At 40.3% G+C, this 72,089-nt stretch overlaps 2 protein-coding genes across 4 annotated transcripts in view; both read left to right on the top strand.

The window, feature by feature from the left end:
- Positions 1 to 37,417: 37,417 nt before the first annotated feature.
- TFB2M (transcription factor B2, mitochondrial) lies at positions 37,418 to 54,694 on the top strand. Of its 2 annotated transcripts, XM_021689871.1 has the most exons (8): positions 37,418 to 37,869; positions 38,698 to 38,786; positions 43,360 to 43,513; positions 43,833 to 43,981; positions 47,051 to 47,140; positions 49,560 to 49,622; positions 52,422 to 52,594; positions 54,300 to 54,694. In XM_021689871.1, exons 1-8 carry the CDS (start codon positions 37,557 to 37,559, stop codon positions 54,472 to 54,474), a joined length of 1,206 nt encoding a protein of 401 aa, XP_021545546.1. In that variant the 5' UTR covers positions 37,418 to 37,556; the 3' UTR covers positions 54,475 to 54,694. The 2 variants fall into 2 exon arrangements, with proteins under 2 accessions (XP_021545546.1, XP_021545547.1); XM_021689872.2 differs by lacking the exon at positions 47,051 to 47,140 and having other exon boundaries at positions 37,424 to 37,869.
- A 16,617-nt stretch (positions 54,695 to 71,311) lies between these two features.
- SMYD3 (SET and MYND domain containing 3) overlaps positions 71,312 to 72,089 on the top strand; it is a 713,184-nt gene continuing 712,406 nt past the window's right edge. For both annotated transcript variants that reach the window (XM_044915966.1, XM_044915965.1), the window contains exon 1: positions 71,312 to 71,537. In XM_044915966.1, the coding sequence (XP_044771901.1) occupies positions 71,374 to 71,537 (164 nt within the window). In that variant the 5' untranslated portion in view covers positions 71,312 to 71,373. The remainder of the gene's footprint in view (positions 71,538 to 72,089) is intronic.

Here is a 72,089-nt window from a genome sequence, read left to right as displayed (position 1 = left end):
TCTGAGGCCATACTCTTCATCATTATGCTCTATGGACAATGCAGAGAAAGTACTGAAAGAGTACTTCACTCCAGCTGTGGTACACCTCAATGAAGAAACTCCACCTACAGCAGAGGACACATGTCTAACGACCAAGAAGTTCAAATTCCTGGAAGTACTTCTCTCTTTTCCTGGGAATTGCTGGATCCACACCAAATACCATTTCCTATATGGTCCACCTTCTTCAGTTGAGAACTCTTTTGGGCCTCAAGACATTTTGCCTCTTACCGTCTTGTGATGATGGCATAATTTAATTCTCAAAAGGTACTTTCTGACACTAACTCTTACTCTAACACTAAGTTTTTCCAAGGTGTGAATGTCCTAAAATTATTCTTACAGGATACCTACCAATTAGTCAAGGCCTGGCTCCAAAGCCATTCCAGTATGCCTCCATGAGGTCTCCATTCCAAAGACCCAGGCGTTATGTACTGCTTGTTAGCACTCTGTACCACACACGGTCCTTCCCAAATACTGCTCTGCACTGTGTATTTCTGCATATGTGTCCTATTAGATGTAAGCCACTTGAATACCCATAACCCAGCCACAGAGAATTTTTATTCTTCACAATATCTAGCCCCAGGCCTTGTACTTAGGAGGTACAATGCATAGCACTGACTCGGGCATATTTTGCCTTTTAAAAGCATGGTAGTGAGTGCTGCTCAAGTTTCCAGCCTCCTGTGTGAAAACAGCTTTCCAAATATGTACACTGTACAAAAGTTATTTGACAAGTTGACTCTGTACAGCTGAGAATTTCAAGCAAACATATCCAAGTCAGGCTTAGACAAAACTTGAAAAACCACAAAGCTTTGTGGAAGAAGCTTTAAATAAACCAACAATTTAGAGTAACAGACTAACAAAAAGAAATTGATGTTTTATCAAAAACATTCTCGATCCCAGGTATAATTTGAATTCATCTTTTGAAACATCTTAATGGATATCTGCTGAGATTAAACATTAGGTGTCACTCAAACAACTTAATCTACAGGGATGGTTAAATAGGTATTACTCAATTATTTTATTAAAATCCTTTAAGGAGGGGCGCCTGGGTGGCTCAGTTGGTTAAGCGACTGCCTTCGGCTCAGGTCATGATCCTGGAGTCCCGGGATCGAGTCCCACATCGGGCTCCCTGCTCGGCGGGGGGTCTGCTTCTCCCTCTGACCCTCCCCCCTCTCGTGCTCTCTCTATCTCATTCTCTGTCTCAAATAAATAAATAAAATCTTTAAAAAAAAAAAATCCTTTAAGGAGGGGCACCTGGGTGGCTCAGTTGGTTAAGCATCGGACCCTTGATTTCGGCTCAGGTCTTGATCTCAGGGTCTCATTTGTTGGGCTTGCACCAGGCATGAAGCCTCCTTAAGATTCTCTCTCCCTCTCCTTCTGTCCCTCCTCCCTGCTCAAAAAAAAAAAAAAAAAAAATCCTTTAAGGAGATTCTGAGTGACATTTTTCTATAATCCATACAAATTGGGCTTAAATACATACTTTCACTTAAAAAAAAAAAAGTAATCCCTTGAACTCACCACCCTGAGATCAAGAGTCTCACGCTCCACTGACTGAGCCAGTCAGCCTCACCCATACTTTCACTTTTGAAAGAAGCCAAGATTTTTAAGAATTAAGATGTAATCCCAAGTTGAAATTTGATGGCTTCGTAGTCAAACCAAAATTTAAAGGAAGACAGTTACCAAACCAGTAAGGTATTCTATTAATCCCAAATTCAAATTTGGCTACTCTTAGTCTGTTCAGGATTGAGGAAGAAAGTCACCATCCCCATATTTTGTGTTTATTATGGAGATTACATATCTCACTTCACATTTTACCATTTTACTCGCTACACATATTTCAATACACTTCTATCTCATTGCTAAATCAAGATTTTCTGTAATTAATGCTTTGTTTAGACATGTGTACCTGTAGGCAATATTCAGTATATCAGCGATCAAAAGTATGGCTCAGAGGAATGATTGTCAGAACTTTTGCAACCCAGAATAAGAAATTCATTTTTCATTGAGATCCTGTACACACAAAATACGTACATAAAACTGAAACAAAGGTTTCTTGAAACTAAACACATTCTGATGTATTCTCCATTCTATCCAATACTATTTCATATTTTTAAGAATGGTAATCGAGATCCACTAGGCTGATTTTATGCCCTGCTAATGAGCAATATGTTACAAGGTGGTTTCTAGGAATTAATAGTACCTCAACCTGAAGACAACCATCCAAGGACCAGACAAAATTGTGATTATCTCCAAATTGTTTTCTTTTCCTTTTTTTTTTTTTTAAAGATTTTATTTATTTATTTGACAGAGAGAGAGATAGCAAGAGAGGGAATACAAGCAGGGGGAGTGGAAGAGGAAGAATTAGGCCTCCCCTGGAGCAGGGAGCCCAGTGCAGGGCTCGATCCCAGGACCCCGGGATCACGACCCGAAACAAAGGCAGACACTTAACGAATGAGCCACCCAGGCGCCCCTCTCCAAATTGTTTTCTGAAAATGATACCAATCATATGAAACTCAGACATCAACTTCATTAAAATGTTGTCCCTATAATTTCAATATCATATTTTTTGCTAATTTATATCATTCTCCTCACCTTAAAATTTAACTACAATATTGAGCTTGACCCAGGGTCCCTTGGCTGACATCTTCAGCTGTGAACTATATTCTATCCCTATGTTTTCCAATGTGGTAGTCACTAATGGCTACTGAGTACTTTAAATATGCACAATGAGACTGAGGAACTGAATTTTTACTTTTATTTAGTTTTTATTAATTTAATTTTATTTTAATTAATTTAAATTTAAAAACACATATCAAGAGGTGCCTAGGTGGCTCAGTCAGTGAAGCCTCTGTCTTTGGCTTGGGTAAGGATCTCAAGGTCCTGGGATCAAGCCCTACGTTGGGCTCCCTGCTCAGCAGGGCGCCTTCTTCTCCCTCTCCCTTGCCTGCTGTTCCCTCTGCTTGTGTGCATGCTATCTCTCTCTCTCTCTGTCAAATAAAGAAATAAAATATTTTAAAAATAAAAATGAATAAATAAAAACAAAAAGAGGTATTGATTCAGTTATTGAAAAACTTATGTATATTTGGAACAAACCCGGTCTATGAATCTGCTTTCTCACCTGTAAATTTTAGAAAGTCTAAATATAGGGCGCCTGGGTGGCTCAGTTGGTTAAGCGACTGCCTTCAGCTCAGGTCATGATCCTGGAGTCCCGGGATCCAGTCCCGCATCGGGCTCCCTGCTCAGCAGGGAGTCTGCTTCTCCCTCTGACCCTCCTCCCTCTCCTGCTCTCTGTCTCTCAAATAAATAAATAAAATCTTTATAAAAAAAAAAAAAAAAAAGAAAGTCTAAATATAGATCAAGCATTTCCCATTAAAAAATGTGCCCAAATTGAGATGTAGTGTATTTGTAAAGTAAATACCATATTTCAAAGACTTCCTTATGAAGACAAAGTATGTAAAATAGCTCAATGATACTTTTAAATATTGATTATATGTTGAAATAATATTTAGATCTACTGGGTTAAGTGAACTCTACGATTAATTTCACTTTTAAAAAGCCTTTTTAGGGGCGCCTGGGTGGCTCACTCGGTTGAGCATCTGCCTTCAGCTCAGGTTATGATCTTGGGGTCCTGTGACTGAGCTCTGCATTAGGCTCCCTGCTTGGCAGGGAGTCTGCTTCTCCCTCTCCCTCTGCAGCTCCCCCTGCTTGTGCTCCCTCTCTCTCTCAAATAAATAAATCTTAAATAAATAAATAAAATCTTAAAAAAATAATAAAATAAAAAGCCATTTTAATGTGGTGACTAAGGAACAAAATTCTATATATGGTTCACATGATATTTTTACTGGACATGGTTGTTCTCCATGGCATTGTCTTGACAGTGCCGCAGTAGCTGAATACTCATGAAAGAAACTGAGGAAGACACAAAGAAATGGAAAAACGTTCCATGCTCATGGACTGGAATTACAAATACTGTGAAAACGTCTATGCTACCTAGAGCAATCTACACATTTAATGCAATCCCTATCAAAATACCATCCACTTTTTTCAAAGAAATGGAACAAATAATCCTAAAATTTGTATGGAACCAGAAAAGACCCCAAATAGCCAGAGGAATGTTGAAAAAGAAGAGCAAAGCTGGTGACATCACAACTCCAGACTTCCAGCTCTATTACAAAGCTGTCATCATCAAGACAGTATGGTACTGGCACAAAAACAGACACATAGATCAATGGAATCAATAGAGAGCCCAGAAATGGGCCCTAAACTCTGGTCAACTAATCTTCGACAAAGCAGGAAAGAATGTCCAATGGAAAAAAGACCATCTCTTCAACAAATAGTGTTGGGAAAATTGGACAGCCATATCCAGAAGAATGAAACTGGACCATTTCCTTACACCACACACAAAAATAGACTCAAAATGATTGAAAGACCTAAATGTGAGACAGGAGTCCATCAAAATCCTAAAGGAGATCACAGGCCGCAACGTCTTCGACCTCAGCTGCAGCAACTTCTTCCTAGAAACATTGCCAAAGGGAAGGGAAGCAAAGGCAAAAATGAACTGTTGGGACTTCATTAAGATAAAAAGCTTTTGCAAAGCAAAGGAAACAATCAACAAAACCAAAAGACAACCGACAGAATGGGAGAAGGTATTTGCAAATGATGTATCAGATAAAGGGCTAGTATCCAAAATCTATAAAGAACTGATCAAACTCAACACCCAAAGAACAAAGAATCCAATCAAGAAATGGGCAGAAGACATGAACAGACATTTCTGCAAAGAAGACATCCAAATGGCCAACAGACACATGAAAAAGTGCTCAACGTCACTCGGCATCACGGAAATCCAAATCCAAACCTCAATAAGATACCACCTCACACCAGTCAGAATGGCTAAAATTAACACGTCAGGAAACGACAGATGTTGGCGGGGATGCGGAGAAAGGGGAACCCTCTTACATTGTTGGTGGGAATGCAAGCTGGTGCAGCCACTCTGGAAAACAGTATGGAGGTTCCTCAAAGAGTTGAAAATGGAGCTATCCCACAACCCAGCAATTGCCCTACTGGGTATTTGTCCCAAAGATACAAATGTAGTGATTCGAAGGGGCATGTGCACCCCAATGTTTATAGCAGCAATGTCCAAAATAGCCAAACTATGGAAAGAGCCAAGATGTCCATCAACAGATGAATGGATAAAGAAGACGTGGTATATATATACAATGGAATATTATGAAGCCATCAAAAAAATGAGATCTTGCCGTTTGCAACGACGTGGATGGAACTAGAGGGTATTATGCTGAGCGAAATAAGTCAATTAGAGAAAGACAAGTATCATATGATCTCACTGATATGACAAATTTGAGACACAAGACAGAGAATCACAGGGGAAGGGAGGGAAAAATGAAACAAGACGAAACCAGAGAGGGAGACAAACCATAAGAGACTCTTAATCTCAGGAAACAAACTGAGGGTTGCTGGAGTGGAAGGGGGTAGGAGGGATGGGGTGGCTGGGTGATGGATATTGGGGAGGGTATGTGCTATGGTGAGCACTGTGAACTGTGTAAGACTGATGAATCACAGACCTGTACCCCTAAAACAAAGAATACATTAAATGTTCATTAAAAAAAATACTGGGGGAAAAAAAGCAATACCTTTGTTGTTGCTATTGGAAAAAAAAAAATAATAAGTATTGTTAAAATGTTCAAGGACTTAGGGGCGCCTGGGTGGCTCAGTCGTTAAGCATCTGCCTTCGGCTCAGGTCATGATCCCAGGGTCCTGGGATCGAGTCCCACATCAGGCTCCCTCCTCAGCGGGAAGCCTGCTTCTCCCTCTCCTGCTCCCCCTGCTTATGTTCCCTCTCTCGCTGTGTCTCTCTCTGTCAAATAAATAAAATCTTTAAAAAAAAAAAAATGTTCAAGGACTTTAATGGGAAAGAGAAAATTTCAGAAGCGAACTAGAATTGTAGGCAAAAGCAAATATAGTAATATAGTAGGCAAAAGCAAATAGTTTAATTTGCTTTAAGAAGCAAAGTGATCACAAACAAATCACTAGATTTGATTTTTTAAAAATCAAATATTCTTAGATACTATATCAGATATTCTAGATCTTAGAAATACAATAACTGAAATTATTCCAGGTATGAACTCAAGGGCATTTTGAGCCTTTAATCTTTATTAATTTCTAAAAGACTTCAGAATGAAAAAAGTCTGTGACAACCTCTGAATTCATTCAAAATGGTGTCTAATAACTTCTTAAGCAATTCCAGAAAATTTTTATTTAAATGCATTGTTAAGGAAAAATACAAAAAGAGTAACTTTCCCTCATTCTATTTTCTGTTGTTTAAATCCATTCCCTGATATGCACTAGGCCTGGCTAGGCACACTTTACTATCATGAATAAATCTTTCCCTTCCAAATCGGCTTCTTGCCTTACACTGATTTATGAATATTTTAGAATAAATAGTAGACTGAATGAGAACTCATATTCCCAAACTTCTAACTAAATTAACACGCATGTAAGATAACCAAATACTGTCTTTTCCACAAGCACACCAACTATGTATTTGTGCCACCATCAAGCGACCTAGGTGACTGAGGAGCTGATACGTCGCCAAAAGGCCCAGCTGTCTTGTTTGCTTGTCTCAAGTGTCCTCGATGTTTAGCAAATAAGTGTTATTTTTGAGTCCCACGGTTTATTTTACAGATCCTAAGACAACAGACAGAACTAACACTGAATTCAATGATAGCCATGGATAACATGGAATTATATTCAAAATATCTGCAAAAAAAGTTTGTTTTGTTTTTTTGCTGCAATTAACTTCTAACAAATGAATTAAATGCTGTGCTGTACTTTGCAGGGAGAGACAGGAAGACAAAAAGAAGCTGGCTAATAGCTATAATAAAACCATTGCTCCAAATCCTCGATCATTAGTGGAAATCATTAAATCATTAAATGTATCAGTAGGGATCCACTGCAAGATTTGTAATCTGAGGAGTGACATGATCAGGTTTACATATGAGAAAAATCACTGTGTTGATCTTAAATAACATGAGGTTTCCTCTCTTTTTCCAGGGTGAGATATGTATGGGCTGCTGATACGACAAGAAAGGGCCAGCTGAGAGGGAGCAGTTAAGGAGAACAGGAGAGACAGCACAGACTGGGACATGGGATGGCATCCAGGACACAGGTGGGGTGAATGCCCTTAAAGAGATGGGCCATGTTTCCCGTTGTAATGGAAGGATGGTGGGGGTTGGGGGGGTGGTTTACACTGGAGTTAAGTTAGAGGCATTTGTAGTCCATAATGGATCTGTCTCAGGGCAACAAGGAGTAAGATATCTGCCAAAGGGGGAAACACGGAGAGGTTTAAAACAGTCCCTTGAAGACTGTGGGGCTGCTGCCGCTGAAACTCACTCCGCTATAAAGCTAGTCTCCAGTCGGCCTGGTCATATACAATGCCTTCAAGTCATGGTGCGAGCAAGCTACAGGAGAGCAGCTAAAAAGATTCTTTTAACCTAAGTTTCTACACGAGTGCAAAAGTATCAACAGAAATGCTGGCATGTTCTAACTGTAACAGAAAGCGACAAATTTCTTCAGTCTCTCTCAACACCAATTTTCATGAGTATTCTGGTTTTTCTATTCTGTACCGCTCTGCCATTTTCTTCCTGCCTCTTTATGTGGACAAGAAAATGCAGTTTGTAAAATCCTTGCCTCTGGCTGATTTCACTTAAAGCAAACGAATTATTCAAATCCTGGCCTATACTGTAACTGTGCTCAGCACAGACCAGCACCTCATCTCATCCCGTCACTTAGAGCTCACATGGTATTCCCTACACTTCTGTGTTTGGCATAGTTTAGAGACACCAGAGTTATAAAATGCCACCTCTTTTGATGAAGTCAGTTTCAAATTTCGTCTTCTTTCTTAGCAATTTCAGACTTTTTTAACACAGATACAAGATGAAGTTCTTGGAAGACAGACAACATACTGATTTAGTCAATCAACAAACTTGAGTTCTCATATTAGCTCTTTTCCTGGGATTTAAAGTTTCCTCTAAGATTCCTCCAAACTCTAACAACCGATGATTCTAGTTATTACTTCCCAAGTCCTCTGTTATTTGTGTTTTACTGCTTCAAGTCTAAAATAAATATCGCTTTCTGGTTCATTATTATATGAGCTGTGATCGCAGTTATCTACCCAAAAATTACAGCTCCAGGCAAACTCACACATTTTCTTCCGCCACCTTCATTGCCTACGTTTCCTTATCTTGAAAAACCATGATGTAAGGTTGCTCTCTGAATGGGAATATGATGCTCCTGCCCCACATCTGGGAGAATACTAGTTTTGAACTGTTTACACAACACAGCTACCAATTCTTTGTTTTTTATACAGCACTCTTTGTACCCAAAAGCACACATTTGGCCAGCACTGAAGGTTTAGTAGCAGGACACAAAACAAAGCAAATAAATCTCCACATGGAGACTGAAACTTGACCTCAGAAGCGGAGTGCTTTAACTGAGCTAGCCTGACATTAATGTAATCATAATTGCCTACTATGAATAAGATACACTTACTAAAAAAAAAGATACACTTACTAGATACAATAGGGGAAGACAGACAGATGAGAGAGCCTCCGCTAAGAGCTTATATTCTAAGGTTAGTACCCAAAATATAAAAAGAATTCATATAACTCAATAGTAAAAAAACCCACAAATAATCTGATTTAAAAATGGACAGAAGAGGGGCACCTGGGTGGCACAGTTGGTTAAGCATCTGACTCTTGGTTTTGGCTCAGGTCATGATCTCAGGGTCGTGAGATTGAGTCCCTTGTCAGGCTCTGCACTCAGCACAGGGTCCGCTTGAGTTTCTCTCTTTCCATTTGCCCCTCCCTCCCTTTGTCTCAAATAATTAAATAAGTAAATAAAATCACACAAATATTTATTGAAGGCCAACAGGTACATGAAAAGATGTGCAACATCATTAGTCATCAGGGAAACACAAATCAAAACCACTACAAGATATCATCTCACACCTGTTAGAATGGCCCTCATCAAAAAGACAGGAGGTAACAAATGCTGGTGAGAATGTGGAGAAAGGGGAACCCTCATGCACTCTTGATGGGAATGCAAACTGGTACAGCCACCACAGAGAACAGTATGGAGAATCCTCAAAAAGTTAAAAACAGAACTACCATATGATTCAGCAATTCCTTATCTGGGAATATATCCAAAGGAAATGAAAAACACTAACTTGAAAAGATATCTGCACCCTTATGTTCATAGCAGTGTTTTTTATAATGGTTAAGATATGGAAACAACCTAAGTGTCCATCTACAGATGAATGGATAAAGAAATTACACACACACACACACACACACACAATGTCACATAATTCAACCTTAAAAACACAAGGAAATCCTGCCATTTGCAACAACATGGCTAGACCTCAAGGACATTATACTAAGTGAAATGAACCCAATACAAAAACAAATACCATAATAAATCGCACTTATATTTGGAACCTAAAAAAACAAACACAAAAATAAAACTCATAGGAGGAAAGACCAGATTTGTAGTTACCAGAGGTGGGGGTGCAGGGAGGGAAAATGGAGGAAGGTGGCAAATGGTACAAACTGGGGATATCACACACAGCATGGTGACTGTAGGTGACACTGCTGTGGGGTATGAGGGGAAGTTGTAGAGAGTAGGTCCTAATAGTTCTCATCACAAAGCAAATATTCTTTTTCCTTTTTTGCCTTCTCTTTCTATGGTATCTGTATGAGATGATGCATGCCAACTAAGCGCACTGTGATAATGACTGCACAATATATGTAAGTCAAACCATGACGCTGTACACCTTAAATTTATACAGTGATGTATGTCAATTATATTTCAATAAAACTGGGGGAAGAAAGAGTTCATACTCTAATAGGAAATGGCTACCAACCTTGTCCTAAACTTCCTTTTCCTCCCAAACCTTTGCAGAGAAGACTGTGACAACTCACAGGCAAGTTCTTTGAGAATTCAGAGGAAGGAAAATGACTTTTACTTGTATGGATGGTGTGATGGGTGAATATTTAAGAATATTCTATTACAGGGACCCCTGGGGTCCCTGTTCCCTGGAGTCCGAACTCAGTGGGGAATCTGCTTGAGATTCTCTCCCTCTGCCCTGCCCACTTGTGTGCACACGTGCACACTCTCTCTCTCTCAAATAAGTCTTTTTTAAAAAAGATTATTTATTTATTTATTTGAGAGAGAGAGAGAGAGCACAAGCAGGAGGAGCGGCAGGCAGAGGGAGAGGGAGAAGCAGGCTCCTCGCTGAGCAAGGAGCCCAGTGTGGGGCCGATTCCAGGACCCTGGGATCATGACCCTAGCTGAAGGCAGACGCTTAACCAACTGAGCCACCCAGGTACCACTACAATTATCTTTTAAACTTTAACAAAGAAACATGTCTACAAATTCAAAAGGTATTTAATTATGCTTGGTACCATTAAAATTATGAAAAATAGGGTGCCTGGGTGGCTCAGTCGTTAAGCGTCTGCCTTTGGCTCAGGTCATGATCCCAGGGTCCTGGGATCGAGTCCCGCATCGGGCTCCCTGCTCAGCAGAGAGTCTGCTTCTCCCTCTCCTCCCTGCTCCTGCTCTCTCTTCTTGCTATCTCTGTCTCTCTCTCTCAAATAAAATCTTTAAAAAAATAAATAAAATAAAATAAAATAATGAAAAATAATGCACACTGAAAAAATATTCTTGTCTATGATATTAGCAGATACCTCATAACATTTTCCAGCAAAACATTTCTCCTTTCTCCCTATAGAATCTGGTTCAGACACATGAAGGAAAACTACGTAAGGCAGGCTGCATAAAGTGTTAAAGAGAATCGGCTAATAGCTAAGTAGTGTTTCTTTAAACGTACATCAAAGAACAGTTTATAGACTAACACAACTAAGGCCAAATTTATTAATAACATTTTGTGAAAGCATGTAAGAAATGTAAAATTGTAAAATGCAGTGTCCTCTTGGGAGTACAACAGAAAAAACAGTTCTTGAAACTGAGAAAATTGGTAAAAGGTGAAGTGCTATTTTATGAGTGCTTTCCCTGGTAAATCCTAGTAAGGTCAGTTTTTAAGCACTGTTACTACTTTTTTTTGGAGCGGGGAAGGGGCAGAGGGAGAGAGGGAATCTTAAGCAGGCTCCACACCCAGCACAGAGCCCCACGCGGGGCTCAATCTCACAACCCTGAGATCATGACCTGAGCCAAAACCAAGAATCAGATGCTTAACGGACTGAGCCCCCTAGGCTTCCCCATTACTTTTTATTTAGTCCTTCCATATCTCTGCGTTTAGGGCTCCTTCCACTTTATGTGCTTTTTTTTTTTCCTGAACAGGTTTTTCAGTAATTTACAATTCTACCACAATACAAAAACAGTATTTAAAATCTGTTTCATGATCTGCCCCCAAAAATCTAAAATGCATTTATTCATGTTATTCACACTATCTCTTGTTTGATAACAAATTTCTATCAAAACAAAATCATCATGATTCTAGATTATTTCTATTATTCTTTCCCCTATCCTATTTCTTTATTATGTCTTTTCTCTCACCATTATCTTTATTATTCTATTAGCTGGTAAGTTCAGAATTTTCTAACTTCAAAAAGGTTAGAGAAAAACACATTGTAAGATATTGAACTGTTATTTACACTATGACCCAAAACCTCAATCTTGGCATGAGATGCTATTTACGGCTGACACTATGTCTACAACTAACCTCTAAAGGGAAAAAAAAAACCCTACATATTTACTATGGGCTATGAAGAAGAAAGATATTTTGATGTGAAAAGAGAATTCAACAAAACAGGAAAGAACATGCCGCATATACAGTTGATCCTTGAACACAGACTTGAACTGCACAGGTCTGCTTATATGTGGATTTTACAGAATAGTACTGTAAATCTATTTTCTCTTCATTATGATTCTCTTCATAACATTGTTTCCCCTGGCTCACTTTATTGTAAGAATACAGTACATAATACATATCATATATAAAATGTGTTAATCAATTATTTAAGTTATTGGTAAGGCTTCCCATCAACAGTACGCTATTAGCAAATGTTCTTGGGGAGTTAAAAGTTATACTCAGATTTTCGACTGTGCAGGGATTGGCTAAAGGTATTTCACACTCATGGATAATCTGTATCACTTAGCTAAATAATACTAACAGCTAACACTTATTAGGCAATTAGCATGCAATCAGACATTACATTTTATCTTTTTTAAAGATTTATTTAAGAGAGAGAGAAAGCATGAGCAGGAGGGGCAGGGGGAAAGGGAGAGAGAATTTCAAGCAGACTCTGCTGAACACAGAGCCCGATGCAAGGCTCAATCTCCTGACCCCAAGATCCTGATCTGAGCTGGAACCAAGAGTCTGACGCTTAACCCACTGAGCCACCCAGGTGCCCCAGGCATTGCATTTTATATGCTAAGCACTGTACCTTATCTATTAGCTCATTTAATCCTCAGAATTGCCCTATGAAGAACAGAAAATTTTCCCACTTTTCAGATGCAAAAATGGAAACAAAGAAGCTTAAGTAACCTGATCAAGGTCACAGAGCAAGTGACCGAGTCAGGATTCAAACCCGGATTTCAGAGCTCATACCTTACATCTCTAAGCTACAGCCTTCAAAAAGAAGTTGTACAGGGATAGTACATTGTAGAGGGGTGTGTGTTCTGGATAAATTTAAAAATTCATTACCTTATAAATGAAGCAAAGTAGTAAAGAAATTCCTTAATTATTACCACTGGTAAGTGATAATACCTTAACTTTTTTGGCTCTGATTTGTATTTAAGGATAGCCTGAATTTGCGACTAAGTATAGAATGAAAAGTAATAAATAATCTTCAACTGTGTCCCTACACCATCTGTCCACATTAAATAATCATTTGACAAACTCAATGGATAGCTTTTCCTTTTATAATTTCAATTTGCATCAAAAGATCACTCAACTATTACATTTGGTGTGTATATATATGTATATATATATACATATATATACACATATATAAGGAAATATTATTCAATCATAAAAAGGATGAAATCTTGCCATTTGCAATGACACAGATGGAGCTAGAATATAATCCTAAGCAAAATAAGTCAGTCAGAGAAAGACAAATATCATGATTTCACTCATATGTGGGACTTAAGAAAACAAATGAGCAAAAGGGAAAAAAAGAAAAGAGAGAGAAAGTCAAACCAAGAAACAGACTCTCAACTGTAGAGACCACACTGATGGTCACCAGAGGGGAGGTGGGTGGGGTATGGGTGAACTAGGTGATGGGGATTAAGGAGTACACTTGTGATGAGCACCGGGTATTGTATGGAAGTGTTGAATCACTATATTGTTCACTTGAATCTAATATAACACTGTATGTTAACTAACGGAATTTGAATAAAAGCATAAAAATCATTCAGTAATTAAGCTCATTAACAATAATTAAAGAGCTATTTTTATATGTGAACTTCAATAATTTAAATAAAGCCGAAGTTATAATATTGGGGAAAAGAAGCCCAACAAACCCTCCATAATAATGGAGACTAGAATAAATCTTGTGATCTTAGATTGGAATTAGAGGGATCACACGAACTCATGGTTTTTAAGATGAGATAGAGAAATAAATACACGGCATACATACATATATTGCCTAGTTTTGTTCACTGAAAAAATCTAGAACCAATGACCCAGTGCCATTGAAGTCTAGCTCCCAGATCTTGGTTTCTAAACAACCATCCTCCACTAAAAGCAACCATTGATCTTTTGAGGAATGGCTGATTCCAAGACTGGGGAGAAAAGAAAGTACAAGCTGAGCTTGGAATACTTAATGGTGCCAGAAAGTGAGTAAATCCAGAAAGATGGGGAAATGTCAAAAGGATGAAGGAAAGAGCCTGAAGGCAAAACGCAGCAGAATTTGAGCATCAAGATGATGGATTATAATCCATTGATAAGATAGGAATCCAAGGGCTTATAGATAATATACATAAATAGATAAATAGGTAAGAAGAGACAACTCTTTCTTCAGTAGAGTACCAGCTAATAAATGTAGAAAGGATAATGGTTATAAAAAAATTGCTCCTTTGCTACCATCCCAGTAATAGGTAATTCAGTCAAGAATCACTAATGGGTGTCAAAATGAGTGGGTACAAGTTTCATCTGACAAACTCCACCTTGAACAAGTGATTAAAGTTAAGATCACCAAAAATGCGACAAACTGATATGCGCCTCCTGATGGGATTCACATTAAAGGACATAATTCCACTTCTCTGGTGTTCTTGACAAAGATGCATAGCCTAAATCCAATCATTTAGGGACATTCTTCAAAATAACTGCCCTGTCTTCAAAGATGTCCAGATCAATAAAGAAGAAAGACTGAGGAATATTCCATTTTAAAAGAGGCTAAGAAAACACAGTAACTAAATGCAGTGTTTGATGTGTGGGATCCTGGACTGGGAAAAAAAGACAATTGTCAAATTTTAAATTTAAATATTAAAATTTAAAATTAAATTCAAAATTAAAATCTAAATATGGACTACAGAATAGATAACAGTATTACATCAACACTGCATTTCCAGACTTTGATAACTACACTGTGGTTATGTAAGAGAATGTCCTTATTCTTAGAAAATTTACCTTCCAATATATTTAGAACCAAAAGACATGTCTGCAATGTACTCTGAAATGGTTCAGAAAAAAAAGTCCGTGTGTATATGTGTGAATGTGTAACACAAACATATACACATATATTTACTTATGCACACACTGGTAGAACATAATGATAAAGTGAATGGGCAAACTTGAGACAGTGAATCGTGTGAAGGATATAGGGGAATTCTTTTACACTATTCTTGCAACTTCTCTATAAGCTTGAAACCATCTTACCCCCCAAAATCTCATCCTTCTCTAATTGCTTATTTTTTTCTGGCTACCTTTAAAAAAAGGATTCTTTTTTTTTTTTTAAAGATTTTATTTATTTATCTGACACAGAGAGAGACAGCGAGAGCAGGAACACAAGCAGGGAGAGTGGGAGAGGGAGAAGCAGGCTCCCCGCCGAGCAGGGAGCCCGATGTGGGGCTCGATCCCAGGACCCTGGGATCATGACCTGAGCCGAAGGCAGACGCTTAACGACTGAGCCACCCAGGCGCCCTAAAAAAAGGATTCTTTTATTTTTCACGTATTTTATTTTAGATCAGTTAGTGACAAAGTCTAATTCATCATCTCAAACATCAATAATGCATTTTGAACTATATCTTACATCTTTTCCTAAAGTATATAAGAATGAACTATCTTTTCCAAGAATTCTCAATTTGTTGTTAATTGGCAGCAGTATTTTGGAATAAATTATTTCTCAAGTACATGCCCTGAACATAGCTATAGCTAAATAACTCTAATTTTAAAGAACTTTTATCTTCCCACACAACTCCTTTGTAAGTATATTCCACTCAGAAAATTTTATTTCCAGAAAAAACTTCAGAAAAGTATTAACACAGTACAGCCACCCTCACTATATAAAATCTTCCCTGAATTATTTCCGTATATATATATATAAAAAAAATCTTCACAGGATCTGGCAGAAATCTGGCAAAAGAAACTGAGTTTTAAAAAAGCGTGTGGCACGTTCTGTGGGGGAGGTTATCATTAGAAAAAAAAAAAAGGTACAGACACATAGGATGTATGAGGAAAATGGATGGTCTGGGGGGCACTTTCTACCCTCTGATCCTACAGCTTGATGCTCAAGGTCAAGGAGTTTACAGCTGTGATGGAATACATCTGAACAACCACATAACTTGACAAGGACCCAGGATAGGACTTGGAGAAATTGTGATATTGAATACAATATGGAGATACCGATGAAGATCTAGCCAATGTGGCTGTTACCATATCCGTGGGCGGAACTGGTTGAGGAAGAAAAGTGTATAATTACAAGCACCAAATAGGACAGAAATAGCACCTGGAGGCTAATTACTCAGGGAAGGAAGCATCAAGGATGCAAATGGATGTTTTGAACTAAAATTTTTTTTAAGATTTTATTTATTTGACAGAGAGACATAGCGAGAGAGGGAACACAAGCAGGGGGAGTGGGAAAGGAAGAAGCAGGCTTCCCAAGGAGCAGGGAGCCCGATGTGGGGCTTGATCCCAGAACCTGAGATCCTGACCTGAGCCGAAGGCAGATGCTTAACGACTGAGCCACCCAGGCGCCCCTGAACTAAATTTTTTTTTAATGCTATGAAGAAACCTTCAAAAAGACACCAATGTTTCAAAATTAAATCCATATATATGTGCTCAATTTTTAGAAAACAGTAATTCAATTAGGAACAGTAAAAAAGGACGAAAAAATAGCTCCTTTTGGTATGGAATCAATCAAATATTTAAAGGTCTGTTATGTGCAAAGTACTATAACAGTTAATAGAATCCATTTAGGATGATAGAGAAAACGTCTGAAAATTGGGTGATGGGGCCTCTTGAATTAGTCTTTCCAAGTCAGAGAACACCTTTACCGGGGTTCTTACCTTTCTCTCTGTCCTTGAAACTAAGGTATGTAAAAAAGATGTTGGTAAATGGCAAAGTCCTGTCTTCCTGTTGGCGAAAAAAATGTTCAGGGATTAATTTTAGTTTACTCAAAAACAGATTTCATATACTTTTAAAGATTTATTTGAGAGAGGGAGGGAGTCTGCATACATGTGCCCACACACCTGGGGGGAGGGGCAGAGGAAGAGAGAAACAGAGTCCCAAGCCGACCCCCACTGAGCTCAGAGCCCCATGGGGCCCCATCCCATGCAACCAAGACCACAATAAGAGTGGAAATAAAGAGTTGGATGCTTAACCAACTGCACCACCCAGGCGCTCGTAGATTTCAATATTTTTATGCATTCATTTCTCTTCTGATGAATATACCTTAAATGTTACAAAAGCCTTACTATTTACATGTCAAGAATGAAATCCATGTTTAGGACTCAAAAGAAGATGAGCAGTTATTTTGTTTTTAAGATTTTATTTATGTACTTGAGAAAGCGCACGAGTGGGGGGACAGGCAGAGGGAGAAACAGACTCCCCACCCAGCACAGACCCCAACAGGGGCTGGATCTCATGACCCTGAGATCATGATCTGAGCCAAAACCACGAGTGGGTCACAGCTCAACTGAGTGAGCCCCCAGGCGCCCCTGACCGGTTGGGTTTTGTTTTTTTTTTTAAAGATTTTATTTATTTGTCAGAGAGAGAGAGACAGAGCACAAGCAGGGGGACCGGCAGGCAGAGGGAGAGGGAGAAACAGGCTCCCTGCCGAACAAGGAGCCTGATGCGGGACTCGATCCCAGCACCCTGGGATCATGACCTGAGCTGAAGGCAGATGCTTAACCAACTGAGCCACCCAGGTGTCCCTCGGTTGGTTTTTTTAATGCAAGGAAAGCATCACTAAAACAGGCAACTGTTAATGTTAAATCTTAATAACAAATTTAGAAATTCAGTATGGTTTATTACTATTCTCAAGAACATAATTCCCCGTCATTCCTAAGTACCAGAAGTTCGCTTCAAAACAGGAAGCAAAGGCTGAAGGCAAAAAGGAGCAAAATGAAGCGACGTTCTGATTTTGGAGTCGTTCCCTCCTCCATTTGAAAACAGGCACCTATACTTATCAGCTGGGCAATTGTCCTCAGATTAGTTCAGCTGTAGGAGCCTTGATTTTTTGTTGTAAAAATGAGGTGAGGTGACACAGGGGAAACTACTAAGGTCATCCATAAAGATAAATTAAGACCCCTGGGTGTCCACACAGTCATAAAATCTTGCGCTCCAATTAAACAGTCAAGTGCCCGATCAGAGATATTTCTTGCTATGTATTCTAAGTGGAAATCTACTTTTATTTACTCTGCTTAGGACTCTGTGATTTCCGAATCTGAGTGTTCGTGTTTTATCAATTTTGGTAAACCATCAGTATATCCTTAAAGATTATCTCTCCCCCACTGATGTTACTTTCTTCCTCTGTAACTTCTGTTGGATGTGCATTAGATTTTCTTACTATATCATCTATATCACTCAACCTCTCTTTTATAATTTCTCTTTATATTTTTGTAATCAGGGGCTTGAATTCATAACCAAAATTCACAACATCCCAGAGCGACTGGGTGGCTCAACGGGTTGAGCGACAGACTCTTGATTTTGTCTCAGGTCGTGATCCCAGGGTCCTGGGATAGAGCCCCTTACCAGGCTCCTGCTCTGCCGGGGATCTGCTTCTCCCTCTCCCTCTGCCACTCGCCCTGCTCCTGCACACACTCTCTCATTCTCAAATAAATAAATCTTTAAAAAAAATTCACAATATCCAGTTAAGTACTTTTCTTTAGCTGTGTACAATTTGCCACTTAATTTGTCCATTCAGCTTATTTCTGTGACTCTCTTAGTTCCAGAAGACACAGAGTACTGTCTTTAATTTTTTTTATACAATCTTTTTCCATGTTTTTTATCCCACATTTTTAAAGTCAGAAAATGCTCATTCTTTTAAATTCCTGGGACTCTAAATGTGTTGTTTGTTGTTTCTGTCGACTCTTACTCGTGGTAGATTATTTTGTTGAAAAATTTCGAGATTTTGTAATTTTTTGTAATTTTATCATTTTGAGCCTCTGCAGTGAGGGGCTTCATTGGTGGGAGTTTTTGTGTAGGCTGGTTTAAGATCTCTCATTGCATACTGCTTTTGCTTTGGCCAGGCCTCCCAGGTTGTGTTACCAGCCAGGGACGGTTTTTATTTAAATTCTCGGCTGAGGAAAGCATTCATATGAACCCCAAACCTCAGGGTTAATAGATCTACAGTTACAACATCTCAAGGAAGCCCCTCTCTTCAACATAGTGTCAAGGCAGAAACAGAAAAACTTATCCCTTGGCTATCGGGCAGATTACTGCCCCCACCCAATCCATCAAGGGTCCTGGCTATATGTGGAGCTCTCAGTACCAATACCCTATTTGGGTTCCCCGGCTCAGTCCTGACGGCCTCCTTTTCTGTCCCCATGTGAAAGTTAAAAATCAAGCCCATTGGGGGCACCTGGGTGGCTCAGTCGGCTAAGCATCCAACTCTTGATTTCAGCTCAGGTCTTGATCTCCGGGTCATGATTTCAAGCCCTGCGTTGGGCTCCATGCTGTGCATGGAGCCTACTTTAAAAAAAAAAAAAGAAAGAAAGAAATCCAGACCCATTGGATAGCTGCCCCCACCCTGTTCTCCTAAAAGAGCTCTTTAAAACACGCAATATTTATTGAACATTTAATGAGTGCCAGTAACTGTGCTCACACTTTACATCTTATTTCATTTCATTCTCATAGAAACTTTACTATTTTTCTCATGCGATAGATGAGGAAACAGAGACATAAGTAACTGGCTCTAGGTTATGTAGCAAGTAAACAGCAGAACTGAAATCTGAACCCCGATTTATGTGAATTTGGAGTGTGCACTGTTAATTACCATACACTGCCACTTTCTAGAACTTCCTCCTAGGGCCTAGGCTAGTGCTAAATGCAGAACAGTCAGTCGAGGATTGCCTGCTGAATGAACACATTCTCCTTCAGTGTGTAAATCTGTTTTGGGAAACCCTGAGAATAATCAAGTATTTGGCAGATTACCAAGAGTAGAGATAACGTTGAATGGCACTTTCAGTCATGCTTTATACTTCAATTGCAATATTAAAACGCCTATCTTGGGACCCCTTGGGTGACTCAGTTGGTTAAGTGGTTAACTGTCTGCCTTCGGCTCAGGTCATGATCCCAGGGTCCTGGGATCGAGTCCCGCACTGGGCTCCTTGCTCAGTGGGGAGCCTACTTCTCCCTCTCCCTCTGCCTGCCACTCTTCCTGCTTGTGCTCTCTGACAAATAAATAAATAAAATAGTTAAAAAAAAAAAAAGCCTGTCTTGTTGACTGCTTATGAAAATGAATTTTTTAGTGATAGCAAGACACATGACATTGTGTTCAGTAATTGTTAAAATTGTCACCATCATCAACAGGACAGAACCCCTCTCTGAGAGGAACCTATACACTAGTGGAGAACACACATAGAGGACCTGGTAGGCAGCAAGGCATGATTAATGAATATTTAGTAGAAAGAGTAAAGAGGAGAGAGTAAAAGCTGATTGAGGATCTGCAAAGTCAAAGGGTGATAAATGTGCCTGTTTGGTAACACCAATTCACTCCAATAATCGAGGCGGGGGGAGGCGGACGCTATTTTTATGTTAAAACAGATGTTATAGAGCAGAATAAAAAAAAAATACAAAATTCCAAAATAAATCTTTAGGTTCAAATACATGACACCATAGAATGTTTGTTGTCAGGAATCAGCATCGTAACAGAGTATGAAAATAAAAGCGGATGTTTATACAGTGCTCACTTTGCGCCGCATGTACATTACCTCATATCCTCAGGCCAATTCTGTCGGGCAGTCATTATTAGCGCCTCCAGTTTATGGAGAGGCAAACCCAGGCACTGATAGGTTAAACAACGCATCGGTGGCCAAACAGCTGTCAGAATTGGGGCTCGAACCTAGGCTCGGGGGCTCAAGAGTGTGTGCTGCCTCCCACGGCCACACAGATGGTGGAATCGGAGCAAGGCACTGGAGAGGAAGCCTTAGGACAAAGTTAGAAGGAGGAAAGGAAATTCTAAGAGCCTTTGTTATCTGGCCTTAGAAAAATCCAGTTGTAGTTTGAGATACTAGGTGATATAAGTTCTACATGACACATTTTCAAAAACTTATTTTTTTTAAATGAAATAAGCACTGTAGTTTAAAAAGTATCTAGTGGATATGGTCTTGTGTTTGCTTATTTATTGCTTCAGGATTTTCCACGAGTTATTTCATGCATGTAGATTATTCACTGAGGGGAATTCAAGGGTCTGAAGCAAGAGAATGTGTTACTTCTTGTGCCCTCCCCAGTTCCTCAGGCACACGACAGGTGTTTATAAACACTTGCTCAACCTGACTAAAATACTAATGTCTCTCTTTCACTACCTCTTACCTGAGGAAAAAAATGGTCACATCACTTAAGATGATGTTTAAAATTTATTTAACAACAAAAACCCAGAAATATTATCTGGTAGGAAACAGACATAGAGGAGAAACTCCAAACAGAGAATATTTTTGTCTCTGAAAGATGAAATAGGATAACAAGTCAGCAAATTCCAAAAAAGCAGCATGAATTAGTAAAAACAACAACAAAAGGCAACAAAATTAAACGGGCCTACTGTACTTTCTGACCTAGAAAGTTTTGAGTCTGTAATTATAAATCCTTGCTGCTCATGTTATGCAAATTAAAGAACGGTTAAATATTCAAAGAAAATACAGAAGAACTGTTAAAATTTTTCCCAAAGACAGAAATGAGACAGATGGAACCAGACCAACATCAAATTTATTTTAAACTAGCTTGTCCGTTTTTTTTCTTCAACTACAATTTTACTAGAAAGGTTCACCTTCTCACATTCTTGACTGGCTTTCTCCATGACAGAAAAAACATAAAAGATCATTCGATGCCCATTTAAAAGGCAAAATGAAAATCTTTGAAACAAATGGAATAAAACTGGTTCCAAGAAGAATCATGACTGGCCTTACTGAAATTAAGACATTATTTTATTAATAGGACTGTCCTGAAATTTTATTTTTAATTTTTTAAAGATTTTATTTATCTATTTGACAGAGAGACGCAATGAGAGGGAACACAAGCAGGGGGAGCAGGAGAGGGAGAAGCAGGCTTCCCGTGGAGCAGGGAGCCCAATCCGGGGCTCGATCCCAGGACCCTGGGATTATGACCTCAGCTGAAGGCAGACGCTTAATGGCTGAGCCACCCAGGCGCCCCATGTCCTGAAATTTTAAAGGTAAAAGACCGTAAAATAGTAAGAGTAACCTCAGAGGTCCAAGTCAAAGTGGACATGATAGTTTGAGGATTTGCATAATGGTATAAAATAGGGGATGGAGTACAGGATATCACCCAGACTACTGAATTTCGGAGTAACCTGAGCCCACAGTTCAGTTCAAAAATGACCCAGAGACGGGTCAGAGGGTTTACAAAGAGAATTAGCACAAGGAGATAAAAGTAGGAGAGGGGAGGAAGTAATGTGGTGGGAGATAAACAACAAAGCCAAAAGAACAGTGCGGCAGGATTTGCTCTTGCTGCTTAAGCCTTTATTTAATATGAATTACCAATTTGGAAAGGTTTTAACCACAAAAACATTCGCACCTTAATGATTTCCTTAGTACATGCTTTTTTCTGTACTGAAAGGACGATGTCCACTTTAGCAACCTTCAGAGAAAGCAGTAATTTGGCAGTGTCCCATCAAAAAAGAGAGGGCGGGCTATTTTCTAGGAAGGTAAAAGCCAAAATCAATCTTTTAAACTTTTTAAAGTAAGAAAGTTACTTTACTTGTTTCATGTTAGAACAAAGATTTCCAAATGTTTCCACTCTGGTGCTCATTTGAATTCTGAAGGCCAAGTTTTCATGGTTTCCTAAAGGCAAAGTTAAGGTCTCTTATGAACATAGTTTACTGAGTGCCTATGAAGTGCATACCACCAGGCTCTGTGCAGTGTATGTAGGGGCAGAAGCGGGAAGGGGAACAGGATAAAAACGTATTAAAACGAAAACCACAGGCCCAAAATGGCTTCCCTTAGGGCAAGTCGCCAAACTGGGGCTTCATAACCTAACCTACCTGCAGTTCCAACCTTCCCTAGAAATGTAGTCTTAACTGGCCGTCAAGAATTTTCTGGTCAGGGGCGCCTGGGTGGCTCAGTTGGTTAAGCGACTGCCTTCAGCTCAGGTCATGATCCCAGGGTCCTGGGATCGAGTCCCGCATCGGGCTCCCTGCTCTGCGGGGAGCCTGCTTCTCCCTCTCCCACTCCCCCTGCTTGTGTTCCCTCTCTCACTATGTCTCTCTCTGTCAAATAAATAAATAAAATCTTAAAAAAAAAAAAAAAAAAGAATTTTCTGGTCAGTGCTAAGAAGGCAATCTATCCCCCAAAGGAAGATGAGGTAATCCACTAATAAGACCCTTATGTCCCCCAAAAAGGTGGCCTCACCTGAAATAATCCTTTTTGTTTGTTTGTTTATGACTTCCTTGTCCTGCATTTTAAAGCCTTTCTCGTCTGCAGCCCTTTGGAGCTCCCCTCAACTGGCTGGGTGGGATGCTGCCTGATTCATGAGTCATTTTATAAAGTTGATTAGATTTTCAAATTTACTAGATTGAATTTTTTTAATCAAAGAATTAAGAGGTGTAATCTGCGTCCAAGACTATTCACTCTATTTGAGGAGACAAAGCACATGTACAAGAAATAGCAGTAAAAGACAAGCTATTAGTAGTTACCGAGAGTCAGGGAAAAGAAAGAAGTGATAAAGCATAGCAGAAATAACACCAGGCTGCAAAGAGTAAAATCTGCATTCTAATCCAAGTACTGTTCACAACTTGTTTGAAAAGCTCAGGCAAGACACCTCTCTGAGCCTTAATTTCCTCAGCAATAAAAACATGGGCCCTTTCAACTGTAACTATTTATGCCACTATTTTTCTGTACTTAAAAAAAATAATAGGGGCGCCTGGGTGGCTCTGTCGGTTAAGCATCTGCCTTCGGCTCAAGTCATGATCCCAGGGTCCTGGGATCGAGTCCCGCGTCAGGCTCCCTGCTCTGCGGGGAGCCTGCTTGTCCCTCTGCCTCTGCCTCTCTCTCTCTGTCTCTCATGAATAAATAAATAAAATCTTTAAAAAATAATAATAATAATTATGATGGTCCTTAAGCACTGACATGACATATTATTTTTACTTATAATCCCAAAGATGTAAAAACAGAATTATTATGTGCTTATAACTCCAACACAACTATTAAACCAAAACAAATTTTAAAATTAATAAAAGCAAATAAAACCCAATAAAATTAAAATAGCATCAATTGAATATGATGCTTGCTGCTCTGTAAAAATTCAATTTCTGATCATAACTTGAATATGGTATCAACTGTGATGACCTTGAATAACCTTATATTATTTTCTTGTAGCTCATCAAAATGAACATTCTAATAAATTCACTTTTTTCCTTTTTGCACTTCTTTGTATTTTATACATCTTCTGTGATAAACATGCATTTTTTTCCAATTGAGTTTTTAAAAATCATAGCTTTACTGAAATATAATTCACATTCCTGTACAATTTACACATTTAAAATGTGCAATTCAACAGTTTTTGGTATGTTCACAAAGTTGTGCAACTGTCACAATAAATTTTAGAATATTTCATCATCACCCAGAAAGGCTCTCTCTACTCTCTCATACCCACATACCTATTAAGAGTCACTTTACATTCTCGAGTCAGTTGGTTAAGCGACTGCCTTCGGCTCAGGTCATGATCCTGGAGTCCCTGGATCAAGTCCCGCATCGGGCTCCCTACTCGGCAGGGAGTCTGCTTCTCCCTCTGACCCTCCCCCCCTCTCATGTGCTCTCTCTCAAATAAATAAAATAATAATAAAAAAAAAAAGAGTCACTTTACATTCTCTCAGCTCCCTCTCCCCCAACCCCAGGCAGCCACTGAACCACGAATCTACTTTGTCTCCATGGATTTGCCTATTCTAAATATTTCATATAAATGGAATCATACAGTATGTGGTCTTTTGGGACTGGCTTCTTTTGTTTAGCATAATGTTTTCAAGATATATCCATATGGTAACATACTATCAATACTTGATTTCTTTTATTGCCAAAAAATATTCTATTGTATCAACATACCACATTTTATCCATTCATCAGCTGATGGACATTTGAGTTGTTTCTACTTTTTGGCTATTGTGAATAATGCTGCTATAATCATTCCTATACAAGTTTTTGTTGTTGTTGTTTTTCTTTTTTGAACACCTGCTTTCTTTTCAGTGTATACCTAGAAGTGGAACTGCTGGGTCATATGCTAATTTGATGTTTAAGTTAATGAGAAACCACATTTTTCACAGTTGTCATATCATTTTACATTCCCACCAGCAATGTATAAGGGTTCCAATTTCTTCATCTCAAGGTATGAAGTGTTATCTCATTGTGGTTTTGATTTGCATTTCCCTGATGGCTAATGAGCATCTTTTCATGTGTTCACTGGCCATTTGTATATCCTTTTGGAGAAAGGTCTATTCAGATACTTTGCCCATTTTTAAACTGGATCATTTGTCTTTTCATGGAGTTGTAAGCTGCATTATTTTTATACTCAGAAAACACTGTAGGAGCACCTGGCTGGCTCAGTCGGTACAGCATGCAACTCCTGATCTTGGGGTTGTAAGTTTGAGCCCTATGTTGGGTGTAGAAATTACTTAAAAATAAAATCTTAAAAAAAAAAAAGAAAGAAAAAAACCTTTAAAAAGCCTTGAACATATGCTAATTTTTTTTCTTTTTAATCACTAGGAATGTGACAGGTTTAATATAAAACTTGAGAGTTGTGTTAGTAAAGAAACCTTCCCCATTCCTGATAGACTCCTTTACTTACCTCTAGGGAGGTAGACTGATTTATCTATTTGGTAAATTTGGTAATAACTAAGCTTGGCTGGCTCAGCCACCTTCTTCCTTCCTCAAGTGGACCTGCCCACAGAGAACAAACTCTGCTCTGCTGTTTCAGCTGGGCAGGCACCTGGACAGGAAAAGACATGGAGGAGATTAAGAATGAATCAAAATATTAGATAGTTGGACAATAAGGACAGGTGGGATGAGACAGGCACTTCAATACAGGTACAAAGACCAGGAGCTTTAAGAGGAAACTGACTGGCTGGCTGGGGAAAGCAAGAGGAGTAGCTAGGGGCCTCCTGAACTCATTACTGCCCCTATTCCATCTCAAATCCCAACTCCCAAGCCTTGTAACCAGTCTCTCAGCAACCCATCTCTCTAACTTTATTCCCCACTGGTCTTCTACGAAACTTCTTCCCTGACTACAATGGGCAACTTATTCACATCTGAAATTAACACGGATTTTTAAAAACAAGATATGCAATACTAGTACACAGTTCAGTGAAATACACATTGAAAGAGGCTCCTCAATTTGAATGTAAATTGGCACAACTTATCAGAAAACAACTTCACAATATGTAGGAAGAATATTAAAACAGTTAAGACCTAGTAGTTTTATTTCTGAAGATCAATGGTAAAGAAATACTGTGAATACCAACAAAAAAAGAAAAAAAGAAAGGGGGGGGGATCCTCTATGCACGAAGATGAACATGGAGGCATTCTTTAAAGGTTTATTTTGTTCCAGGAACTGCTCTACATAATTCTATACACATTACTTCAGTTAATCTTTGTTAACGCCAATGAAGTATTATTTCCCCCATATACACATGTGAAAACTAAGGGGTAAGGTAGTTCAACAGTGCATGGTTTCTGTGGCAGTGAGTGAAAAATTGGAAACAATCTAAATGTTCAATAATAGAGGAGCAACTAAGTGAATTAGCTTATACTCCAAGTGTTACAAAGTCACAAAATATGTACATTATGAATCTACGATAAAATGAGGAAAGTAGAATCTAAAACAAATCATAGATAGGATCTCAACTGTGTTTACACACACGGCAGAGACTGAAAATAAATATACAAAAATGTGGGGCACCTAGGTGGCTCAGTCATTAAGTGTCTGCCTTCAGCTCAGGTCATGATCTCAGGGTCCTAGGATTGAGCCCCGCATCGGGTTCCCTGCTCAGCAGGAAGCCTGCTTCTCCCTCTCCCGCTCCCCCTGCTTGTGTTCCCTCTCTTGCTGTCTCTGTCAAATAAATAAATAAAATCTTTAAAAAAAATCACTAATGATGCTACCGCTAATCTAAATATTAATATTGTTCATCTCTCTAAAAAGAAAATAATACAAGTAAATACAGATCAGCACAAAAATTTAGCAAATTTAAAACAAACACACCATTTACTAATGCTTTCTGTATGCTACATACCATGGAAGGTAGTCACTTTGACACACATTATCTCATGTAATACACTGTGGGTTTTCTTCCTTTTGGGACATGTGTTTATCCACCATTTCAGAAGACAGCCACTGCTTTATTTGTTCTATTTAGAACCATCAAAGAGTTGCCTGATATATTTGCCAATAACCTAGAGAAATAGGGGTTCCTACAAAGCCATTTTTCAAGGGCACAAAGTATAGACTTCTACTGAGGAACTTTACAGATCTTAGAAATCAACTCATCTCAACTGTTATAGAATCTGTCCCTGTATGTTTGGGTACTAAATCCTAAGTAAAAAAGGTGGCATTTGAAATTCCAATAAAATAAAAAAAAATTCTACACAATACTTACTGCATTAATTATAAATATACTAACCAACAAGTTTTTCATATATTTTTCTTTTCCTGTCTAAAAAATTAAAACAAATCTACATAAAGAGATAAAAGTATGTATATATACTTGTGACGTGTGTTTTTCATCAAATATTTTGGTGAAAATGCTGATTTCCACTGCATTTCTCACAGTACTTAGTAAAATACGGCTCACCTATGGGCTCAAACGTTAGCCATCTAAACTAATGCTACGTTTAGATTCATTCACAAGCCACCGTATTTCAAAATTATTCACCAAAATGTGTATGAATGTTGTAATGTGTACATACACATGTATACTGTAATGTGTAAGTTCAAATGGATTATGAGTAAAATTAAGTAATGAACTCAGCTAGGATAAAAAACATAATCCATACAGCATCAAACACAATTTTAAAACTATTTTTAAATCACAAAATCTAAGCCAGGAGTTCTCTAGCTTAGTTTCTATTCTTCTTTTGAACAAGAAGTAAAAACTCATTAATTCTGTCATATCCAAAGTTATTAGGAAATTTCAAAATGAGTTTAGGCCGACATATTTACTTTTAATTAAGGCTCTCATTGTCTCACATAGCCCTTTCAATCCATCCTGCATACCAGAGGCAGATTTCTATTTTGAAAAAAAGTACCTTTGTGTTTTACAATAAAAACAGTGACTTGAAACACTTGTGGAATGAATATTTCTTCATGTCTCAAAGATCTGTGGTTACATCTTACCGTCTGGCCAGTGTAGCCAGCTAGTATCACCCCAGTCTTATGTTGTTACTGGCACTAAAACAATCTCTGCATCTCAGAGGAGCCCCCAACATCTCCAGCAGGCCGCTACCAACATCCCATTACCTAGCGCTCAGTTCCTATCCCTTTGCAAGTGTCAGTGGCTTGCTGCCACCCCTCCCACCATTACCCAATCCAAGCACATCAAGAACTCCAGACTCCTGCATTTTTGTCTGGCCTAATAGTGACATGTTGATTTACATCTAGAGCATACTGAAAGTTAATAGAAAGGCAGGAAGAGAGACAGGTGTAAAAGTGAATATGCTTTCTTTTAGTTATTCAAGAGAATGTATTTTGATGGTATTTTAGGAAATGAAAGAATGCCAAAGCAAGGCAGTTTATTCTAGGTTACAAATTCTAAAAAGATAAACCAATAGATAAAAAAATTTGTCCCAGAGAAGGATACTTTAGGGTGTTTTAAAAGATTATTGGTAGAATATGATTTTTCCAAAGATGTTTTATTTCAGTGGCGAACAGTCCCTGAAGAAAACATATACAATAAAAAGAGATGCTATTAAATACGCTCCAGTATGGCCTATGTCTGTGTACCCAAAGTATACTTGTATTCACTTTCTTCCTGACAAATCTATCTGACATCTTAAGTAGCTTGACAGACCAATGGATTCTGACTCTAAATTAAAGCTTCTACTAATTTTTGAATAACCATGTTTTCCTCAAGTTAAAATTTATCTACCTTTTCTCTTTGGAGCATGATTACTTTTGTAACAGAGAAGGAAGGAGAGGAAAGAGGGAAGGAGTAAGATTTGTACTCCTCCCCCACTTGAAGTCTATAATAAACCATGACCTGTTCTGACTTTTGAACTTTCCATAGAAGACAGAAGAATAGAAACTAAAAAGGTGAGGTAAAGCAGAGTAAGTTTGGGGGCATTCTGGATATCTTTTCACATATTCTGAAGAGCTAGAACAGAATGGAAACTCTCCAGCAAAGGCTATACAAAATACAAAGTACTATACAAGTGCATGGAAGCTTTAGTTATAAGACAGACATTCTTAGAATATTTGTTTCCTCAGCCTCAATAAATGTTCCTGAAGCAGAATTTTTGCTCATGTTTTGCACACACAGGTATATACTCTTTGAAGCGGTCAGGGAAGGCAAGCCATTTTGACAAAGGTCAAAGCGCTTTTGGGCTTCACTAGGGAATCCCTACATTTTCCCCAGGTATAAAGCTGAAAAAGGACAAAAAGCCGGTAGGCATCAAAATCCACAAAATTATAATTAAACAAGAGGCCACTTGATACAATTAAAACTACCTCCTGAATTAAATGCTGTTTTAACAGGGCGCCTGGGTAGCTCAGTCGTTAAGTGTCTGCCTTCGGCTCAGGTCATGATCCCAGGGTCCTGGGATCGAGCCCTGCATCGGGCTCCCTGCTCAGCAGGAAGCCTGCTTCTCCCTCTCCCAATCCCCCTGCTTGTGTTCCCTCTCTCGCTGTGTCTCTCTCTGTCAAATAAATAAATCTTAAAAAATAAATAAATAAATGCTGTTTTACTTTAGGCGAATATGAAACATCTTTCTCTGGCTTGTGAAAATACGAGCTTTGGTGGATAGAAGACCGAGGAGATCAATTTTTAAGCTATAGAGTTCAGATGTAAGACTAAGAATAGAAACCATTTTTTTCTCTCCTCAGTCACAAAACATGTATTATAGGATTAAAATAAGGAAGTCACATGACCTTGTCGCTAATTTTGGCTCTTTACAGTGCTTTCCCAATGCTATAGGTATAGCTCTGATTGGGATGGTAAAGAAGTCCACAGCAAAAAAAAAAAAAATTTTTTTTTAACTATTGGAGCAAAAGGAACTAAGTGATTACTTTTTAAAAGGTGTTGAAGAAAATAAAGCCTGGTGACTGAATTTGGATTAAGAAGTCACAAATGATATAAAGCCTTTTCCAGGAAATCAAATTTCATAATTTACTCTTCAGCGTAGTTTCCACGAACTTCCACTCTTGATCTGAGTTGAACTTGAGGGAGGAAATCATGATTACTTGGTATGAATCCTTTTAAGACCTGAGTTAAATAAACCATCTTCATGCTCCACAAGCAGGGGAAAAAGAAAAAACTGAAGGAAGTAATCTTTGGTGCTTCATAAGGTACAAAAGAAACAACTCCACTAGGTTTCAGTAAATAAAATACATTTTCACAAAAATAAGTTCTCATAGGGGCACCTGGGTGGCTCAGTCGTTAAGCGTCTGCCTTTGACCCAGGTCCTGCTGGAATGGAGCCCAACATGAGCCCCACATCAGGCCCCCAGTTCGGTTGGGGCGGGGGACAGACTGCTTCTCCCTCTCCCACTCCACCTGCTTGTGTTGTTCCCTCTTTCGCTGTCTGTCAAATAAAATCTTTAAAAAAAAGTTCTCATTGAAAAATCTTAAGCAATGTTTTTCACTTCATCTAAAAACTTTTTTTAAGATTTAGTTGTACAGGGACGCCTGGGTGGCTCAGTTGGTTAAGCAACTGCCTTCAGCTCAGGTCATGATCCTGGAGTCCCGGGATCGAGTCCCACATCGGGCTCCCTGCTCGGCGGGGAGTCTGCTTCTCCCTCTGACCCTCCTCCCTCTCATGCTCTCTGTCTCTCATTGTCTCTCTCGCAAATAAATAAAGTCTTAAAAAAAAAAAATTAAAAAAAAAAAGATGCTTTAAAATGTTTGCCTTTGTTCAAATTAGAAAACCAAGCCACTGAATACACTGAGTTTTCTAGATGCACTTAACATAGGAAAAAAACAGTAATTATTTAGGTAGGTAGTAGTCTTCCAGGAAAAACAGGCTAAGTATTCTCATAAGAGACTTTAACAGATAAAATTACAAAATATTGCTAATTCCTAAAACGCCTAGGTACTGTCATTTAAAATGTCAAAAGACCAACTGTCAATAATGGTGACAATATTTGTCCCTTACTGTTTCAGCATTCTTCCTACAAAAGGAAAAATAAACTTAATTTGTCAGTATTTTGACAGACACATTACTATCTTTCCTTTCCACATGGCTAATGAAGATGAAAAACAGGAAGTTCTAAGAGATGGCAGGGAGGAGCGGGGTATTGCTACAAAGTTTCCATCTCCAAACATGTTAAAGAGCAGAATCTCACAACTGTGATTGAACAATTTAAGAAATCTCAAGCTATTACAAGATTCAGAAAAGTTTTACATTTTTTTCTTAGATTGTTCAGACATGATTTTCCTTTTTCTTTTGAGGTATAATTGACTAGTGATACTTCTTTAAAAATATTACAAACTTGGGCGCCTGGGTGGCTCAGTTGGTTAAGCGACTGCCTTCGGCTCAGGTCATGATCCTGGAGTCCCGGGATAGAGTCCCACATCGGGCTCCCTGCTCAGCGGGGGGTCTGCTTCTCCCTCTGCCCTCTTCCCTCTTGTGCTCTCTGTCTCTCATTCTCTCTCTCTCAAATAAATAAATAAAAAATCTTTAAAAAAAAATAAAATAAAAAAATAATAAATAAAAAAAAATAAAAATATTACAAACTTTCTCCAAAGGGAAAAAAATATTACAAATAAATTATTTCAAATGCATGAAAAACAAAAGTATTCCCTGGCTAAAAGGAAATATAATTTCCCCCAAGGGAATGATTCCTAAATTTTAAAAAAGCCTATATTTGTGTGAACCTTCAGGGCTCTAAAGAGAATGCTCTGCAACGGTATCAAGACACATAATGAGGGCGCCTGGGTGGCTCAGTTGGTTGGGCGACTGCCTTCGGCTCAGGTCATGATCCTGGAGTCCCTGGATCGAGTCCTGCTTTGGGCTCCCTGCTCGGCGGGGAGTCTGCTTTGTCCTCTGGCCCTCCCCCCTCTCATGTGTTCTCTCTCTCTCATTCTCTCTCTCTCAAATAAATAAAAAATCTTAAAAAAAAAAAAAAGACACATAATGAGTATGTGAGTAGAATTTCTCAATAAAAATAAAATCCATGGAGAGGCCACTTCAATCATTTAAGTCTTCTTTAAAAACTGAAATTGCCAAACTCTCAATTAATCTTCTTCAAATTAAAAAAAATTTGCTAAGGGGCGCCTGGGTGGCCCAGTCGTTAAGCGTCTGCCTTCGGCTCAGGTCATGATCCCAGGGTCCTGGGATCGAGCCCCGCATTGGGCTCCCTGCTCTGCGGGAAGCCTGCTTCTCCCTCTCCCCCTCCCCTGCTTGTGTTCCCTCTCTCGCTGGTCTCTCTCTGTCAAATAAATAAATAAAATCTTTAAAAAAAAAATTTGCTAAGACTAATTTGTAGGAACAAAAGATATTATTTTTCTTATCCAACTAAAAAGGTGTCAATGGACAGTCATCTAGATTTAAATACGAATGAAAACACCATATTCTCCTACTATAATGTGCATGTATGTCTCACCAAACAAGCAACATCCAATCACTATCTCCTTCCCCAGTTCTGTCTCTGACCCTTTAATACTCCACACACTGCCAACACTGTGCCAGATCTATAATGACCAGACTTTACAGAGGAGTTTTGTTTACTGACCAGGTAATTTAAGATTTCTTTATATCATAAAGGTTGGGGAGGGGGCATTTTCCTTAGATTATATTAAATATTAATTAATCTTTCAGGTGAATTTTGCCACTGAATTTTAATATTCAATGTAGATGTAAATAGTGCAAATAAAGTAGTATTTAGGGAAGTTTAATAGGATATACAAATCTAGGCGCGCCTCAGTGGCTCAGTCAATTAAGCACGTGACTTCTGATTTCAGTTCAGGTCGTGATCTTAAGGGCCTGAGATGGAGCCCCGTGTCTGGCTCCAAGCTGGCCATGGCACCTGCTTGGGGTTCTCTCACCCTCTGCCCCTCCCCCTGCTCATGTGCTCGCTCTCTCTAAAAAATTTAAAAAATTAAAAAACAAAAGAATATACAAGTTGAGATAGGAATGATGATGGATCCTGTTGATCCCACTGAGGTCAGTTAGCTGCAGGATTAGTTTTCCAACAGAGTTATCTTTCAGTTTTAACAACTCTGAACAAGAGATGGTTCCATGTAAATCACCCTGTTGCAGAAACAACTTAAAGCACATACCTAGACAGCATGTCAGTAGTTTTCTATAAAAAGTGCAATATATTTCCCTCAGGTCATGATCCTGGGGTCCTGGGATTGAGCCCTGCCTTGGGCTCCCTACTGAGTGGGGAATCGGCTTCTCCTCCCCCTCCCCCACTCATTCTCACTCTCTCAAATAAAATCTTTTTTTAAAAAACAGTGACATTACGGGGCGCCTGGGTGGCTCAGTCGTTAAGCGTCTGCCTTCGGCTCAGGTCATGGTCCCGGGGTCCTGGGATTGAGCCCCGCATCCGGCTCCCTGCTCTGCGGGGAGCCTGCTTCTCCCTCTCCTACTCCCCCTGCTTGTGTTCCCTCATTCGCTGTGTCTCTCTCTGTCAAATAAATAAATAAAATCTTTAAAAAAAAAAATAGTGACATTACGTCCTTTTAAATTTATCTAAACCACCAAACACGTGTTATTTGTTTGCTAGTAATCAGGCTCCCAGCGTTTTAGAGCCCAAAAATATACTCTTTCTTTCTGAATTTTAATGAAAAGATTTTCTCTTTCCTTTGACAAGCAATGCCATCATAGAGAGGAGCATATTTACAAAACTCTTAACCTTTAAATACCTGAAACTGACCAGAAACTGATTCAGAAATTAAGTCTACAACAGCAGGAACTCTAACTATTCACAGTAAAGTTCAATCTTCCTGTAGGTCTTCAAGTTCTCCCTCCTTCACAGCCACAGGTAAAGGAGACAGAGATTCACACAGGCCTTGACACATTGTTGACAAGCAGACATAAATAACTGTAACAATGACACCTCAGGAAATGACTGAGCATTCTAATCATCTTACAACCCTCATGAAACGTGCACTGGGGCACCTGTTCATCCTCCTCAGTGTGAATACAGTCAACACTAAGAGGAAGAGACTTCTTGGAACCTTCTTCCTGCCATACAAACTTCTCAGTTTGAGTATCACAGCACTTTAGGAAAAGGATTTTTAAACTTACCCCCCTGGACTTAACCCAGACTCTCAGGGTAGGAAGACATCTTAAAAATCATACAGTAATCCTATAGCTATGTGCTGCCCAATAAGGTCCAAGCCATTTGCTAGCTACATGTAGCTACTGAGCACTTGAAATGTGGCTTGTCTGAATTCAAATGTACTCTAAGTATAAAAACCAGATTTTGTAGATTAAGCATGAAAGAATTCAAAATATCTCAGTATTAACTTACCAAATGGATTACACCTGAAACTGTATGGGTTAAATAAAATATATTATTAAAATTAATTTCACTTGTTTCTTTTTTATTTAGGAAACTTTACATCGCTCTTATGGCTTGCATTACAGTTGGATTGCTACAGACCTCTAGACCCTATAGCAATACTTACAGACTCACAGCGTTAGTTCTAATAGCAAACAAGAGCTAACACTTGACATTTCCCAATTACAACCGCCATTTAAAAGCCAAAAGAGGGGTTCCTGGGTGACTCGGTTGGGCTCTGAATCTTGGTTTTGGCTTAGGTCATAATCTTGGGGTTGTGGGGGCAGAGCCCCATGTGGGCGTCCTCGCTCAGAGGGGAGTCTGCTACTTCTCCTCTCTCTCTCCCTGTGCTCCCCCCCACCACGCTCTCTCTCTCTCTAAAATAAATAAATCTTTTTAAAAATAATAAAAATAAAAGCCAAAAGAAAAAGTAGTATTTTATTTTCTGGATCCACTGAGATTATAATAAAAATAACTTAAGAAGAGTGTAAAAACAGAATCACTTTGCCCTGACACCATTTTAAAGAAAGACTACTCGACTTCAAAACGGCAAAAATAGGAGGCGCCTGGGTGGCTCAGTCCTTAAGCGTCTGCCTTCGGCTCACGTCGCGATCCCAGAGTTCTGGGATCGAGCCCCACATCGGGCTCCCCGCACCGCGGGGAACCCTGATTCTCCCTCTCCTACTCCCCCTGCTTGTGTTCCCTCTCTCACTATGTCTCTCTCTGTCAAATAATAAATAAAATCTTTAAAAAAAAAAAAAAAAGGCAAAAACAGGGGCGCCTGGGTGGCTCAGTCGTTAAGCATCTGCCTTTGGCCCAGGTCATGATCCCAGGGTCCTGGGACTGAGTCCCATATTGGGCTCCCTGCTCAGTGGGAAGCCTGCTTCTCCCTCTCTCACTCCCCCTGCTTGTGTTCCCTCTCTCGCTTGTGTCTCTCTCTGTCAAATAAATAAATAAAATCTTAAAAAAAGAAAGGCAAAAATAGCACAGGATGCAGAAACTACACCTCTTAAGAAAATAAGGTGGGAAATACACAAACCAAGTTTCTCTAATAAAGTAGATCTGAATGCTGATTATAAGATATATCTTTAAAGTGAAATTAACATTCTTTCATTTCCAGTACCTAGGGCCTCAGAAAGATATGTAAGATCTTGTCTTTATTATTCAAGCACCTTCAACCACAACCAACCACTAACATTATAAAAAGGGAAATACTTATAACCTCTCTTGTTCAAAACTAAAACAACAACAAAACAAAACAACAAAAAAACACAACACAAAAGCAAAATAAGAATTTCTCTAGGGCTGGGTAGGCTACCTTTGGTCCATAAACCTTATGAAATAAGAAAACATTTTAAAATAAATACCTTGCACGTGATTTTTTTAGAAGTGTATTTTAAACGTGAGAAACTCAACACATTTCTAGAAGCAAACCATCTCTTCCTCTATCATAAGACATCTTTCTTCTTTATTTGATTTAAAAGTATTCAGGCCTCCAGGGCTTTTAAGGAAAAAAACCCACTGTATTTCTGAATCTATGAAAATATTTTTAAAAGGGTAGAAGAGGAGAAAGCTCTTTAAAGAATGGAGGGGGAAAAGCTTTCTCAGGTGCCCAGAGGATGCAAGAGTCACTTCTAGAAAACTGTCAGTGGGGAAACCGTATAAAAATTTTTTTGAGGAAATTTAGACCAAGGAGTCCCCAAGGCTTCCACAACAGTTGGTGAGATACTTTCTATGGTGTCCTAGCAAATTTATAATCTCCAAAACGCCATACATATTTGGCTGTCAATTTCTTTATCCATTTTGACATTCATCAGCTGAGTATAATCTTCAGACTTCAATTTGCTAGGTGATACATTCCTTAGAAACCTCTTCCTCGTGCATATAAATACCAAGCTCAATTACGCTCCCAGTCGAGTAAGCAGAAAGGATTGCACATATTTTAATGGGGGTGTTGACTGGCTACAGTTTAGTGCCCTGGTGTAAAGAGTACTGGTCTCTTTCTGAGTATAATCCTTAAACCCCGAAATCACTCTCAGAGACTCGAGTCTTCTAACATTTCCCAATAGGTAAGAAGACTGCCAAAATTTCCATTAGAGCATCCTATTTTTAGAGTCTTTGGAATTGGTCTTCAAAATTGCATTCCACAGTATGTATCTGAGTAAGTTTATGCGGGGATCAAAATAAGCATCCTAAGGTCGCAACCTTTCTAAGCTTACAAATGGATTTAAAGCTCTTAACCCTTAATTTTAAAAACCCTTAACTTTAAATCTGTTCAACACGCAAATTAAACACAAAAATTAAGGTCGATACCGGCCCAGAGGGAGGTACGGAAGGGAGACCCCCGGGGGTTCTCGGTGGTGGCGGAGAGGACAGGTATGAAGGCAAACAAGGACGGTCCCCGGGGTGGGGAGCCAGGGCAGCGGCGGGGGGCGAGCACCGCACGGACACGCGGCTGCAGGAACCAGAAGCGCGCGGGCGAGCGCGGAGGGCATGGGGCTGCCTCGCACCAGAAGCGCAGAGGCTGCGCGCGGCGCCGGGGGAGGAGCGAGGGGGTCCCGGGGGGTTTCCCGCCGCGACCGCCAGCCGGCCGGCGCCCCACATCCCGCTCATCCTCTCTCCTCACCTGGGAGTCGGAGGCGAACACAGGGCTACGGCTGGGCGCCGGGTGTGTTTCCAGCCCCGCTCGCTGACATGGCGGCCGAAGAGCTGTCACAGAGCCTACTCGGGTCTCCCGCCGCTCCGGTGGAGGAGACACCTCTTGCCTTCCCGCCCCGCCTCCCTCTGCGCACCCTTCCCCCCTGGCCGGCTGGCGGCGGGCCGCCCGCGACCGCGGAGCATAGAGCGCCAGCGGCTAGAGAGGAAGCGGGGGGGGGGGGGGCGGGGGGGCGGACAACCATAGAGTACCAGTCCAGACGCAACCCGGATGGTCCGTCTCTCTCCTCGTCCGTCCACTCACAGTCCCCGGGCGGCTCACCCGGACGGAAACGGAAGTGAGGGAAATGGCAAGAAGAAGAGACCGTTCGCATGCGCAGTTTGAAGTGTCTAGTACTGCCCGGCCTAGTCGGGGGGTAGGAGGATGTTCCACGTGGTGTTCTCTGTGCGGAGCTCGCTGGCGATGTGACGCTCTCCGGTGACGCTGGGACAGACCTTAGAGGCTGAAGATGTCGGTCCCGGTGGCGGGGCTCCCCGCGCGGCTAGCGCTCTCAGCCTCGGCCGGCGCTGGTCGCTTTTGCGTGTTGGGGTCGGGAGTGGCGAGGTGGAGGGGCGTCCGCGCCGGGCACCGCCGGGGCTTGTCTGACCTCCATCTGCAGCTGGTGCCTAGTCAGGGTTTCAGAGACTCGCCCTCGTGGTTGCCCAAGTACCGCTCAGAGCCCAAGAGTTACGTAACCAGTCCGAAACTGGCCACGACCTTGGTGCAGATCCTGAAGAAAGAAGGGAAAAACCCTGACCAGCTCTTCCTGGAGTGCAATCCAGGTGAGTCCGCCGGGGACTGCCTTTCTTTGGACGTTCATCGCTCGTGCCAACTTCCCTCGACCGCCCGTGGGGGGCCGTTTAAGACATGGCCCCAAGAAGCAGCTTGGATGGTCGGTCTCAATCATGACCTGCAGCAGTTTGCACGTCATACAGCATTTGATAAAACATGCTCCTAGATTTTACTTTCTCCTCAAAATACTTGCAAGCTCCCCCCCCCAAAAAACTTTATCTTTTACATACGCCTCCTAGAGACCATAGCAGGATACCTAGAACATAAGATTTATAGACTTTCTGAAAAATACCTTTTTTTGGTAAAGATTTTATTTTATTTTTAAATTAAGCTCTGTATCCAACGCGGGGCTCGAACTTAACGACCCGGAGATCAAGAGTCGCATGCTCCACCGACTGAGCCATCCAGGCGCCCCTGAAAAAATGCTTTTTTAAAGGAGCACTGCCTGTCATGAGTCAGTTCTGTTTAGGTTTGACAGTGTCTTTTCCTGGTTCAAGTATCTGGGTAGTCCATGAATAAGTGGAATGCTAAAGGCAACTTTGTTTTTCCTGAGACATAGTAAAACATTATGATCAAGAGGTCAGGCTTTGGCTTTGACAGAATGGATTCAAAGCCAAGCAGCACCACTTACCAGTTGTGATGTTGGAGTCAAATGATTTTATCTAATCCCCAGTTTTCCTACGTGTAAATGAGGACTGTAATATCTCCCTTGGGGATGTTGTGAGGATCAAAATTAGATAATACATGTGAAACATCTACTCTAGTCGATATTGAGAGAACTTGTTTTGCAAATAAACTTTTCCTTCTGTTAACACTAGGTCCTGGAATCCTGACTCAAGCATTACTTGAAAGCAAGGCCAAAGTGATTGCCCTTGAAAGTAACAGAACTTTTCTTCCACATTTGGAGGTATACTTTTAGTTTCTGAAACTAATTTATTGTTCAGAGAGCTATCTTTGAGTCTTTAGGGAAGTGAAAATGAAGCACACAATTTATTTTTATAGAATCACTTTGGGGGGCCTTGCTTGCTGTAAATATATTGTTATCTCCCATGACTAGAACATAGTAGTATCATAGGAGGTATCAATGCTTGTTGAATGACTGAAAGACTTGAGTTCTGAGACTTGTTCTCTGATTCTAGCTCTGCTGCAGACTAGTTGGGTGACTTTGAACAGTGTGTAACTGGTATCTCGAGGCTTGTTTCCTTGTCTCTAGTAGGGTATCCTGTGCCTCTGCTTTCTGTGAACTTAGAATCTAGGTTAACAGGACTATGTTAACTCTGGATTTAGGGTTTCAGAGGCAAGATAGGCTTGGTATAGTCAGATATAATTGCAGATAGTGAAAGCATTATCCAAATGGGTTTTTCAGTGAATTCTGCTTGTATGGCAGACGGGTTTACGTAACAGTGAAGTGGAAATTCGTTGTCTCACCGCCAGCCTCTTTCCTTCTCTTTCCCCTCCCTTCTGAGTCTTTAGATTCAGTTTAGGAAATTTATACTTCTCTGAGCCAAATTCCTGAAACCATGTATAATGGTATTATTTAAAAGTGCAGGACAACAACGAAAAATTACAAAAATGCCACCAAATATAGTTGTTTATTTTTTAAATAAAACTATGCATGTTAGGTGGTGGTTATCCTATAACTGACAGCTTTGAAAAGAATTCAAGGTTTGTTTTGTTTTGTTTTTTAAGATTTTATTTATTCATCTGAGAGAGAGAGAGCACAAGCAGAGGGAGCGGCAGAGGGAGAGAGAGAAGCAGAGCCAAGCAGGGACCTGGATGCACGACTCGATCCCAGGACCCTGAGATCATGGCCTGAGCCTAAGGCAGGTGCTTAACCGCCTGAGCCACCCAGGCACCCCAAGAATTGAAGGTTTTAGCCAGGTTATTTAATTGATGCTGAATCTGCTGGAATCCCAAAAAACATGAAGAGAAAAGAACACAAAATTGTTGAAAGATCATGGAGTGTGATTTAGTCACCATAGCCATCTGTAATTTCAGTTTCACCTTAGGAATTGGAAACAAGATAGCTTTTATTTTGATCTTTTAAAAAAAGGATTACTTTTTTTTTTTGAGAGGGAGCAGGAGAGAGAGAGCATCTTTACCAGGCTCCATGGCCAGCTTGTAGCCTGACCCAGGGCTCGATCTCAGGACTCTGAGATCATGACCTGAGCTGAAATCAAGAGTTGGACACTCAACTGACTAAGCCACCCAAGTGCCCCAAGGCCTACTTTTGAAGGTTAATCTGCATGTTCACAAAACAATTGAAAACATTAAAATGTCTATTTAGTTTCTTATCCAATAACACAGTAGTTGCTTTCTTGTAAGAGCAAGATACATGTTAATTTGAAATCCATGATTCCATGAAAAATGGAGTGTTAGGGGCTAGAAAGTTCATGACACACAGAACTTTCCTGTAAGAAATATAGGAATATTCATCGTAAATGTTTCTGAAACTACAGTGTAAACACAAAATCCATCTCTGATCAAATCCAATCTTTGGTTAGAACTAAGTTTGTGTTCCAGTTCTGGCTTTTAGTTTCTTTCTAACTCCCCATCCCCACTCCCCTCAGCACTAACTTGAGCTCAGCCCTCAGTAGGTATTTACTCTTATTAACCATCATGACAGAGGGGAAAGCCATTCAAATAAGGTTTTATGTGAATTCATCTATTTGCCAGAATTAAAAGAGAAGTAACCATTTAAATAGAAGTTTTGTGGGCACCTGGGTGGCTCAGTCAATTCAGTGTCCAACTCTTGGTTTCAGCTCAGGTCATGATCTCAGGGTCATGGGATCAAACCCTGAGTAGGGCTCCTTGCTCTTCGGGGAGTCGGCTTGAAGATTCTCTCTCCGTTTGCCCCCCCCCCCCCGCTTGTGTGCATATTTGCACGCACACTTTCTCTCTCTAAAATAAATAAATCTTTAAAAATAAATAAATAAATAAAAGCTTTATGGTGGCCCTAAATCACAGCTTTAAAGTGGTGCTCTCAGCAGACAATGCTTCTAGCCACCCAGAGTTTGCTCCTAAAAACTGAACAGATTTTCAAGGAGGATGCTCGACTCAGAATTTTTGTCTAACGTTAGAACTCCCACCCTCTCAAATAAAATTCCTGAGACTCCACATTAACAGTGTTTCAAGCAGGAACAGTTAGTTTGCCTATCTGGATGTGCTAGAGGTACAGTTTTTAAATTGTGTTCTGTAATAATAAATCATGATATATTCCTTTTGAAAATGAGAACTACTGTTGCAGAAAGAGCTATACATGTTCAGTTGAAGAGCCCTCAGCTTTTGTGGCAAGTGGTGTGGTATTTCAGCAGAGATAGAACACAGTCTTTTCAAGTCAGGCTGAATGTCAGCCCTAGCTGTCACTACCTTTAAGGCTCTTGGGCAATTAAGTAATTTAATCTGTTTGACTTAGGTTTTTCTCATATATAAAATAGAGACATTAATGCCCACTTGTAAAGGATCTTGTTGCAATTTATTTCTATTTTAAGGATTTTATTTCTTTTAGAGAGAGAGCAAGGGTGGTGGGGGAGGGGCAGAAGGAGAGAGAGAATCACAAGCAGACTCCCGGCTGAGCGTGGAGCCCAATGTGGGGCTCGATCTGATGACCCTGAGATCATGACCTGAGCCATAATCAAGAGTTGGATGCTTAACCAACTGTGCCACCCAGGTGCCCCTCTTGTTGGAATTTAAATGCGATGAAATGTGCTTCCTGTTTTTGAATCCTAAATGAAATCGAGTTTTTAAATGTGATTTCACTGTTATTGTAGAACTAAATTATGCTGGAGTTCTGGCTATTATATCATTATTACCATTATTGCATGGTACATGACAGATGCAAAAACAAAAACGTACTTTCAAGATACTAGTGGAACCAAATCTTAATGTATACATTCCTCTTACATTCCTATCAAACCAAAATTCAATAGCTTTTCTTAGTTACAAAGATTAAAATATAACTCTTGAGTAACTTCTGAGGTTATTTTGTTGCTATACATACAGAACACTTTGTAAGAATTTCAAGATAATCTGTTTTTAAGATAAGCATCAAATGAGTGTTCTTTTTCTCTGTCATAAAACCACACTCTGGTTTTCTTCTTTACATTTTTGGCTTATTCTCAGCATTTTGTGAGACTCTGGAGTTACTCCATCCTCAGGCCTAGTCTTCTGTGCTACTCCCTAGGGGGTCTCATCTGCACCCCTGGCTTTAATAACCTTCAACAAGCAAAATTCTCACCAATTTATATCTTTAGCCTGGACCACTCCACTGACCTCCCTATTCAGGTCTACAACTTCCTACCTGGCATCTCCATGTGGTTCACCTAATAGACATCTCAAACTTAACAGGAGCAAAAGTATATGATTTCTACTGTAGTGTTCCTTCCCTAGTCTTTCTCAAGGGTCCCCACGAAAATGATCATTAGAATTTACTAGATTTAGAAAGAAAATATAGGTTGAAATAAAAAACTTATGAAAAATTAGGGTTTTTATTTTGTAACTTTATTATTTTTTTTTAAAGATTTTATTTATTTATTTGACAGAGACATAGCGAGAGAGGGAACACAAGCAGGAGGAGTAGGAGAGGGAGAAGCAGGCTTCCCGCGGAGCAGGGAGCCCGATGTGGGGCTCAATCCCAGGACCCTGGGATCACGACCTGAGCCGAAGGCAGACGCTTAACGACTGAACCACCCAGGCGCCCCTATTTTGTAACTTTAAATTGCAAATTCTTGAAACCTTGATATATACCAACAGAATTTTCTGTGCATGAGAATCTCAAAATGCATATCAAGTCCCTTGACCTCTTCTGTTTGATTTTTTTTTTTTTTTTGTAACTTCTAATGAAGTTTATGGCGTCTGTAGCTACGCCTTGCTCTCACTGCTAAGATGTCCAGTGCTACGACAGAACCAGCACATCAGGGCGGTGAATGGACGGAGGTGTATCAGACCTCCTCTGGCAGACAAGGAGCTTTCCTTCTGTAGTTGCTTCTGTCTTTAGAAAATGTAAATGAAAAATCAAGGGGAAAATAGAAAGTGACCTACACGATGAGTGTAGCCAAGTTCATTTGGCAAAGGACTAATTAGACTCTTCTAGTAAAAACAGGGCTGTCTGCCTTTCCCTTTAATATTTTTATCGTTTTTCTCTATGAAGCATCTGGCCACGACCAGCAGATAGTTGCCGCTCTCTGCCTGGGCCCAGGTGTGGTCTCCAGGCGGCCGCCACTAAAGCAGATAGTGTGAGGACACTTTTTGAACAGCTGAAACCATTGAGTTAAAGTAGAGAAAGTGAAAGGATAAGAGAATTTGTTGAAGGTTTATTGGTTTGGGGACTTCTTCTTAGTAATACTGTACTTTTATTGCTTTTCAGGCATTAATTTCTCTTAACTGTTAAATTTTAGGGTAAATTTTTTGAAGTAGATCTTTGGGTACAAAGTCTCCCTAACACTGACAGTTTTAAACATGTTATCTCTGTCTCTCTTCAGTCCCTGCGCAAAAAGGTGAATGGAAAACTAGAAGTGGTCTACTGTGACTTCTTTAAAATGGATCCTAGAAATTTTGGAATAGTAAAACCTCCCATTATGATTTCAGAAACGCTTTTTCGGCATTTGGGAATAGAAGCGGTTCCTTGGTCAGAAGGTAATTTTTGTCATTCACTGCAGCAAATAGCTTCTGATTTGCCAGCTTTCTCTAGCAGGACACCTTGTCTGCTGAAGAGATCCGCATCCTATCTAGATGAGAGTTTGTGGGCGGCTGCTCTCAGGACTGTGGCTTTCTCCTCACATAGACAGAATCCAAGCAGCTCCACGGAGGCCAAGCGCCCTATCAAGGAAAGATGCCAAGGCTTCGTTTTAATTGACTTAATATAGTTTGTTAACTTAGTTTGACTTAATAAAATATGATCTTAGGAAAAAGTTTTAACAACTTACTCGAATATTTTTGCTTGTATTCCTAACAGATACCCCATTAAGAGTAGTTGGAATCTTCCCAGCAAAAAATGAGAAAAAGATACTTTGGAAGCTTTTATATGACCTATATTCTTCTACTTCTGTATATAGTTATGGACGAGTAGAACTAAATATGTTTATTACTGAAAGGGAATACGAGGTAGGTTATTAACAAGTACCTGATTAGTGTTTGTTTTGCAAGAGTTTTGTGATCTTTCTCTGCATGGTCTTAATCTGTATGACTTTAATTTGAGCTCATGACATTGAGAGTATTAAGATGGTTTTTAAATTTCTGTAGAGCAGTCTTTAGATTCAGTTTTTTTTTAAGGTTTTTTTTTTTTTTGTGGTTAAATATCCATGTGACATATTTACCATTTTAACTGTTTCTAAGTGTACAGTTCAGTGGCATTAAGTATATTCACATTGTGGTACAACTGTTAACCACCATCTATCTCTTCTCAGCACGTTTTTATCATTCCATACGAAATAAGCATTACTTCCCATCTTCCCCTTCCCCTGAGCCTCTGGTAAATATTGTTCTACTTTCTGTCTCAGTGAATTTGACTATTCTAGGTACTTCATCACAGGTGGAATCATAGAATATTGCACTTTGTGTCTGACTGACTTCACTTAGCATAATGCCTTTATGGTTCATCCAAGTCGTAGCATGTGTCAGAATTTCATTTTCTTTTTAAGGCTGAAAAACATACCATTGCATGCATATATATATGTATATATTTACACACAAACATATACACATAGATTCATACCCCCACAACCTTTTCTTTATCCATTCATCTGTCAACAGACATTTGAGTTGCTTCCACTTTTCGTTACTGTGAATGATGTAGCTGTGAGCTTTGGTGTGCAAATATCTTTTCCAGTCCGGCTTTTAGTACTTTTGGCTATATACCCAGAAGTGGAATTGCTGGATCATATGGCAATACTATTTTTTTTTTAAGATTTTATTTATTTGAGAAAGAGAGGGAGAGAGAGAGAGCACAAGGAGGGGGCAAAGGGGAGAGAGAATGTTTTTTAAATTTAAAAAAAAATTATTTATTTATTTGAGAGAGAGGGAGCACAGAGCAAGAGGGAGAAGCAGACCCCTGCTGAGAGGGAGCCCAACTTGGGGCTCAGTCACAGGACCCTGAAATCATGACCTGAGCCGAAGGCAGATGCTTAACCCATTAGGCCACCCAGGCACCCCAATACTATTTTTAATTTTTTTCTATTTTGCAATTTGTAAGGACCCACCCTACTGCTTTCCGTAGTGTCTGTACCATTTTATATTCCCACCAGCAATGCACAAGAGTTCCAATTTCTCCATGTTCTCTCCAATGCTTGTTTTCTGGTTTTTTATAATAGCTGTTGTAATGCTGTGAGGTAGTAGCTCATTGTGGTTTTGATTTGATTAGTGATGTTGAACATCTTTTCATGTGCTTATAGGCCGTTTGTGTATCATCTTTGGAGGAATGTCTATGAAAGTCGTTTGCCCTTTTCTTTGGGTTGTTTGTTTTTCTGTTGAGTTTAAGGAGTTATTTATATATTCTCAATATTAATCCCTGCTCAGGTATGTGATTTATGAATATTTTCTCCCCATCGGTGGGTTGCCATTTTACACTGTTGTGTCCATTGATTCCCAAAGTTTTTAATTTTGATGAAGCCCAGTTTGTCTATTTTTTCTTTTTGTTGCCTGTGCCTTTAGTGTCGTAGCTAAGAAATCACTGTCAAATCCAGTGTCATGAAGCTTTTGTCTTAAGTTTTCTTCTAAGAGATTTATCGTTTCAGCTCTTATGTTCTGGTCTTTGATCCATTTTGAATTAACTTTTTTTAATATGGTGTCGGGTAAGGGTCCAGCTTCATTCTTCTGCATGTGGGTATCTAGTTTCCCCAGCATCTTTTGTTGAAAAGACTGTCTTTTCCCCATGGAATGGCCTTGGTACCCTTGTCAAAACATCATTTAGTCATACACATGAGGGTCAGTTTCTAGGCTCTCTCTTTATTATTAGGCTATTCAGTGTCTCTTGAGATTCCATATGAATTTTAGGATGGGTTTTTCTAGTTCTGTGACAAAAGCATCGTTGGGATTTTGGTCTGGATTGTGTTGACTCTGTAGATCACTTTGAGTAGTATTGACATCTTAACATTGGTCAGTCTTCCAATCTGTGAACACTGGTTGTTTTTTCCATTTGTTTTTTATTTCTTTCATCAGTGTTTTGTAGTTTTCAGTGTACAAGTCTTTCCCCTCCTTGGTTAAATTGATTCCTAAGTATTTTACTCTTTTGGATGCTATTTTAAATGGAGTTGTTTTCTTAATTTTGCTTTTCAGATTATTCATTGTTAGTATATAGAAATGTGATTGACTTTTGTGTGTTGATTTTTATATCCTGCAACTTTGCTGAATTTATGTATTAGTTCTAATAGAAATATTTGGGGTTTTTAGACTCTACGCTCTGAAATTGAATGGTCTTCTGAAGTTCTTTATAGTGTCTTGAGAGTAATGTTTCGTTTCTGCTCAGAATGCTTCACATTATTAATCTTCTAATCCATTGTAACACGAGATGCTTACTTGTATGTAAGAGTTATGGGTTAGCATAGTGGAGCAAGAAATGAAAGGGTGGTTTACACACCAAGACTCAGTACAGACATAGTGACTATCCATGGAAAGCGTAGGGACTCAGAACCTTGAGGCTGTACATACATTATATCATGAAAGTTTGAAAGAAGAGAAACGGGAAATGCTTCATCAGGTTTTATCTTGCTACTGGGGAAACGTTCTAGTGTTTCTTTCACCATGGACCTTTTCACGTGTAGTTTCCGCCATGTAGTGCTCTCATCTACCGAGGAAACCGCTCATCCTTCAAGTGTCAGCCTGAACAATTCTTGACTCAAAATTTATTAGTCCACCTGATACATACTTCTAACACACACTTGTCCTTCTCCAAAGTAATTATACATTTTTGTTTCATTTTTTTCTTTAATGAGATTTTGCCCTGATAGGGTTTTGGCTAATCTCACATACATTATGTTTTAAGTGTACATGACGATATATTTCAATATGAAAGTTTAAAAAGATTTCTCTTCTTTGAAATGATTATGGATAAGATTTTGCGATTCTAATTTTTTTTTAATTTCTAAGTACTATTAAGATATTACTTTTAAGATTCAGAATTTTATTTCAATTGCTTATAGTTATGTAAACATATAACTTTTATTTTCCTTTTACTAGAAACTGGTGGCAAGTCCCCAAAATCCACACTTGTATCAAGCATTAAGTGTGCTCTGGCAAGTAGCTTGTAAGATTAAGCTTCTGCATGTGGTGAGTAAAATCGTTCTAAATTGCAACAGAGAACTTCATTTTTATTTTTTTATTATTTATTTTTAAAAATTTTTTTAAGTTCAGTTAATTAAGTTATAGTGTATTATTAGTTTCAGTGGTAGAGTTCAGTGATTCATCAGTTGTATAAAACACCCAGTGCTCATTATATCACGTGTCCTTCTTCATGCCCATCACCAGTTACCGTATCTCCCCAGCCCCCGAACTTCATTGTTTTTAAAGAGGCTACATTTTTGTGACCAGTAAATGGAGAAAAATGAAAATTTAATTTATTATTTTTCCCAGCTATTGAAGATAATAGAGCAAGGTAACTTTGTGCTTATGTTTTTGTTACAAATATTTATATTTTTCTCTGATTATAAAAATAATGTATACTCATTGTAAAAATGTGAGACATAAGAAAGAAAAAAGAAAAGAGGGGCACCTGGGTGGCTCATTCGGTTAAGCGGCTGCCTTTGGCTCAGGTCATGATCCCAGGGTCCTGGGATTGAGTCCCACATCAGGCTCCCTGCTCGGTGGGGAGCCTGCTTCTCCCTCTCCCTCTGCCTGCCCTCTCTGCCTACTTGTGCTCTTTCTCTCTCTGTCAAATAAATAAAGTCTTTAAAAGAAAGAGAAAAGAATTTTAAAAACTCCCATCACTACAGTTCCACCACCCAGAGGTCACTATTGACATTTGTGACCTATTTGTAGCCTTTTATTTTTCCTGTATTTCTTTTTCTTTAAATAGTAGAGATTATATTTTTTTGTATCTTATTTTTTTCACTTAATAGCTAATAGTGATGTTTTTTTCTCTCATCACTAGACATTTTTCTTGTTTTTAATGGTTAGTTAAAACCTCACTATAGAACATTCCCCTTTTTAGTTTATTTCCTTAGGCAAGATCAGAGTCGTCTAATAGAAATATAATGTGAGCCACCCATGTAGTTTTACATGTAACGCTACATTTAGTAGCAACACTTATAAAAAAGTAAAAAACAGGTAAAACTAATGTTAATATATTTTATTTAACCTCGATTCAAAAATATTATCATTTCAGTATGTAATCAGTATTTTACAATTAGTTATTACATAATTTGGATTATTTTTTTACGCACAGGGCCTTTGAAGTCCAGTGTGTATTTTATTTTATTTTTTAATTTTATTTATTTATTTGACAGAGACAGAGACAGCGAGAGCAGGAACACAAGCAGGGGGAGTGGGAGAGGGAGAAGCAGGCTTCCCGCTGAGCAGGAGCCCGACGTGGGACTCGATCCCAGGACCCTGGGATCATGACTTGAGCTGAAGGCAGTCGCTTAACCAACTGAGCCACCCAGGCGCCCCCCAGTGTGTATTTTATACTTAACAACACATCACCGTTCAGACTAGATACATTTCAGGTGTCAGTAGCCACATATGACTAGTGGCCACTGTATTCATAGCAAAGGGCCAGAGTGAAGGAAAAACTGATAAAACACTATTTCTTTCATACAGTAATTTGGCCTTTCTCTTTTTTGTTGGATGTATGTTTACTATGTGATGGACCCTTGTTCTTCTAAGGATATGTTGGTTTCGTTTTTAAATTCGCCGTGTGTATCTCCACGTAGTCCCTTCAGTGTTGTCGTCCAGGAGCACATTAAGCCCCTCAGTGTGCATACTTAGTTGTGAGAATGTTACCCATTTGATTTTAGCTTTTGTTCCAGTTCTGTGTTTTTTCTTCCAATGCATGAGGTTCTTAGACTGGCTCTCTGTTCCTTGTCTTTAGTATCTGTCATGCTTTTATTGTTTTTCTATATTCCCAGAAATCTTTTCACACTAGTGTTCACAGCACTGACCCTGCACTGTATGCTGTAACATTGGTATTGCGGTTCTCGGTGTCCCTAAATCCTTTCTTACCTCAGTGATCTCTGATTCTGTTGGCTTTTTATCTGGGCCTCCTCTCCTCATGGCTGTCAGCTAGTTTCTTCATAAAGGCCTCCCGGGGACTTTAGCTTTCTGGAGAGTCTTCTCTTTTTATGTTCTGCAGTATTTATTTTCAAAGGCCTTGTGTTGACTTTTGCCATTCATTAATGTCAGTGTTGATCTGATGGGCCCTAACCTGACTGTGACTTAATATGGAAATCTTAGCTGTTAAACCAGCTTAAGGACCTATTTGCATAATTATATTAAGGATGATACTCTATCTAAATAAGTAAGAGAATTAGCAATGTCAGGATAGACCTTTGATTCTCCTCTTTATCTAAAAAAAAAAAAAAGAAAGAAGAGGGAAGTTTATGATTTAACTATCCCATGGTTTTCTTAAGTCCAATTAGAATGGTGACTTGGATTTAATTCATTCTGTTATTTAAAGGCAGTAATAATTTGGGGCACTTTGATTAAAGAGAACTAAAAGAAATGTTTCTGGTTTTGTTTACCTTCCCTCAAGGAGCCTTGGTCCTCATTTGGCGTATATGGCCAAAGTGGGAGACAGGAAAAGCTGAAGAATAAGGTAAGAATGAATGCCCTTCTCTTTTTCTTTCAAAATGGAACATCCTATTTTCTTTAAGATTATCTGGTATTCTGTATTTATTTAAATGTTTAATTTTAGAATATTTGGAAATGTTCTTTAAACATATCTTATTGCTTTTAATAAATTCAAATTATTTTGGAAGAAAGTTGTAATTTTCAGCTGATTATACAGTGGTATAGTGTAGTAATAGGCTTAAACAGAATTTGATTTCCATCTCTATCTCTTGCAATGAAGAAACATCCCAAATTTGGAAAATACAATCATCTTAGTGTTCATCTAATTTGATAAACTAAAGACACAATTTTAAAAGTCAGAAATCTGTTGTATTACTATTTATAATGATTGAGTTCATCAACACGTTTGTCTTGTTTCTTACCCAGAGGGTGGGGCTTTTGTTTGTTTTTTCCCCTTTTTATAGAACCAAAGTGATGATGTTATAAAGTGATCTTCCATTTACTTTATATTAGGGGGACTTGTAGCAAAATTGGAATAAAGTAGCTGAATTTTTAAAAACAGTCCAAAGTTTGACTTCAGGATGAAATGCTAATGATGTGGATCAGTTCAGCCTGAAGGTCCCATTTGCCTACTTACTTTGGGTTTTTTCTCACTCTTGCCACTAAAAGAAAAAAAGAAAATGATCAATTTAGAAATGGCCTGACTTTTCAATCATCATTGTGATCTTTGAGATTTTAGCTCTATTTCACTCTTCATAAGCATATTTTTGTAGCCTCACAGAATAGAATCAGATTAATTTATTTTATTTTGAGACCATTGGGAACTTATCCAAATGTCCCCAAAGTGAACAGTCTTGTATATAAGACACTATCATTTTTTCACTGACAACAGCAAAAGCTAAAAAATGTTTCTTTGGGGCGCCTGGGTGGCTCAGATGGTTAAGCGTCTGCCTTCGGCTCAGGTCATGATCTCAGGGTCCTGGGATCGAGTCCCGCATCGGGCTCCCTGCTCTTTGGGAGCCTGCTTCTCCCTCTGCCTCTCTCTCTCTCTCTCTCTCTCTCTCTGTCTCTCATGAAGAAATAAATAAAATCTTTAAAAAAAAAAGAAATGTTTCTTTGGCCAACTTAAATATATAAACTTTAGTGATGAAAAGGAGATAACCAGATGTCATGTTTCATGAGAGAATTGTATTCAAATATTCCACCTGTATCTCTTATATCAGCATGTCTGTAATTGCTACAGAGGCACATTGAGACATTTGACAGTTTTTTAGAGCACATTATTCTGATTTCCATCCAAATTGTTTGGTATTTTCCACTTTCTGGAAGCCATATTTTTATCACTGGAACTTTTTTCCTAGGCTACAAATAGCCATCCATTTACCAGCAGGACAGTTTTTTCTTCCCTATTTATCAAGTAAGTCTGTTTCTGTAACTACAAAACTATCTACCAGGTTCCTTTTTTTTTTTTTTTTAATTTATTTTTAAGTAACCAGGGTCGCCCATCCTGGGGCTTGAACTTAAAGCCTGGAAGAATTGCATGCTCTACCAACTGAGCCAGCCAGGTACCCCCTACCAGCTTCCTTTTTAAAGTCACTTTCAAAAGTCTTATTAACAACAATGTATAACACTTTGAGTTATGAGGTTATCTCCCTCTGTAATTAATAATTACTAAATATTTTTTGAATTTTATTGCCTCCTTTTTTTTTTTTTTTTTTTTTTGACTAATTTCTTCAACTACAGGCATCCAAAACTAGAAACTAGAATTGATTGAAGGTTTCTTTTTCAGGCAATAGGTCTTCCACAAAGAGTATATATACTCAAAAATGTATATTTTTGTGTATGTACATATATATGTATGTGTGTATATATAGTTAGATAAATAAATAAGGGATCACTACCTAATATATGAGATTTCCAAAGGACTAAACATAAGGCCTCTGTGCTTCCCGAGGGATAATTTCAGAGGAAAAAAACATCTTAACCTTACATTAAGGCATGTACTTTTTTAAAAAAATCTGAATATTGTATACTAGAGCAGGTTGGCCAACTTTTTCAGTAAAGGGCCAAGCAGCAAATGTTTTATGCTTTGCAGACCACATAATAGTCTCTGTCCTAGTCTTTGTTTTTGCTTCTTTTTTAAATTTTTTAAACGGTCCTTTACAAAGGTAGAAAGCATTTTTAGATCTAGACTATACAAAAACAAGCAGGCTGTGGACCATAGTTTGTAACCCCATATTTTTTTAAATATCCAAAGGAAAATTATAAGTCAATAATGCTTTTTTATCCTTAGGATCTGGTGTTGTGTCTCAAATATAGAAGAAACTCAGTACATGTCAGTGTCCTGTTTGGGATTTGATTTTACCCTGCTTCAAAGTTAATAAGCTGTTACTCTTTCATGGATACTGCCCTAAGGTAGACTCCCGGATCAGACAAAGGACTTTATCTGCCCCCACGTCCCATAGGATAATGTGATGTTCCTTAGTTGACGGTGTACGTGCTGGGGCTTGCACTGCAGCTTAGAAACACAGAGCTGGGGGAGTCCACTTCTTTTATAGCAAACACGAAGCAAGCTCCTCTTTGTCCTGGAGAGAGCCATTATCTCATCCCTCAAGGTGGCTTGCTGCAGACAACCCTGAGGAACTGCCCAGGTAAAGAGTGGTTAGGACCTTGCATTCTTTGCCCACCCAGCAAGAACGTACAGGACCGCTCGGCATCTGTGGTGTTTGCCCCTTCCAAGAGCTAGCTTGAATGAGTAAGCAAACTCTGTCTTGCTCTAGCAGTATTTTATGACTAACACAATTTATTCTTTTTCTCTCTCCAGAAACCATTAGAACAAATAAATAAACAAGTAGGACAAAACATGTGTTTAATTCAACTGACTCCTCTTCCGAATTTATTTACAGAAAATTTAACATCTGTTAACTATGATGTATTTTTTCACATGTTAAAGCAGTGTTTTATGAAGCGTAATTTCAAGCTAATGGACCATTTACAGTAAGTAAGAAGAATAAAAGCAAGTATAAAAGTAGCAGTTTCATGTGAGAATTATGCTTTTCATGTTAGCGGTCCATTTTCTGGATCTTGTATATCTTGATTAACAGAGTGAGGTACCATGTTTTCACTCATCTCTTTCTTCACAACACTTCCTTCCCCAGTGCACATTTTGAGAAAAATAAAATTCAATTTTCCACATAGTCTCCTGAGCTTAGTTTTTTTTTCCTTTGAAAAAAACAATTAGGGATGCCTACCAGTAGTTCCTCTTTGTCAGAGTATATGTCCAGGATTGACTTACGTGGAGAACTAGCTGCTTGCCAGTGACCGGGATGGGAGCAGCATCAGTGGTGGCAAACCCACCACCTACCTTTTCTCACTGCTTATCCCTCATGGTTTTATTTCCTAGCCCAAGGAGGCACGGATTATTCTACCACCCTAGTCCTCCTGTCCTAGACCAAATTTTAAGTTTTTACCTAAAGCTTTATAAAAATTATAGCTGTTACTGCCTCCTTGGTATCTACATAACTTTTCCATGAGGATGATGGGTACAGCTCTGTAAGTTATGCATGACCCCTTGGAATCAGCAGCCCATGGTCATTCAAAGTCCTGTCAGAGAATGGGTGAAGCTCTGAATGAGCTGTTGATTGAACTATACTTGTGTAAAAATAAATGATAAGCATGGCAGTAGACCAGTAAAAGTAATCTATTTTTCATCTTTTCACCTTGTGGTAGTGACTGTTTTGAATGCATCTGACTCTTAATCTCAGCTCAGGTCTTGATCTCAGGGTTGTGAGTTCAAGCTCTGTGTGGAGCCTATCTAAGAAAAAAAAAGATGGGGTGCTTGGGTGGCTCAGTCGTTAAGCGTCTGCCTTCGGCTCGGGTCATGATCCCAGGGTCCTGGGATCGAGCCCCACATCGGGCTCCCTGCTCCGTGGGAAGCCTGCTTCTCCCTCTCCCACTCCCCCTGCTTGTGTTCCCTCTCTCGCTGTGTCTCTGTGAAATAAATAAATAAATCTTTAAAAAATAATAATAATATGGGAAATTAAGCAATAAATATGGTAAACTGTGGTGAAAAAATGTTTAAAATTCCCCTGGTGATCTCTGAATTGAAAGCATGTTTATACCTGTGACCAGGATTATGTTCAAAATCAAAAAGTATTGGAAATAGTTTCCACCAGCACATTACATTTGTTTAGTTGTTATTGTCAGAAGCTCACTGATGGTTTCTTGCTAGGCTAATATATTAGGCAGTTTTCTGCTTTATAATTTCTTCACCAGTAATTGTTACATAAAAAGGTGAAAACTGTTCCCTCTTTGAAATCTGCTGGATGCCAGTTTCTGCTGTTTGTACTTAATTGAACCATTACATGGACCTAAATGGAGTTAAGAATGTTTTTGCAAAGAGAGTTAACAGATGAAAGAGGTAGGCATAATTTTTTTGAAGGGCAATGTTAAACTAGAATTTTGTGTAAGAATTGATGAATGCATGTTAAAGCCCAGATTTGCTCTTTTTATGATAGGTAAGCCATGAAACTTCAGAAATGATAGTAAAAGCTATACATTATATGCAAACTCTAAAACCAAATAAGATTAATTATATATCCATAAGTTAAACATTTTAAATTGGGCATAGAAGCCATTTCTACTAATATTTACTGCGGTTATAAAAGGAATTAAGCAGATTCACTTTGTGTTTCTTTTGTAGGTTATTGAGTCCAGTTAATGCAACAGCTATATTGAAGCAAATAGAGAAAAATGGAGACATGAAAATAACAGATCTGTACCCTCAAGACTTTAAACAGCTTTTTGAAACTATAGAGTGTTCCAAAGAATCTTGTAGGTGGCTATTTGATGATTGCATGGAAGAGATGATCATGTAGGGAACTTGACTGGCCCACATTAGCTGGAGCCATTGATTTATTTGGAAATTATGACACAAATGGAAGAGAACTAAGTTTGAAAAGCTTCCAGCCTTTCAACGGAAGATAACTGTTCTTGTTTTGCAGATTGGGCACCTATTTCTGAAGGTGATCCTTTAGTAAACTGGATAAAACCATGGCTGCTATTTTATTCACAAAAGGTAAAATGAAAATGTCAGTTGATTGTGGATTTGATCAGATTGCATTTGTTTTGTTTTAAATTCCTATCTTCTGTAGACATACTGGTAGTTGTAGGGTATTGCCAGATGAAATTTAGTTTTAAAAATCCCTTTGGCCCAGGGTGCCTGGCTGGCTCAGTCAGTAGAGTGTGTGACTTGATCTCAGGGTTGTGAGTTTAAGCCCCACGTTGGGGGTAGAGCTTACTTAAAAAAAAAAATCCCTTTGGCCAAATATCTTATATTGTATTAACTTAAATATTCCATTTTCACTGTTGATTTTTGCTTCCTCCTGGAGGGCAAAAGAGTTTGTACATTATTAAGCTTAGAAAGTAAATTAAAATGATTTAAGTGGTTTGTTTTAGTTTTCAGATTGTTGAATTATATTATCAAGTACTGTACAATGAAATTATTTCAATTTTAATATGGTTTAAAATTTTTTCAAAATTAAAATATTTTAAGTAACAAGATTTTGTGATTTGTTGGTCTCTATCTAATGAAATATTAAATTGAACCTAAGTTATTCACTTTAAATTGTTATGTACAGTCAATGTGCGTTCAGTGAGTAATTCAGTCTGTGTTATTCAAAAGTTGCTTGAATTTTTGTTCTATCAAGAAAGTTCATCTGAAGTTAGACCTTTACATGAATCTAAATGGAATTAAGAATGTTTTCTTAGAGAGCGCCTGGGTGGCTCGGTCGGTTAAGTGTCTGCCTTCAGCTCAGGTCATGATCCCAGGGTGCTGGGATCGAGCCCCGCATCGGGCTCCTGCGTGGCCGGGAGCCTGCTTCTCCCTCTGCCTCTGCCTGCCTGCCTGCCTACTTGTGATCTCTTTCTCTCCCTCTGTCAAATAAATAAATAAAATGTTAAAAAAAAAAAAAAAGTTTTCTTAGATCATTGTAGAAGCAACTGCATTTTAACCGAGACATAACAAATCTCCTCAGTTAGATTTGTTTGCTATTATAATACTTTGTAATACCTAAGGCATATTATTAGTAAGTTTTTGCAAGGCATGTTGTTAACATTTAGCCAAACCAATTCTTCCCGACTTCCCTAATATTGCCATTGGTCTACAGTTCAATCAGGCTGGAAAGCAAATCTTTCTTCTCTTGTAATTCCTGTCCTGCCATTATATAATCTGCCAAATCTTCATGCCATTCAGTCTTCTCACTGTTCCTTCCACTCCCATGCCTCCAGCCTGAATTTCTCCTGAAGCTTCTTAACTAAACATTAAGTTACCAGAGATGGAGTGATTCCCATGGCAAGGCCTAGTACCAGGTAATTTGGGATGAAACACTTCCAGAGATATTTTGCCAAAAGGCCTTATGGCTGGCTGAGGATAATGGATGGTCATCTGGTTTGTTTGAATTCCCCAAACCTGATGAGTTTAGCAGAATGTTCAGAGGGAATCGTGGGAGCATGGCCTGGTATCTCCGAAGAAAAGTTTTTACTGCAAGAGTGAACTAGCTATCCATACAGTTAAGCTCATGACCTGAGCCAAAGGCAGACACTTAACCCACTGAGCCACCCAGGCGCCCTGAAGGAAGGGTTGTTTTTTTTTTAAGTTCCATGCCCTATAACTATATTATTTGCACCAATCTAAGTCTTCAAAGAGGAATCCTAGTTACCCGATGGGACACGTAATAGACTCTAAAAAGTAATCCAGTAAGTCTTGGTTAAATGTTCATTTGGTTTACTACTAAAACTGCTGGGTAGTTTTATATTAAAAATTTATAGGTGCTACTTAATTTCCTTCTTGGTAATAAAACAGTGTGTTAAATTTTCAATTACGGTTTATGGGAAATTGAGGCACAACTTTCTATGATCTTTTTGGTTTTTATCTGCTTATTAGAAGCAAGGATATGAAAGTAATGGAACCAGTAGGGCAGGAAAGCATTGCTTTTTGTGTATTTTAAAGTCCAATTTAGATTCCTGGTAAAAGCTGATTATAAATTTAGCAAGAATTTTCATTGGAAATACTAAATCTCCAAGACTTGCAGAAAGATGGTTTCAGGATCCTACCCATGATTTCCTTATTATTTATGGTATAAAAACCTGTACTCCATATATACCATGAACCTCTCTTAACATCTTCCACTTCTCTATAGAATACACTTTACTGTTTTTATACAAGAGGAACCACCAAAAGAATTTATTGAGTTGCAGGATAGGATGGAGGGCCTAGGGATTCTGAGCCTCTATTTCTTTTTTTTTTTTTTTTTAAGATTTTCTTTATTTATCTGACAGAGAGAGGGAACACAAGCAGGGGGAGTGGGAGAGGGAGAAGCAGGCTTCCCGCAGAGCAGGGAGCCCGATATGGGGCTCTATCCCAGGACCCTGGGACCATGAGCTGAGCCGAAGGTAGACGCCCAATGACTGAGCCACCCCGGGGCCCCAGAGCTTCTATTTCTAAAATAACATCTAAACCACAGCCATTCTCTCCCAGGCAACTTTTTTTTTTTTTTAAGATTTTATTTATTTGACAGAGAAAGACAGAGAGGGAACACAAGCAGGGGGAGCAGGAGAGGGAGAAGCAGGCTCCCCTCTGAACAGGGAGCCCGATCCCAGGACCCTGGAATCATGACCTGAGCCAGGGCAGATGCTTATCAACAGAGCCACCCAGTCACCCCTCTCCCAGGCAACTTTAAAGAACGTTAAGAGTGGGGCGCCTGGGTGGCTCAGTCGGTTAAGCGTCTGCCTTCCACTCAGGTCATGGTCCCAGGGTCCTGGGATTGAGCCCCGCATCAGGCTCCCTGCTCTGCAGGAAGCCTGCTTCTCCCTCTCCCACTCCCCCTGCTTGTGTTCCCTCTCTCATTGTCTCTCTCTCTCTCAAATAAATAAATTCTTTAAAAACTAAAAAAAATAAAGAACATTAAGAGTCAGCCATCTTTCCAGTTTCTGAGTGGTCTTTGTATAGGAAACCTGGAACCTGATGCTTATGATTTATCTTTTAAGAGTTCTGGAAAGCAACAACCCAGTTTACAATAGTTAAATGAATCTCTTTTATTAAGTAAAAAAACTTAACCCTTCTGGTACTGAATATGTGATTCTCATTATAGGATGTTATACTGTATTACTTTGGAATTGCTTATTTCATTGGTAGGGACAGATCCAAATTTTATGGGGCTCAGGTTTATACAACTTTAGGGAGCACGCCCCCTTTTAAAATTGTGGTTATATATATACCACAAAACAACATTTTAGCCGTTTGAAGTGTATAATTCAGTGGCATTAAGTACATTCACGTTGTGTAAAAATCACCATTACATATTTCCAGAACTTTTCATTATCCCAGATAGAAACTCCATACTCACTGATCACTAATTCCCCATTGCCCTCCCCCAGCTCCTGATGACTGCTCTTCTACATTTTGTCTCTATGGATCTGTCCATTCCAGGTACCTTCTATAGGTGGAGCCATATGGTATTTGTCGTTTTGAGTCTGGAGTATTTCACTTAGCACTTTTTCAGAGTTAACCCACATTGTAATGTATTAGAATTTCATTCCTTTTTAAGGCTGAATAATATTCCATTGTGTGTATACCACATTTTGTTTATTCATCTGTTGATTGATACTTGGATTATTTCTACATCTGGCTACTGTGCATAATGCTGCTGTGAACATGGGCATGCAAGTATCTCTTGTAGTCCCTGCTTTCAATTCTTTTGGGTATTGGGGGACCTCTTTTAAAAAAAGGATACAAAACAATATGACTCTAAGTACAAAAGTGAGTATTTGGAATGAGAAAAGAAATCACAGCAAGTACAATATTTTATTTTATTTATTTATTTTTTAAATTTATTTGAGACAGAGAGAACGAGAGAGAGAGAGCACATGAGAGGGGGGAGGGTCAGAGGGAGAAGCAGGTTCCTTGCTGAGCAGGGAGCCCGATGCGGGACTCGATCCAGGGACTCCAGGATTATGACCTGAGCCGAAGGCAGTCGCCCAACCAACTGAGCCACCCAGGCGCCCCCAAAGTACAATATTTTAAAAGTCGATAAATACCACAAACATCACAAAATCCAGGAAAAAAATTAAATGTGACAGACCCTTGATACCCTTCTCCCCTACTCTTTGGTTGCTTACACTTTGATCTTATAAAGAGTATATAAAGATTTTTATTTATAAGACTTTTATATAATACCAGTTTCTACAGAGAATGAAAAAACAATTCAGTCTTTCCTCTAACATGGTTGACTGAAATTTTTTATTATTATAAAGTTTTTTCTGGGTGCCTGGGTGGCTCAGTTGGTTAAGCGACTGCCTTCGGCTCAGGTCATGATCCTGGAGTCCCGGGATTGAGTCCCGCATCGGGCTCCCTCCTCAGCGGGGAGTCTGCTTCTCCCTCTGACCCTCCTCCCTCTCATGCTCTCTGTCTCTCATTCTCTCTCTCGCAAATAAATAAAATCTTAAAAAAAAAAAAAGTTTTTTCTTTCAGCTTCTCAACTACATTGGTGATTCCATGTCTCTAACTTCCTCTACAGTGTCTTTCCCTGGTGGCATCTCATATAAGGGCAAGGCTTGGGGTTCCAACGCTTTGATCTCCCTCCACACTGTCCCAGGTCCAGTTCAGCCAAGTCCTTGAAATACCTGCTCCTTCCCTGCTCCCCAACCGCTTCCTCTTCCAGGTTGGTCCTAGGTCAGTGAGCAAAGTCTGGGTCATAGTGGTTCCCAAGCAGTGGCTCCTTTAGCTTTCTCCTTTAGCAAAGATAAATCTGGATCATCACTGAAGGCTGGCGGATATAGAGGTAGTGCTGGCCTTCACTCAAGACTGCCTCCAAGGATGAGACCAGGCCTCTAGGCTAGGGCAGTACTCCCTGGCTTCCCAGTACCTGAGGTTACTGCTTCCTTCTTTTGTCCATTGAGGAAAGCAGGGTGGGCCTTCAAATGGAGCTATTCAAGTGAGGGACCCTCATTCTGAAGTTTCCTTAGCTTCTGTTCGGTGGGCCCAAGAAGGGCCAACAAGTGCCCGACTTTGTAAGAAAAATGCTATGCATGGAATGGGCTACTTCCCAGTTCTTGGCACCCTTTTCAGATTTGGGGACTAGGAACCTTAATTCCAGGCTCAGTACCCAAAACCCAAATCAGGAAATATCTATGTTCTAATTTTATATTCTGTGGCTCAACATTAAGGTATCCCGGCTTCACATAGTATCTCAGTAACTGAAATCCTACATCCTTTCTATGCCTTGAACCTTCAGGTGAGGAGCTCATGTCTTCTCTTGCTGGTGCACCTCTCATGGGACACAGCACCACACTCAAAAGATTCCAGAGGGGGGCGCCTGAGTGGCTCAGTTAAGTGTCCGTCTCTTGGTGTCAGGTCAGGTCATGATTTTAGGGTCTTGAAATCGAGCCACGTGGGCTCCCCACTGGGTGTGGAGCCTGCTTAAGATTCTCTCCCTCTTCCTCTGCCCCTTCCCCCCACCTCCTCTCAATCTCTCTCTCAAAAAAAAAAAGATCCTGAGAGAACCTAGGAGGATAAGGACTGAGACCCTACTATTCATTCATCTGTCAAGTCTTGCTAATTATGAGCAAAGCAACCTTTAAGAGTGCAGGAAGATAGGAGTTTGCATGCCCCATGTCTGTAGACACCTGCTGATGGAAATTCCTGCTGCCTAATAACTGCTTCTGAGATCAAAAGTCTTGAGTCCCTTTTGCCAAATATGGATCCAAATAGAGACCTCTTGCCACAGCCTTTGGACATTGAGCTTTTCTGGCAGTTGTAGATGACCTCTTCTAGCATAAGCAGCTATCAGAGTCCTTAACTTCTCTTGGCTCCAGTGAAAGACTTTGATCCTTGGTTCAGGCACTTCTTGCCTGTCCTGGGTCCTGTTGTACAACCAACAATGATAATGAGGAGTGAACGAAGAAAAGAGATCTATATTAATCAAATGCCATGTGTAAATTTCATTGGGAATCTGAATTAAATACATCAGCTCTAAAACAAAACATTTATGAGACTATTAGAAGTTTTTTGGTGAGATGTTGGTCTTTTCCCATCAATATTTTATTATGGAAATTTTCAAACATACAGTAAAATTCAAGAATTGAGACTGAGCACTGTTTACCACCACCTAGATTCGGTCTTCAACATTTTACTAGCTTAATTCCGTATCTGTTTATCCATCCCTTTATTCAACCATTAATCCATCTTATTTTGGGGGCATTTCAAAGTAGCTCCCAGCAACCAGAACTGCCAGAGCTCCTCAAGGTCTCCAGGATGATGGGTGGGATGGGTGAGTCTGATGGGCCGAGCCCAGGTCTTGTACTTGCACCCTAGCTGCAAAAGAAGCTGCAAACTGACAGTATTGGTTCTGTTTAATACAGACAAAATAAGGGTGGTTTAAACAATTTCCTTGGAAATGTCCAACCAGGTGAACAATTAGGGGCATATGGGTCTTCCTTTCACATTCCCGCATTTTCTGAGATACCATTTTTTTCCTTCATGGTGGGAGATGGCTCATGGGATATTCCTCTAAGATTTAGGATAGTTGGCTTTCTGAATCAGGGGAAGGAGGAACAAGACATCAGGGGAAATGGATTGTGTCCGGGTAGCTGAAACCACATCCCGGAACAGGAAAGACTCTCTAAATTGAGAGTCCAGCATAATGTTAGTTCCCTGAGAACTATTCTTGCTCTTTAGTAATTGGGACTATTCTATGGTAGAATTAGCCCCTGGTTCTCTGGAACTCCTTATGACATGTTATTTAAATAAGTAAACACTGAGTTCCTTCTGTGTATCGTACTTAATGCTAATGTATGAGGTGATGATCTTAGAGTGCTGGTAGGGGGCTATATGCAGGCATTATCCTATACTCACAGGCTTAAGAGTTTTAACTCAATAATTGTTCCTTTCACATTTCTATGGTGTTTTGAAGATTTTTCAAAATACTTTCACAGGATTTATTCACACCACTTTGAAACGTATTATCACCTTCATTATAAAGTTAATAAACAGGCTTGGAAAAATTACCTAATGTGACAGGGAAGAACTGGGACTCAAATCTGTGTCTTTGAAATTCTCACCCACCACTCTTTCTGCTACACCACAGCCATTTCTAGACTATTTCAGAAGTGTCAAAATTCTTCCTCTCTAGGTTATGGGAATCAGGCTAGTCTTACAATCCCCTATCATCCCACAAATTAGTCACTAATTGCAAGTGTAAAATGTACCTTTGATGAGGGGCAGAAGGCTAGCTGAAGACAAAGCATAAGCTGACACCCCGCAACCTCCCCCACCCCCACTCCTGGATGGGATATGTGTGACATTCTTCAGGACGCTCCCAACTATCTTCATGTTAATGCCTTGCTAGAGGGAAAAACAACCTAAACTTGACAATGGTAAGGCCTCAGATATCTTGTAGGTCCTCTTTAGCATATGAAAGTTCTTTTGAAAACCTCCCTCTTTTCCTTACCTCCCCCAACCCCATAGTATATAATCAATTGCTCCTCAATTCCAGTGCAACACTTTCTGCCCACGGGTCCTGTCCCCGTGCTCTAATAAACAACCTTTTTGCACCAAAGACATCTCAAGAATTCTTTCTTGGCCATTGGCTCCGGACCTCACCCCACCGAACCTCACATATATTCCAAAACCTCACGTGGTGCCCAATGTGGGGCTTTGAGTCTTTTCATCTGGACTCTGAGCTTCGGTGCAAACTTGGTGAGTGCTTTCTCTCTTCCTTTACTCTCATTCCAGGGGCCCTTCAAGGAGTACGGTCTTTTTTTTAAAGATTTTATTTATTTATTTGACAGAGAGAGAGATAGCGAGAGAGGGAACACAAGCAAGGGGAGTGGGAGAGGAAGAAGCAGGCTCCCTGCTCCGCAGGGAGCCCTATGCGGGGCTCGATCCCAGGACTCTGGGATCGTGACCTGAGCCGAAGGCAGACGCCTAACGACTGAGCCACCCAGGCGCCCCCAAGGAGTACGGTCTTATTGGAACACTTTCATGCCCATTGCTCAGGCTCCAATTCTCTAGCCAGTGGCTGGTCTATGGGGAGGAGAAAGGCTGCCTTTTGACTGGAAGTTAGTACCCTGGCAGGGATGGTAATAAGACCCAGAAACTTCATGCCCTCTCTTTGTCCCTGTCCTTATACAAAGTCTGTCTGGGCACGGGACAGCCACCTAAGTCACCAGGATGCCTGCCAATCTTAAGACTCCCGTGTGAGGGTGCCTGGGTGGCTCAGTTGGTTAAGCGACTGCCTTCGGCTCAGGTCATGATCCTGGAGTCCCTGAATCGAGTCCCGCATCGGGCTCTCTGCTCGGCAAGGAGCCTGCTTCTCCCTCTGACCCTCCCGCCTCTCATGTGCTCTCTCTCTCTCTCTCTCTCATTCTCTCTGTCTCAAATAAATAAATAAATCTTTAAAAAAAAAAAAAAAAGACTCCCGTGTGAGGTTTCCTCCTGATTGATCTAATGTGATTCCCTCCACATCCCTGGTCTAGCTGCTTCTGGCCACGGGACCTCCACTGGGAGCTGGCCGAAACCAGTACCCGATGGAATTAAAATCCAACTGGGAACCGTTTCCCAGGGAAGTTGGCTGTAGGGACCACATGTGTTGGAATGTCGTTTAGATCATGATGGATTTTTTTTTTTTAAAGATTTTATTTATTTATTTGAGAGACAGAGAGCAGGAGAGGGAGGAGGGTCAGAGGGAGAAGCAGACTCCCTGCCGAGCAGGGAGCCCGATGCGGGACTGGATCCCGGGACTCCAGGATCATGACCTGAGCTGAAGGCAGTCGCTTAACCAACTGAGCCACCCAGGCGCCCGATCATGATGGATTTCTATCTGTACTGTTTGCCATCAATGTCCTCGACTAACTACTTAAATTATAAAATTCGGCAATTCCCCTTGTAAAACTTTTCTAGTGTTCTCCATGGGTAAAAAATGGTAGGGCAATAACACAGCTTTCAGGGCATAGGATGGCATGGCATGGTATTTTAGTCCATTCACCAGGCACCCTTTCACAGCCTAGGATGAGATGGGGAAGGGGAGGGACGCTGGCATTCCTCCAGGGCCTTTTACCACAGGAATGCCTTAGAGGTAAGGCAGGATGGTGATCAATTGTTTGAGGGAGGCTCTGGTCGCTTTTGACACACAAAACCTCTAACACATCCTGTGCCACCTGGGAAGGGGGGGAGGGGGATTTTGGTAAGGGACTTTCTCTCCTTTTCCAGGAGCATGGCCTCAGTAGCCTTCTTCACTCCCCAAGGACTCTCCCTGAGATTCGGATTGCAATTTGGATTGCAAAATTTAAGAAAGGACTGATCTGTAACACTGCATGGCCACAGTGGGATCTATCAGTTAGATCTCTTCTGCAGGAAACAGGGCAAATAGACAGAGGTACCCTAGGTCTACCCAGGCTTTCAGGGCTCTAAATCAGGACACAGACCTAAGGGCCTGTTGCAGAATGTGTTTGGCTAGTAAACTCCCTCCTGATATATTGGATAATTATTTAACTAAATAGGCCTCCTCTGAGTAAACCTAGGTTGCTGGAGGAAACACAGGCCATTCCAGATGAAGGGGACTCTTGACTCTTCTCTTTCATTGTTCTTCCTAATAGATGTGGGGGCTTCTCCCTCACTCATTTCCTGGGTTAATGGCTATAACGGGAGCCAACTTTGGTTAGTCTACCTCAGGATGGGGACTTTAAGGAATATTCCCAAGCAGTTGCCGAAACTGTTTTGGGAAAATTGCCTTTCTTCTCCAGCCCAACATGGACTGCCTCCTTGTTGGTGGGAAAACATGACGTTTGTGCCTCCCTGGGAGCTGATGAGCTCTAGAACCAGGAGCCCTTTCTCTGCCTTCTGGCAGCACTTGGCCCCTTCTGCCTTCCCTTCCCCACCTGTTTCTGCACCACCTTGGGTGTGGCCTGCATAACTGGCTTCTGTACCATCCTCAGTGCCTCAGGCACCTTTGCTCTTCCTACCCTCTCTACCAAGGAGTGAAGAAGAGCACCCCCTAGACTTAACACCGCCCACTTCAGATTTCCCCACCAGTGTCTCAGGTAAAAATTGACAATCAGGAGCAAACTGACTTTCTTAAAAAAGATGATCTAGGTGGAAACATAATCGGCATTTTAAACTAATTTAAGTTCATTGGTTTAAGAGACATGTCTTTAAGGTTAGCAGCATTAAATGTGAAACTTATTCTACCAAGATTTACTGAAGGTCATGGGGCACCTGGGTGGCTCAGTTGTTAAGCGTCTGCCTTCAGCTCAGGTCGTGATCCCAGGGTCCTGGGATCGAGCCTCACATCGGGCTCCCTGCTCCACAGGAGGCCTGCTTCTCCCTCTCCCACTCCCCCTGCTTGTGTTCCCTCTCTCATTGTGTCTCTCTGTCAAATAAATAAATAAAATCTTAAAAAAAAAAAAGATTTACTGAAGGTCAAATGAGCTTGTGTTATTTCTGTTGCAATTTGTTATCAAAAAGATGACTTAAAATGATGGTTAATCTTGTCTATCTCAAAGTTTTGCTTGGATGATAAATGGGATTGAATTTGTTGGACATCTAGGCCTTTTCCAAATGAGATAAAAATACTAATAAAGCATTGAGTACTGGATGTAGGTTTGTGCTTTTGACTACTTACTGCAAAAACTAAGGATACTTGAGTCTGTTGGTAAACATGCTTTGTGCTTAACTGATTCATCAATTTGCCATCTAAAGTGCTCTGGTGTAATAATTCACAATTGATTACTACTTAGTTTTCACTGGAGACTAAGTTTTCTAAGAGTGAAATTCTGCTAAATGTCATTAAGACTGATGAAAATAAGAAAAGCAACTCTGTATGTAGAAAAGTAGAGATACGTAAGAAAGATATAAGGAATGGGAATACATTTTTGTTGAAGGTAAAAGAAGGTAGTTTTGTCCTAAATAAGATGGTTGTTTGGAGAGAAATGGCTTGGGACAAAATCTGAATGCAAAAGAAAGTTGTAGAAAGTTTGTGAAGGGAAATCTTTGGAAAGGAATTTTACATGTGGTCAGGACAAACTAAGATCTAAATGAATGGATTTTAAAAAGTACAGTGGTATATAAGATTGAAATTCTCTGTTCAAAAGACAAAGCTTTTGGGCGCCTGGGTGGCTCAGTTGGTTAAGCGACCGCCTTCAGCTCAGGTCATGATCCCAGGGTCCTGGAATCCAGTACCGCATTGGGCTCCCTGCTCTGCGGGGAGCCTGCTTATCCCTCTCCCACTCCCCCTGCTTGTGTTCCCTCTCTCGCTGTGTCTCTCTCTGTCAAATAAATAAATAAAATCTTAAAAAAAAAAAACAAAAAAACCCCCAAAAGACAAAGCTTTCTTGAATAGTTGGTCTGCTCTTGATAAGAAAATGTAAAACAAAGGTTTTTTTTTTTTTCTTTTGTCTGCCCCCAAAAACCCAGTTTCTGTGTTTTGTCTATATCAGGTCTTTGATCCCTAATCCTATTTAGGCATGTGCTCTAAAACTTTCTAAGGTTTTAACAAACTTCCCAAGATTTAAATTGTAACTGAAGTCCCTTTAACTCATTAGGCCTTTTTATTTGGTTTGTAAGTTACTCCAGAAGTACTGTCAAACAAATGATAAGCCTTAGGTTACATTTGGGTAAATGCTGTAACTATTCCAGAGATGATATGCACTTCCTAAAGTATTAATATATTCTGGTGTGAGACCATCACTTAATATTTTGATTATTAAAAGTGTTATGTGTCACAGAAATAACCAGATTTCCTTGCCAGCCATATTGTAACCTCACCTCAGATTTTTAACCATGTTCATTTTTGAGTCTTTTGTCATTTATAGTTATTCTCTTATAAAATGGTTAATCTTCAAGGTGATTCATATAAGGTATTTTTGGAAAAATACAGGTATTTGATATCTTTAAGATTAAAACTGAAATAGGTAAGAATTTCCAGAACTAACTAAAGCTGCATTCAAACTAAACAAGAATAGTAACATGGGCCTAAGTGAATTGGGAAAAATGATTATAGTTTTTTTGTAACTCTTGGTTGAAACATTGCTGGTTCTTCCAGACTAAGAAAACCTTCTCTTAAGACATCACTGATATACAGAAATAATAAAACAAATTGAAGTATTTAACTTTTCTCTCTACCCTAAATCCTCTGAAATTCAAAAGGTCTATCAGTAAGTATTCTTTCTTCCATGGCAATCACTCCTTGTAACAGGACACCATTGGAAACATTCGTTATTTTACCAAGGCTTTGACTGGAATATCATATTTGAGAGAGACATGCAGAGACTCAGATATGACCAAACAGCTTTAAGGAACTAAGGTTGACCTTATGAAACCTTGAGCCATAAAGCCCGTTCGAAATGTTGGCCTGATACTTTGCTTGCAGAGTTCCCAGCAGCCTTACCAGGTGAGTAAAGAATGTCACTTCCTGGCAAGTGCAGGAACCTCAGGATATATTGGGGACCTCATGAGTTGGAATTTACCCAAATCTACAGGTATTGCAGGCATGTCTGACGGCAAGCACTTGGCTTGGCTTCTGGCCTGGAGAAGCTACTAAAAGTTTAACCTAGAGATTCCTTATAAAAGTTCCAGCAAAGCAGATTCTAAAAGATCTAAATGATCAATCATTCTTGCTGAGCTTATGTAAATAATTAGGCCAAGTTTGTTAAAATTGGACTTGTTTTGCAAACAAATTAGTCTTGATTTGGTTATCTCTGGAAATGATGGCTATTTTAGAGAGAGGAATTATGTTTCAATAACACATCTTTGCAGATGTTAAATCCTAGTTTTGGTTATCCTTAAATGTTTGCCTAAGCTAGACAACTTGAGGTAAACTTCAGAGAAATTGCCACAATAGCTCATGTATAGACAATCTTCTTGCTTGTTATTCTGTGGTGATCATACAGGACCCCGCAGGCAAGTGATTAATTAGGATTAATTCTCCAACAACTGTAACTCAACTATCACCTTGACCAGTTCTGTGTGGCTGGTATCACAAAATCACTCCTTAAAAGCCACTGAGTGTACCCCACTCTATGAGGTTACTATGGACTTGAGGACATAATGGATGGCCCCACTTTCTTTATGATTGGATTGGATAATGTACTTGGGGATGCCCTTATCTCTTGACAAGTCTCTCAATTGCCAGTGATTCCTTAAAATTAGGATATTGTTAAGGCTGGACCTCAAACAAAGAGGGCTTCTTGATGGTTTTATTCCTTAGTCATATTTGTCCCAGGAACTATCTCTATTAAAATTATAAGTTGTAAAATTATAAGTAGAGGCTTTAGCCAAGCATACAGTGACCACCTTTAAGTATGACATGGCAGTCAATTATATGACTGGCTCCTACTGGACCCAAAGGCTCTGTGGCTCTAAATTGTGGCCATGGCTTCTTCCCCCAGGCTGGATAGGCCACTGTACTCTGGGTTTTGCTTGGGTGCATGGACACATTATTGAAACCATTACCAACCCTTCTAACCTTCCAAATTTAAAACAATGTTGGACATGTTCTGTGTCTCATTGGTACGACCACCTAGCATCCATCTTTGTTTCTTCTTTGAGATTGGAGGATATTCTTTGGCACATGGAAGCTCTTAATAAGTACATGGTCAAAGCCCTAAATGACACTCAAAATAACATTTCTCTATTAAATACTAAAGTAATACAAATGCGTGAAGAAGCTTTACAAAATAGAATGGCATTAGATGTTTTAACTGCTATACAAGGTGAAACTTGTGCTAGCATAAAAACAGAATGCTGTGTATACATTCCAGATTACCACAGAATACTTCTGTGTTTCTACCTGACATGAATACTCAAATTGGCACTTTCAGTGATCTCTTTCCTTAAGTGATCGCTTTAAAATCCTAGACTAGAGGAAAATTATCAAAGGTCAACTATCAAAGGTCTTTTATTCAGGCTTCTCTTTCTCATTATAATATTAACCTTATTTTGTTGTCATTTCCGGTGTCTACCTGCCTAGTGCCAAGACTCCTTCACTGCCATAACTTGCAGCTGACAGCTGATCCTTTCTACTCAAGGAGGTTCATATATGCTGTCTGCGTTGGATTTAGCTGTCTCCCCCTTTCATAACTCCCCTGTATGTTCTCCAGCTGACCAATATTGACCCATAGGTAGGGACATCTCTATGCCCCTATTCAGCAGGAAGACGTTACAGAAAATGAGACCTTCTCTTCAACAACCTTAAAGATTTAAGGATCAAAATTGTTCAGGGAGGGAAATGATGAGGGATCAGAAGGCTAGCTGAAGACAAAGCATAAGCTGACACCCTGCAAACCGTACCCCCCTCCCGGGGTGGGATCTGTGTGATACACCCTGCAAACTGCACCCCCCACCCCAACCCCGGGGTGGGATATGTGTGATATTCTTCCAGGAAGCTACTTAATAAAACCTTTGTCATGAGCCCCTTGTCTTGCTGTGTATCAGTGGGGATGTATATCTGTGTGATGAGGGATCAGAAGGCAAGCTGAGGACAAAGCACAAGCTGACCTGCAACCTCCCCTTGCTACGCCAGGGTGGGATATGTGTGACAATCCTCCAGGAAATTTCCAACTTGAAAGTTTCTTAATTTTTTTTTTTATTTTTAACCCATTTGAATTTTTTTTGTAAGATTTTATTTATTTATTTGGCAGAGAGAGAGCAGGATAGCGGCAGAGAGGGAGAAACAGGCCCCCTGTCGAGCATGGAGCCCGACGCAGGGCCTGGATCTCAGGACCCTGGGATCATAACTTGAGCCAAAGGCAGTCGCTCAACCAACTGAGCCACCCAGGCGCCCCGGAAGTTTCTTAATGTTAATGCCTTGCTAGAGGAGAAAACAACCTTAACTTGACAATGGAAAGGCATCCAGTACCTCGTAGGTCCTCTTTAGCATATGAAAGTTCTTTTGAAAACCTCCCTTTTCCTTACCTCCCCCAACTCCCAAGTATATAATCAGTCACCTTTCAGCAGCTCCTTCTGCCCACTGGTCCTTTCCCCATTCTTTAGTAAAACCAGCCTTATGCACCAAATACGTCTCAAGAATTTTCTTGATCATCGGCTCTGGACCTCACCCCACCAAACCTCACCTATATTCCAAAACCACATCAGGTGGGTAATATGCTTGGGGAATGATTGCCAACGTGTATTTTGGGGAGTAGAGATAACGGAAGTTTCCAAAGGAATTTTTATATGTTAAAGTAGACTTACAGGATCTTGGAGGGTTGGGCTAAGATTGCCTTCTGCCCTTTGTCAAGTATTAACATCGAGGCAGCTGAGTCCCTAGAGGAATGTCACTCTGTTTCAAGGACTTGTCAATGGGCTGTAGTAGTAAGGAAATTTAAGAATTTTCTTCTGCCTTTGTTTCCCACATCAGTAACGATATTGTAGTTTTTTTTTCTTTAAGATTTATTTATTGGGCGGGGGGGGCAGGGGCAAAGGGAGAAGGGAGAGAAGCAGACTTCCTGATGAGCAGGGAGCCAGTAGTGGGGCTCAATCTCATGACCCCAACATCCCAGTCTGAGCCGAAACCAAGAGTCAGACGCTCAACCTACTGAGCCAACCCCCGTGCCCCTGATATTGTAGTTCTATAGGATTTTTTTTTTAAAGATTTTATTTATTTACTTGAGAGAGAGAGAGAGAGTGCACGAGAGGGGGTAGGGTCAGAGGGAGAAGCAGACTCCCCACTGAGCAGGGAGTCTGATGCAGGACTCGATCCCAGGACTCCAGGATCATGACCTGAGCCGAAGCCAGTCGCTTAACCAACTGAGCTACCCAGGCGCCCTATAGAATATTGTTTTTATTCTGAAGAACTACATGGGATGGAGTTTTGGAATGTTGTTTAAGTCTGTAGCCTACACCAAGAACGAATTTTTGAGACATCTTTAGTGCAAAAAAACATGATTTTATTAAAGCACAGGGATGGGACCTGTGGGCAGAAAGAGCTGCTGCACTGGGCTTGTGAGAAATGTCTGATTGTATACTTGGGAATTAGGGGAGGTAAGAAAAAGGGAGGTGTCTAAAAGGACTTTTCACAAGCTAAAGACCCTCAGGACACTGGAGGCCTTGCTATTGTCAAGGTTGCTTTTTCGTCTAGCAAGGCATTAACATGAAGACAGTTGGGAGCTTGCTGGAGGAATGTCACACACGTCCCACACAGGAGTGGGGCGGGGGCGGTGTTGCAGGGTGTCAGTCTGTGCTTTGTCCTCAGCTTTCTGCTCCCTCATCACATGTGACAGTATTTAATTATGAAATGAGTTATGAGATTTCATGATGTCTGCAGCTTACTTTTAAATGATTCAACAACACAACTTACTTTCAAGGGGTTCAACAACAATACCTACATACCAGCGCAGAGAAAATGAGCAGAAATGGCGAAATGCTAAAAACCGTCTGCTCTTGGAGTAGGGTATACAGGTATTCACCGCCCTGTTCTCTCACCTCTCCACATACAAACGATCACAAGTGTACGCTGGGGCAGTGTATCTAACACAGCCACTCCTCGCGGAGCGGCTCGAGCACCGGTGGTGGCCAGCCCCGGGTCGGAGGCACTGCAGGGTTCCGTGCGCCGCTCGGACCCGCCTCGCCGCCGGACCCCGTCTGGGCATGCTCAGAAGCCCCGCGCACCTGCCCCGCCCCTCAGGCGTGCGCGTGCGCGCAAGGCGCAGGCGCGCAGCTCCCGGTGGCACTCGAGACACCAGCTGCAGGACGCGGCGGACCGCTGAGGTGCGGACCTGGGCTGATGGAGCCGCCGAAGGTGGAAAAGTTCAGCACCGCCAATAGGGGAAACGGGCTGCGCGCCTTGGCGCAGCTGCGCCCAGGAGAGCTGCTCTTCCGCTCGGATCCCTTGGCGTACACGGTGTGCAAGGGGAGTCGTGGCGTCGTCTGCGACCGCTGCCTCCTAGGGTACGTGCGGAGAGCCCTCGCCCACCCGAGTCCCGGGCGGCGCGGGGTCGGAGCGCGGGGGATGTCGTTGGGCCGCCCGCCGCGGGACTCCGCGCGGCCTTGGGTGCGCACGTTTGGGGGCGCTGCCCGGGTACCCAGCCCCGCAGCGCGGTTCCCGGGGCGCGTCGCGGCTGGCAGGGGGCTGGGTGCCGGGGGTTGGGGGCGTCCCAGGCTCAGGCCCCGCCGCTCCGTCGGGCCGAGCTGGGCCCGCTAGAACCCCCGCCCGTCCCCCCGGGCTGCCGTAGGAATGGGAGGGAGCCCGTGGGGCAGAGCTAAGGGGCAGCGTTGTGCTGCGGGTAGTTTTACCGGGGAACAAAAAGTCTGTGTCCCGGGCGGCACACTTCATCGGTGCGGCCCTGGAAGTGACAACTGGCTGGGGTTGGGGAGGGGGGAACGCAGAGATGTGTGCAAACAGGGCTTGGTACTCAGGCCCCGCCAGGAGAGGACCTGGCTGGCGGGAGGCGGAAGAATGTCGGTGTTTACGGAACACTTTCCAGGGTCCAGGTTGTGTTC

The sequence above is a fragment of the Neomonachus schauinslandi genome, chromosome 6 (assembly GCF_002201575.2).
Source record: "Neomonachus schauinslandi chromosome 6, ASM220157v2, whole genome shotgun sequence".
NCBI lineage: Eukaryota > Metazoa > Chordata > Mammalia > Carnivora > Phocidae > Neomonachus > Neomonachus schauinslandi.
This window is presented reverse-complemented; position numbering and strand designations above follow the sequence as displayed.

Coding starts and splice junctions, on each gene's coding strand:
- TFB2M (XM_021689871.1), top strand. CDS start 37,557: ATGTCGGTCCCGGTGGCGGGGCTCCCCGCGCGGCTAGCGCTCTCAGCC. Junction 38,787..43,359: donor CTTTTCTTCCACATTTGGAG/GTATACTTTTAG, acceptor GTCTCTCTTCAG/TCCCTGCGCAAAAAGGTGAA. Junction 43,982..47,050: donor TTACTGAAAGGGAATACGAG/GTAGGTTATTAA, acceptor TCCTTTTACTAG/AAACTGGTGGCAAGTCCCCA.